The sequence below is a fragment of the Aythya fuligula genome, chromosome 10 (genome assembly GCF_009819795.1).
Source record: "Aythya fuligula isolate bAytFul2 chromosome 10, bAytFul2.pri, whole genome shotgun sequence".
In the NCBI taxonomy this organism is placed as follows: Eukaryota; Metazoa; Chordata; class Aves; order Anseriformes; family Anatidae; genus Aythya; species Aythya fuligula.
In genome coordinates this window covers 4292262-4361994 of record NC_045568.1, presented here as the reverse complement: position 1 = coordinate 4361994, position 69733 = coordinate 4292262, and the positions used below count along the sequence as shown (strand labels likewise).

Here is a 69733-nt window from a genome sequence, read left to right as displayed (position 1 = left end):
ATCCAATCATTTAACAGTCACAATAGTGACTATATACAATAAAAGTGACAATAAAAACTTTACTTTTCAGAATCATCTGTTCTAACTACACAACCACAGACATACCCTTACCTTGCCCAACAAGACAAACAGGGCCACCACAGCACAGTGCTTCTTGCCCTGATTCATAGCCAGAGAATTTGATACAAAGCTACAGACCCTGTATTTTTTTAACATGCCCTTAATGAGGTTGTGGGAAGGGTAGGCTATACAGCCACCACAGGATTAATGTACAGACAAGAAAAGGAACATTTTGCAGCTCTTTCTTTCAGAGGAGCACCAGCCTGAACTTTTTTTCTGATCAGCCCTTGCTATTTACCATACAAAAAGTAGAAGATCCTAGACAATAACAGAAGAAATACTAAGCAGGGTGAGCTCTCTCTAAGCTCCAAGAGCAGAAAAACTCATGATTTTAAAAGTCTGTGATCATTTTAAATGTTTAGATTATTTCATGTTAGTGACAGCGTGACAATTCCAGTAGTGACAATAAGATGCTTTTTGGTCTAATTGTGACACTTTGAATCCCTGCATGGTTTCAGTTCAGTCACTTCAAACCATTCCTGAGCCAGCTCAGATAGCTGAGTTATACCTGGAGCACAGCTGCACGTGTGTTCAGCCATGCCGAGCGAACAGTTTGCAGCAAGGGTAGGGTTAAATGAGCTTCACTTACACATCTCCAGTTGCTGTCTATGAAGCATGAGTCAGGAGGAACCCCACTTGATTTTATGCTCCCTGGGGAACAGGCAGCCTTGGCAGTTCAAGGAAAAACTTGTTTATAAAATGAACAAAAGACAGACAGATTGGGACAGCCCTCCACAATGTCACTGTGAGTCCCTTTTAGGCTCAGAAACACACTTCAGCTGAGCCTGTCACCTGCTCTTGAGCCTGTTTACTGTACACATTGCTAAGTGCAGTTATTATTGCTTGCTCTCTTTCTCAGATCTGGGCGTACCTTGTCAAAAGACCTTATGGAAAATGCCTAATGTAAACCTAGCTTGCTCCTCTGGAAGTCTGTCAGCTCTCTATCTATTGTTCAGCAGAGCTTTGGTTATCTGACACTGCATACCAGGGAGGTTAAGTGAATGTCAGCTCCTTTAAAGGCACAGGTACCTGGAGCATTGAAGATTGCATCTGTCCTTCATATGTGGTTACGTGAGGTCTTTTTCAAAGTCATTATCTAGGTTTCATTATATTGCCTAAATGGTTTTGGCTATTTCAGGCTGGATCTGAATTCCAAATGACACCTACCCCTAAGGCTTTTTATATAAAGGTAACTGGGCTCTTGCATCTGCGGCAAAACATGCTGATCTGCTTTGCCTGCCCGTCTGCTCTCCAGCCAGTCTGGCTGACAAGGCCAAAGGCATGCTGCTGACTCAGGCACAGCATCCCTGACAATTCGTAGCACTCCTGTGTCGCCAGCCACGGATCCAGAAGAGACGTCGTAATTCAGTAGCGAAGGAAGCACTGCAAAGTGCTGAGAGGAACTACCGAACCAGAAGTGCAAATGTAACTCTTGTTCAGTATTAAATTGGAAAATGTAGTTTAGAAGTATTCCTGCATCTCGTCATCGTCCATGTTTCATATCCTGTATGCTTTATGTTATACGCAAAGAGCAAACAGCAGTACCGGCTGAGGTTTACCTCACAAAGGGAATTTGTAACCAGAGCCAAGGTAGTATGAGAACAGCGTGACCTTTAGAAATTCACCAACTTTTGCACGCTCAGGCGCTTTGTTTTAGGGGGCATTCACATTTCCCTTACATGTTCTTCACACAAATGTAGAGTTACTCGGATGGGAGAGCTTTTGCACCATCTTGAGGAAGGAGCACTGTGACTTCTGTATGCAGGTTCTCTTCTGTGCAGATAAGTTTAGTACAGGACTGCTGGCCGAGGGAAATCTGATGCCCAGCTCTTGCACCGACCCCAATAAAGCTATGAGAATCCCTGCAGAGAATGTCTCCCAGAGCAACTTAACCAGTCAGGCCGAACAGAGTCACTGGGAACTGATTCCCCGAGTCCCAGCAGATTAATGGCTAAAGCTGATTAGAAATTTTGAGTAACCAGAGGGCAATATTTTTTATCACAACATTAAAGTCTCTGTCCTTCCTACCCCATTTCTGGATAACTCACAGCTGAAAACTCATTTCACTCGGTCTTTCAAACATGAGAGTTGGCTTCTGGTCTGGAACCACGCATGGAGAGCTTTGACCCAAGAGGAATGTATTTATTAAAACTTGAAACCATAGAAGCAAGGGGCTGAAACTGACTACCAACTCTGCATTTTAGAGGCTACTTCATGAGTTTGCTAAGGTTGTTTACAAAGCTTCAACTTACAGATACAGTATAAAATATTATATTTATTGGAGCTAAATACTAAATACCATTCTGTACAGTCCTTCCTCAAAGCAAGAGTTAGGTATTCTAATCATTTTCATTTATTAGCTGCTTTTGAGCACTTTTGCTCCCCTTGTTAGCGGGGGTTCTGTATCTGGGTAAGAAGTGTCCCGGGATATAGGCAGTCAAGGTGTGTTAACTGCCTTTCAGCTCCTTCCCAGAAGACAGGGGATCCTAGATGGGGAGAGATGCTGAAAAGCTTCAAGGGAACAGTTGGAGATACACAGATAATCATCTCTACTTAATTAAACCTCATTAAACATAAACTCCACTGATGATTCAGTAATGTGAATGTATAAATTCAGTTTGGCTTAACCCCTGCTTCATCCTAGGACCCCAATCAAGTGAATTTACCTCTGGGTCCTGCATGCTGGCGAGCATGCAGAGCAGTGCAGCACTGTGTTCTGTACGTACAGCGGGAATGAAGCTCAGAAAGGTATTGTTTTGCTCAGCGTTGCATACCCATGTGAAAGCTGGTGTCCTCTTATTTGTCCATTTCTTACCATTTGTCAGGTCTAACAGAATTCATGTCCTCACCCACGTTGTCTGAATACACAGAGAGCCAGAAAAATCACTTACAGACTCCCTCACACAGCAGACTCCCTAGCAGAGTCTTTATTCTCCAGATAGAGTCTTCTGCCCCCTTTTTTCCTAAATGTTATGTAGAATGGCATAAGCAGTAACCAAGTGTAGGGCAGTGCTGCACAGAATAAAAGTTACTTGTAAAGCTGTGACAGTTTAGCCCTAGAATTTCAGCTGATTTATTTATTTATTTATTTATTTATTTATTGAGCTTTATATCTCATCTTGAAAGAGCTTCTACTTTTCTGAGTGTGAAGACTGACCTACGGCCAAACTCGGGGCACAAATATTCAGCTCCTGAAGTTTGGAGTCAAGGAGTCATTCCATGTGTGCATCACTGTGACAAGGCAATAAAATGGAAAACATTGAAAACAGTGTTTTTTCAAAGCTTTGTTAGAAATATTATGGAGGAGATTTCTTGTGGCAAGAGCAGAACACTGAAAAAACAAACTTGCTGAGGCTGTCGCACGGACCTACAGGTACCCCCTTGCAAAACTCCTGCTGCTGGGCAGTAGCAAGACGCAATCCAAACCATTTCCTAACCACCACCAAGTGACTCCGTGCCTATGACGGCAGCTCTGTTAAACATACTTTCCCTGATGAAACAGCCTGAGTGACAGGAGCCTGCAAATACAGCCTTTGGGGCACGAGAATAGTGCACAGCCATTTGTGACTAATGGGGTATCCCAAGGAAAGGGAAAGAGACTCACTAAGTAGGTTGCGGGGCATATGTTCATCAACAGTAAAACAGGTAGCCACCTGCACTCCCTTCACCTCTCTGTTTATTTTACCTGTTGACCATAGGAAAACAATCAAATGCCTTTAACACAAATTTTGCATTAGCGACATTGGCTTACCGGCATTTACCTAGAACTGGGGGTAACAGCTTTGTGTTGTTCTTTACTGTTTCATAGATGTTTGAAACCTACCTATGGTAAAATGCTTAGGGGTGAACGGGTGATTCTAATACCTGAATAATGTTAGAAATCACAAATAGTATCAGAAAAAGACCTTCCAATCACAAGGTTCCAATATGGATAAACTTGAGATTTTTTTAGAGTCATTGCTGACACAGAGAAACGTACATCTGTGTAAGCGCAGATGACTTCAGTGGGGTGGTAGAGCTAATAGCAGATTGCCTTCTACTAATTGTAAGTCTGGAATAGCAAAAGTGGTGGAATTGCAAAGCTGCTGGGATACGTGATGTGGGGCTCTGAGGAACAGAGAAAGGCCCCTGCATCTCAGGAAGATTATATATTTTTCTTCCTTGTCAATAGCACATAATCACAGACTCAGACTAATTTATTTTTATAATTTCAGGGAAAATAAATTGCCTGGTACATGGTGATCAATGACTGGGGGCCCTGCAATTTACAATGACCTAATGGGCAAGAAACTAAATAGATGCTAATTTGATATTTCAGTACTTTTAGACATTTAAAAGTATCTTCATGAAGAAATAAACTAGCTTCTTTCCATATGTGGATTCCTGCACTCCTTCTTGACAACACTGTAATAATCCTATCTGTTCTGAATGCCTGAAAAGGAAGGAGCTCACACCTTTCAATGATTTGGTATGTTTTAGACATCCTCATAGTCAGAATTCTTTGATTTGTTGAGCTTAAAAAGAATGTATTTTAAAAGAAGTATGATCATACTCAAAAGATGAAGTAGGAACCTGTAAAAATTCTTGCTCGGGACTAATTCTTTGATGAATCAGAAATGGTTTTGATTTCAATCATTTGTGTGTAACTGCAGCAGAGATCATGCTTTTCTAATCAAGATAACACATTTTGGAACTGGGAAGCATTTGGGAAAGAGAACTGGTAGGCTGTTGCACACTACCATAAATAATGAAGAACCATAACAACTATTTTATAGCAATCCAAAATAAGCTTAAAAAATACCAAAACTACAACCATTTTTTTTTTTCAGATTTCTATACAATTCAGATTTCTATACAATTTGTATTCTGCCTTTTAACAAAGTAGCTTGAAACTTATTTTATACAAATGTTCCTATTCTGTTGTCTAACAAAAGGTGTATGATGCTCAATTGATATGTTAGTACAACCCATTACAATCAAATCCCTTCTAAGATTAGTTTTATAAATGTCTCTGACTACCTGGTAAGCGGACTCCTAAAGTTCCCCTCCCTTGGAAAGTCTGGAAACAGCTTTGATTTCTGCTGAAGGATGAACAAGTCTGTGTAGGATCTTGCATCGTATTCTCATTGTTGTCATATTTCCTTTTGTATTTACATCAGTACCAAGCTGAAAATATTTGAAGTGTCCACAAGTTGTGTGGGGAAAATTGCATTGGACATCCAGACCCTGGAGGTTGACTGGACTTGATCCCTTAAAGCAGCCTGCTACAGTAACAGTGCGATCTGGTGAACCCAGCCTCCAGCAGGTATCAGATCTGGGATGCAGGAGAGGCTGATGATAAAACGAAAGGGGACTGCATGCTATACTGAGCACATGCTGTTTTGGAGATTGTATTCTTTGTCTGACTTAAAGTAGGTTTTCTGTGTGGACTTACATTTTTTTCCAATGGCAATTATTCAGACTTGAGCTCTGCAAGAGGACCAAATGAGGGTAAACCCTGTCTTCTCTCCCCGTGGCTCAAAGCAAGTGATACCCATGTACTCTTACATGGAAACTCAGAGTCCCAAGAGCTTTATTTGGTGCCATCAATGTGACTTTGGTTGTGAGGAGCCCCTAAATAAAACACCGCCATTCTTGTGTCAATCCATGATTTCTAGCTCACTTTCAGAGTACAGACTCACCTGGAAAGAGTTAAAAATAATTTTCCTGCTGTCCTGCAGCAAGGCTTTCCTCCAGCAAAATACCTGCAGGTAGCTAAAAACAAGTACTGCTGAGATATAGGAGCAGAGGGGATTCTGCAAACCTGTCGTTGTACGGCTAGCAGACAAGCAGTAACAAGTCTTTCTTCCCATGGTTGTGGCTGTGGCAGTGTTGGGTGGAGGAGATTGATTAAGGGGTTGAATATCTGAAACCCCTCTTTCAGGTGACTTTATTCAAGTCCTGTATCACAAAAGTTCAGTGATGCTTAGGCCGTTCTCAGAAAAATGTGGATCTTGTGCTTGCTGGTAGTATGGGAGCGCTGGAGCTGGCACGTTATGGCTGCAGACTAAAAAATTCCAACTACAAGGATATAAAGAACATGTGGAAGCTCCTGCAGCCAAGTGCTTGCAATCCATAAACCACAAACTGTGTCTGGGCTTTGCAGATGAGAGGCACTGTAATTCATTAGCGAGCACAGCTGCACATGTAGATAGAGGACTCTGTATTTTAAGATGTGTTTGGAGCCTGTATGACTGTAGCATGCATGAGCTGTTGCCATGGCACAAGGGCTGAGCTGTTTTGGAGGACATAGCTGCTATTCAAGGCATTGTCACGGTGGTGCTTATGGCGTCCACGACCCAAAGTACCAGTGTTTGTAAGGAGCTGTGAGACAGGACCTGGGAAACAAGCAAGAAGGTGTATACCTTTATACCTATACCTCAGCTGGTGTTGAAGAAGTTAGAAGAGCCACGATGAAAAACTGAGCTGCATTTCATGTTTTTGTTCTCAGCTGCAGGGAGTCGAGCCTGACAGGCCCCTCAGTGCAGCTGGCTGTCAAACAACTAGACAAAATAAAGACCTGCTCAAAACAAAAGTCCTAACAGTAAGCAGTAAATATCAGATCCTAAATTAGAGCTTCACTTCTCAGAAGTCATTTCTGAACTGTCCCCTCAACAGACAGTTACAACGTGCATGTGTCTGATGTAATGACTCTGGCACTAACAACCTGCTGTGAACTGACTCTGCTGGGATTATTTCATTCACAATGACCACGTTACTGAGTTAATCTATATTGCTGTCTAAATTAGGACATAAAACTAGGAAGAAATTCATTGAACCTCAGGTCTAGCTCTCCTATCACAGAAAAATTGCTCGTTATCTATCGAATGATGACCTGCCATCTCCCATTTGTTCCTATTTGAATCCTACCTGGCCCAGTGGGGAAGCCTGGAGGATACCCTAGGACTGCGAACAAGGCTATCACCATTTTCTTTGTGTCACCTGATAAAAGATTTGCTCGTGCATGAATTGAAATTGAAAATATAATAATTGACTTTTTTTTTTTTCTCTGTAGGCTGTCCTCTTCAGTATTCAGAAGGGAACACATTCTGGTGTTGTGATGTGTAGAAGAGAAGGCAGTGAACATGTGGAGTACAACCAAGTTGTAGTGACTTTGCTGTGAATTGCACAAGCAGTGGTGAGTAGTTGAAAAGTTTAATGTATTTTGTAACGGAAGCCTCCAAGAAGTATATGCTGAATGGAATAATTCTAATACCCGAATCTCTTAAGTTTTGTCAATTTACATTTTCTCTCACTTGGTGCGTTCCAGTGAGTCACAGCATGATCATATTTAGAATTGTAATAAATGCCAGCAATCATGAGCACTTGCTATTTATAGAATGGAGAAGTGAAAACTAGTACTTTCAATGTAACAATTTAAGCTTGCTGAAACTTTCCAGCCAGGACAGTTTTCCACCAGAAAATGTTGATTGAATGGAAACTTATTGGGCTATTTGTGGTCTATCCTTAATCTTAGCATCTCTCTTTATGCTGGCATTGAAATGTATCCTGTTTCGTTGATACTGTGAATGACTCCTTCTCATTTTCTCCTTCAGCTCACACCCAGTAAAACTGTAGGTCTGTCTTTAGCACTCCAATACTGGACTGATAAACATGTAGGTGCAACTGTTTTGTAACAGAAGTTTCAAATATTTGAAGTTTTTACTCAAAAGAAACGTACAGATATGAACATGTGGTTGTCACAGCTAGGTCAGTTTAGATTATTTTCCTCCATGTACTTTGAGCTGACTTGACCCACAGTGTGAAAATTGGGTATCAAAACGTGCATCACTGGAGTTTGCCAATGTCAAGCTATTCCTGTGCATTCTAGGAATACCATTACCCATTCTCTGGCTACTAGGGCAACCTCTCACTCTATTTGGTGTTGATCAGGGAAATTCCTAAATGTGACGACTACTGCTGCCTTGCTTCTTGTTAATCTGAGGAGGGTCAAGTCACTCTAGTCTTCAGAATTCACTAGCTTTTTTGTCTGTTTAATGTTGAAGTAAAAAAAAAAATACCCTCTTAGTTTTAAAACTGACCATATTTAGTCTTGCTTCAGACTGTCTCAGACTTTGCTCTGCTACTTACTTCTGCTGCAGTGCTAATTGCTTTTGTCTCTCTTTATAATCACATCGTATTGGATACAATAGCTGCCTCCTGTGCTGCTTTCCTGGGCCTCATTAACTCATGCTGAAGTTTCATATTTCAGATGCCAGTTTAAAGCTTTGGTCATAATCTTCAAAGTAGTTAATGGATCAAGCCTTAGCTACTTTAAAGGCTGAATTTTGATCTGTGAACCATCATGACAGCTGCACTTCCTCGGGGCAATGTAGATTACAAAGCCTAGAAGGAAGTGTATGAAAGGGAGGAACAAGGCAATCTTAACTGAGAGAAACAAAAAATATCTGGAAGTTATTCTACAGATCCAGACCTTTCAAAGCTGAACAAAATTTTTACCTTTGAGTCACTCAGAAAACTGATTTTCCCCCCTATCGTAGAAGAATCCTGTCAGACCGACCAGAAACACCTCAGCACCATAATTAAAACAATTTCTACTGTGAGGAAATTAAAGAGCTACCAAAGTCTACTACAAATTGTGCTTAAATGCAAAGTTCTCAAATATCCAAGTGCCATAACATCTTCTCTCTCATGTCTTCAGTTGCATCGTGGCCCCAATGTTATGAGATTTTATGATGCAGAATCAACAACAACAATTAATGAGAAATATTGAAATAGAAACAAGCAGATGCATGTGGGTATTTCTTCGAGTCTCTTCTTCAAGGGGGACTTTTTGTGAATTTGATTATGAATATAGTACACAGTTTACTTTTGATGTTAAACTAGACTTTTTCATTTCTTTTCTAAGCTAAATTAGTGTATTTCAGGCTTAATGTTTATGCAAACACTGAAGTCCCAATGGTTAATCTTCCATGGAGGTTTTAACCTATTCAGTTAAATTGGTATAAACACTTCTGTAAAGTCTCTTAGTTTAGTTTATGTCAACTTGGAATCTGTTTATGGCAACCCAAAATAAGCTATTCTTAAGCTTGACTACAAATGTCAGCCAACTTCTTGCACCGATTTTGACTAAACTGATTTAAAATAGAATCTTAACGTAAACCAGTGTAACTTTCCTGTAAACTGGAAACTTCTTTGGTAAACTAGAAACTTCAGTGTACTGCATGTCACGTCCTCCCTCTTGTGGCTGACAAGAAGATTCACACAGTTTTGGGGAATGTGCATTAAAGCCCTAAAATGGATCAGGCTGTCCTTAGCCACGACCTGGCAACACAGACGGTGGCCTGGCAGTTATTTTGGTGTTCAAAGATATATAAAAACAGCTTTATAAAAAGAGAATAACAAAATACTTGAATTTGTTAATTTGGAAAATAGAATTTATAATTATTCTGGAATAAAGTAACTACTAAATTAACAGTAAACAGTCCTGCTAAAATTACTGATACGAGAATAGCTTGTACTGAGAGAACACTAGTAAGGGAAAGTTGGCAAGGATGGGTAATTGGGAACTGGGGGTGGCTTGTCTGAGTTAGGAACAAAGGGAAAAGCTCCAGAGGACAGCCAAGAGAAATAAGGCTGGCAAATTTTAGAGACATTCTGGAAACGACATTTCCAAATTTTGTCCCACTTTGGATCCAGTGCTGGTAGAAAAGTGTCTGAAAAACTGGATGCAACGGAGATACCGAGCACTGCACCTTGACCTCTCTGCAGCAATGTGGCATTTGTTTGCCCTGTCTGGCCGTGCTGCCCTTCCCAGCCTGCTCTGCCCATCCAGACACTGAAGGTGGAAATACAAAGTGGTGTGACTGGTGGCTGGGGTAAGCTGTGCTTCTCCCAAATAAGAAATAGCTGCCCAAGGCTTCAAGAGAACTATAACTAAATTAGAGAAACTAGATCCCTTGCTTGATTGACTACCTAACATAACTGAGCAACTCAAAATGCCATGAGGATCTCAGTCCTGGACTTCCAGATTTATTTAATTGTTGTGTTTACTTTGCTAACACCATTATATTTTTTTAATTTTTATTTTTTTATTTGGAATTTGTCTTAAAAACACTTGGTGCCAGATGAATCCTCTATTCTCTTTCTCCACCCTGCCAAGGCAAAGCTGTCTTACATTCCAGCCCAACATAAGCTGAAAGCTGGCAGTAGTTTCAGATCTGCAGAATCCTTTAGTCCTGTCCATACTGTGATTGATCTGTATGCTGGCCAGACCACAGTTTCTAGAGGCCCTTCTTGCCCTTTCACTGACCTGTTTGGGACTGGCTTTAAGTCGTCTCACTACCTCACTACATAAATCACGGAGAACGGATGGGTTGAAAGAAGGAAGACACACATGTTCTGCTTCCGTTCTGTGAGCAAAACTTCTGAAGGAAAAGATGAGCCTGCAAAGACAATAAAACACATCATCTGTAAAATCTAAAATGGATTGAGAAGTCTTTCCTTGCTGAAGGCATAACTTTCAAATGTCTTTGGGAAGCTGCATGTTAACACATAAATTATCCGTACCTCCCTGTCACCTTACACTGTGTTTTTCCACATCCATGCTCCCCACTGTGTGCATAGCAGGTTCCCCTGCCCAGCTCTCTCATCCTGTGCTGTGCTCTCCCAGATGCCTACCACATTTCAGTTGCCAGATGCAAAGCACATAGCTGCTCCACCTCCAGACTCAGGCCTATTATAGCAGGTGTTATTGCACATAGTTTTTCACACTGAGCCTCTACTTCCTTTCATGAGGGATGCAACAATAGTGCTTTGCTAGGGTCCACCTCTTCTATGAGAACACCAGGACTGAGGAATGTGAGAAGTTTGTCTTAGAGGCAAGGAGGTTCAGGACATAGGGAAAGAAGAAGAAAAGCATTGCATAATGCTTGTGCAGCTGGGACAAATTCCTCCTGTGCCCCTAACTTTGCATCCCAGGCCATCCACAAAAAGGTATTTAGGGAAAAGAAGAAGGTGGTAGCACAGGAAACATATCTCAAAGAGAGGATGAGATGAACCTAGGTCTTCTAATATTGAGGTTGGAACACCTTTCTTCGTGATGGTACAGCCAGAAGGCTACTGCCAATAGCCAAATGGGCTGAAAAGGCAGTGAAGTACTGCCATAATGTGTGAACGTCCCAAGGATATTTCAACACCAGTCCACAGAATTCACTGCACCGATCAAGCAGGACATCGCATGGGTTAATGCAAAATAATCAACACAGGATGAAGTGTTTCTGTTTTGAAGCAGGATTGGTGGGATAATCAGAGTTCTGAATTCATTTTTTTTGGTCAAGATTTCTTCCAAGTCTATTTTTGATTACATTGTCACCAAATTTCGGATTTTCTGAATTTTGGGGGAGCTGCAAATAGCCCCAGTCTAACAAGGCTGAAGGTGGGGGGTCAAGCTGCAGGTCAGGGTCAGTTGGTCCATGGGCAGGTACAGCTGTGGCTGAGCAATACTCCGCAGTACCCTGCGTGGGCCAGGACTGAAGGCCCAGGGCTGGAGGCCCCAGGCAAGGCTGGGCAAGGCCATTGCAGCCTATCAGCGTTCCTAGGACCCCAAGACCCAATGTGATGAGCAAAGGAGACTTCTGGCAAGGCCCTCAAAAAGCAGGGATAGAGAAGACAAAGGAATCCACCTGGAGAAGATAACAGGCTGGGACTCCAAGGAGTCTGGAAAGATAAAGTGTGTGTTGGCAAAACTTTCCATAGCAGATCTTGGAGAGGCATGGTCAGGAGACAGAAAGTATACGTTTGTTAAAAATGTAAACAGTCATTTTGCCAGCAGTCTGCTCTGGTTCCTGAAAACACTGGGCTGTCACCAGGCAGAACCAGTATTGGCCTGGTCACCCAGTGGTGACTCATTGTAGCATTCGGCCCTGAGAGGCGGGGAGGGACGCTGAGTTCAAAGTGATCGTGAGCTCCTTTTGTCACAGCTATTACCACTGAATGTTAAATAGAAATGTGGTGTACCAAAGGATTTCAAGAGAACAACTAGGCCAAGGATGAGCATCTCTTCCATACTGAAGGCCAAAAAAGTCTTGGATACCCCGTAGTAACAAACACTGTCATCCAGTAAAAAGATGGCAAAAAAAATCATACGGCTATTTAGCTTTGTGCTGGAGTTGTACATCTGGCCTCATAGTTTGGGCTCCCTCTCTGTGATCTTGGCTACTCCTCTGTGTTCACGCACAATGAAGTAACATCCAGCAGGCAAGGGAAGGTAACAGTGCAGAAGGGACCTTTGCTGAACAGCAGTGCTATAGGGTATTCACTGACTGGACATAATGGAAACTGGACGAAACTGTTGAAAAGTTAGTCTTTTTTACATGTATTTATTCAACCTACTGGCACAGACATTTTGGACATCCTGCTCACATGTTTTGCATTAAAACATTATGAAATCCCAAATTCTGGTGCCAGATGGTTTTGGATTACTTTGCTTGTATGAAGGGTTTCATTTGGGTGCATGGAAAATGTAAAATATTCTGGTAATAGCTTTAGCAGGATATGCTGCATTTGTGTTATTCTTTAACTATGCTATATGCCTTCTATACATTATATTCCGAGTCATGAGAAAACTTTAAAATGTGAATTGAAATGTTCTGACTTCCCAGAACAGACTAAGCTCTGTAGAATGCTTAAAGGGATTGACGTGAAAGGAAATATTCCTAAAGACCTGCTATGCTGAGAAACCACACAGTGAATTAAAATAGCCCTCTCCTTACAAATACATGCCTCCTAAGAATGCATTGAGCTGGTCCTGAATGTGAAGCTAGAAAAGAAAGAATGGGTAAAGGTCAAGCACACATCTGTTGTTTCTGCCAGTGATCGTTTTGCTTGCTTTTCTCGGTGAGCTGAATGAGTTTTCTAACAGGGATCTGTTAACTGTTAACAGGGATCACATTTTTCTGATGATCTTTTCTTGGTGCAACAGATGAGCACAAGAAATATAAATATGGAGTTAACTTGAAATTAGATCTGTTGGAATTCACACATCCTATTCTACACAGTATGAATAGGGTGACATGTTCCTTGCAGTTTCTGAATTTCATCCTGCATGGACCACGGTCACGTCACGTCCCGTAATGTGTGGCTCCTGCCTTGTCATTATTCAGGTATAGAATTACTTCGCAGATCCAGTCACGCTTCTAAGTGCAAGAGCAAAATGTTGACCTGGTTAAACCAGTGGCTTTCTAGGATACAGTAATAAAAGTAAGCTGGGTTGTATATTAGAATATTTTAAAGTGACTTCTTTAACTGGGTGTGGTTTTAGCTGGTTTGTTTAAACTCAGTCTAGATGGGGAAGCTAGTGACTAGCTGGAGATAGCCTTTTTCTCAGTATCTTCTTTTCCGGTTTTCCAGAATTAAATTGCTTATTTTCAGACACAGCACAAGAGTAAGGGTATGACATGAACAATGATTTTATTCTCAGTCATAACGTAGGCTGGGCTGTACAGAGGGATTCCCCTGGCTCTGCTCAACTTTTCCTAGCAGACTTCACTTTCCTGTTTTCCACAAGTACCGAACTCCTGAATTTCAGCTTAAAGCACACAAAGAGAGGCATCAAAAATAATAAAATAAAATAAAATAAAATAAAATAAAATAAAATAAAATAAAATAAAATAAAATAAATAAAAATAACACACAGATGAACAAGAGTTTCAGATTATATTTTGACAATTTATGTAAGAGTCTATGTTTCCAGTTGTCCTGTGTTAAAGAGACTGAAAGTCATTGACTTACATTGCATTTGATCAGTCTCCAAGTACTCCAGAGTAATTTACTTGGGAAACATATTTCTATCCAGTTATTCTCTAAAAAAAAAGTGAAACAATGCAAAGTCTTGCAAGCTGTCATCAAAACCTGTGAGTTCCAAATGAGACCTGCGCAGCACAGTGGGAAATTACGAAGTTATACAGGACTCTTATACAGGACACCGATCTCCGCCTCAGCTGAGGTTCCTCATCTGCATCGCCTTACCAATGCGACTGAAAGTAGCAGCTGATGCCAGCTCAGACTGCACTAAGATCAAGAATATTTTTGGCGAGGTGGAGGGGTGGAGGAGTAAGAATAATGTCAACTAGTATGTCTGGCATTAACAAAGCACCATGATCTTGCTGAGGTCAGCATCACACCCAAGACTCAGAAAGGCTGACTGCAATGGTTTAATAACCGTAGAGCTGGATACGTGCTGATTGGTTTGCTCAACCCCTCTAAGTCACTGGGTGGGGTATGCTTCAGAGAGGAGACTTCAGAATTTCAGAGTCAGGAGACTTGGATATAATGGTAGTATGAGGAAGCACGTGAAGCAGGTACAAAGCTTAACATTGCATTTAGATGCAGGAGCTTTGGTTTTTAGTATCTTTATTAGTAGAAAGTGTACTTGAGCAACCTCAGTTTTAAAGGAATGACCAGTGTGAAGGAACTTGCACGAGCAGTTTGTTATGCTTTTAAAAATCATGTTTTTCAGGCTGTTCTGTAACAATGACACTTTTTAAAACTGGAAAGGCAGAAAATTCTGTGTCTTCCTCACTTGGTCATCTCTCCCACTGGCTCCCCCACTTATCTGGAGGTAGTTCAGAGAAGGCTAGAGCATCACGTGTTTTATTTCCCAGGGTTTACCTTTGGAAGACTCTGATGGATTGCTCATGACTGTAACAAATTCTAATAATTTTCCTGCATTTTTTTTTTTTTTTTTTACTGGGACCTCTTCTGAGTAACTCAGGCGTCCCCATGCTTCAAGGTATGAATTTGCCTACAGCTGTGGTCATACCTCCCTTCCAAAAGTGTCTCAAATACAGAACCTTTGAAAATGAAGCATATAGACTTAGACACCACCTGTGAAAATTTTTGTTTTTGTGACCTGTCTGTTATCACACATATTTAGGTGACACAAACATGGACAGAATTCAGTTAAAGGGGACAACGATCAGTGCTCTGAGCGATCACGTTGTCCTTTCCCTTTCCTGCAGTCTCCTGTCCCATTGTGCATCTCCCAGCTTTTGCAACACGGTACACATGCCATTAGCATGCCGCCCTGATTCACTTCCAAGGAGGCTAGGGAAAAAATGGCATTGAATTATTTCTTTAAAGGCTATTGCACTTCTGTCCACAAGGTTCCTAAATTAAAAAATATAAGGGACCTTATCTCTAGTATGCCGCAATCTCTGAGTGCTTGGTCTGCAACCTTTTGTATGTCTTCTAATAACTGGCATGGTTTTCTGGATTAATTTTGTCTAGAAATTCATAGGCATCATCAACATGCTGCAGTTACTGTTCTGCAGTAAATGGACTTGCCAAAAGGCACTTCCCATGTTAGCAGAGGGAGGTTTCCTCTCATCAAATGAAAATTTAACCGGAGAGCGCCATCAGGCCTTCCCTTGATGCACGCACAAGGGGAAGCGACTCCTGTGTCCACCAGAGGAGGACAGTGGCACAGTTTGGTTAACATGCCTCCCTCTTCTTCATTCAGACTGGAAACTTGTCCAGGCTTGCTGCAATCAGCACCTTTAGGGGAGGAAGAGTCTCAGCTCCATGCAGAAAGAGTTTGGCTATTGATCATGGTATTGCTAGGTGGATTTTAGTCATCAGGACCATTTACAACACAACTTGCAGTTGTACAAAGAGTAAGTGACAGGCAGCAATAGAACGGAGGCCAAGGACTTCAGGCCTCTATTTCACATCAAGAGCACGGAGCTTTTAATTACTCATCTAGGCTGGCAGGAGTGCCATGCCCATGAACCTGTTTATCAAGTTGACTAATTAATGTATTTGTTTCTGAGTGTTCCAGTGTCAACGTTAGTCACCCTATGAGCATTTGTAACAATAGTGGGACCAGGCAACACCCAAGGTCACTCCAAACTTAACAGATGAAAATACATTCTTAGTGTGCTTTCCACTTGCTGTCACTTTTCTCACTCTTCCCAATTTGAAGCTGAGTGAGAGCTGCTTCCAGGAAAATAATCAGGATCCTCGCAGATGATGTGTTTTATCCTGGTATACACCAAAGACAAAGACACATGCTAATTTTTGAAAATTAAATGCAGAAAACAATTCTACTTATTTTTCAGTTTTCAGGGGTATCCCATTTCTCTCTCTCTCTCTCTCTTTTTTTTTTTTTTTTTTTGTAATTTTACATACAACCTCATTTTTCTTATCCTTCCCTATAAATCAGTATTTTATCATTTTCAAACTCATATGGATAAAACATCATTCTGGATGACTTATTTTATTAGTACGACCAACCCTAGAGATGGTTGTTTATGATACAGTTATGCCTAGGCTTTCAGTTGCCTGAATCTTAAAGGAATAATTTTTAAAGACCTTAATATGAAGTGTTCCTATTAAAGCTGGTGATAATACAAATAATGTGAGGCTAAGATGAGTTCTCACATATTTAATTACTATAATATGAAGTAGGAAGTCAGTGACAAAAAAACAATCCTTACCTTTGAGTAAAGAGAGGCTTTATCTCCATTTTATTTGAGTAATGAATGCTGTAAAGAAATACCATTTCTGCATCATCCATTTAGGTGACTCTTCTCTATCTGCTTTTATAGAGTTTATATAAGAAACGGTTTTCATATATTATATATTGTACTGCCAACCTGGGAGTAGAGATGCCTTGAAAACCAAGTATCTGCAGTTCTGAAATCCATGTGCACCATTTGATATAATTTGCCAAATAGACCAGGACAATTAAATCACTCAAGTAGTTCATTTGGAATCCCCTTCTGGAGTATAAATAAACACTTTATTCTGCCCATCTGTATCTTACATTGACAAAGAAATTTTGCTGACAGCTCTTTTAAAAAATACTTTATAATTGTTGTACTCCTGCTTTTTGCTATTCTTGTAAACACTTCCTGAAAGAGCTATAATCTAAAACGCTGGCCAAATTGAATCAACGGCGCTTTTAAGCAGATCCTGTTTTCTACCCAAGAGACCGTATTTCAGCAACGATCCTGTTTCTCTTCTTCCATTCCCAAGGTGTTGTAAAGTTTGCCTAATAGTCGTGAACCATTGGGGAAAAAAATGCCTTAGAACTGTGAGGTCTCATTGTTCATGTCATGGCTAAGAAATTCAAGCAGCATTTCCAAGCATTCAGAAAGACTTGGGTTTATTCTGATGCATCCTTCATTCTTAAGACTAAAACTTCAAAAAAAATCACTTATTATTTTGCCTTAAGAAGTCAGCAAGTATTTAATGCATACTTTAGGCAGACCTCTTCCAAATGGGTGTCCCTTTTTATCTGGGCACTGTTTTCTTTCCCTCATTACGAGTGAGCAGTAAACAGCAGAGCAGAGAGTCTCTTCACTTTATTCCTTTCCACGCAGCTTAGTCAAGCTACAGAAGATGGAAGAATGAACATCTTTCTCTTTAATGTTTTATAATTGTGCTGTTTTTGATATAGCAGTTCTTAATCCTATCATTTTCATAATAGTATCTGGTGGTGGTGGGGTTGGTGGTGTTTGTTTATTTGTTTGTTTGTTTGTTTTTCTGTTATGAGCCATGTAAGCCACTTTTTTTTAGTAAAGGACGAATGATATATTGTCCTGTTGTGGCATTGACAAAAGTGAGCTGGGAATTTAGTTACATAGCACACCACCTGTGTGCACTACGTGTGCAGTACGTGCAATGCCAAAGTCACGCAGAATGTGTATGCGGATTTTCCTGCCACTGCAGAGAAACCACAAGGGAAGAAAAAACGCAAGGGAAACAAAATGTCACCCCATATAAAATTACAAAATAGAAATAACCAGAAATAATCAGCTTCTCTATGGGTCAGATGTTGGAAACACCGTTTCCAGTGAATGCACATTTAAGGAATACCAGCATTAGGTGTGCATATAACGGAGGTTGATGAGATTAACCTAACCTAAGAAAATCCAGCACTGTCCTTCTCAAAAGAACATGTGCAGTTACTGTCTAGAAAATGGCATGCTAACAACACTGAGCTGTGTTGATTCTCCTACCTATTCACACATGCAGATACACGTTTAAGAGATGTCAAAACACCCCAAGATTAGGCAAGGTCCAGATGATGGCAATGTGTGTTCTTAACTCACTTTCAACCTGTGTGTATCACAGGACTGGAACTGAAGTTGTTAACTGAAGCATCATCTTTCATTTTATCCCACAGGACCCCTGCTTCTTCCAAAGCAATATAAAAAAAAAAAAAAAAAATGTTTATTGTGCAATATATGACTCTTTCCAAGGCTTTATTTACTATACACCAGTACATCCACACCTAGTGTGAATTATGAACTATGAATTTACAGCACAGACCATACACACTCACAAGTGAATCCTCTTCCTGAAACCCAAGACTTAGACAGCTACCCACCAAGTTAAATTTTACATGTTAATCAGAAGAAGCCTAGGAAATCAAGGTATTTCCTTCCTGAGTAGAAGTCTTGCTTAAAACAGTGAAATAACCTCAGAAGAAGTGAAAACAGCACTGAGCACTGTTCCGAAATGCAAAGCATGTCCTAAGCCTTTACAAGTGGCTTCCAAGGGCCTGGTTTGTGAAGGTGGCTTTAAGTTACCCTTAACACATGGAGTCTAGGGATTCGGGCTGTTTGTGCTCTAACAGCCAGCCAAACCCAGAACCTCTGAATATTTCACAATGTCCTTTTGCATTTCCAGGGCCATTTATTCTAGGAAGAAATAGGCCTCTGAAGCCACTAAAACAATTTGAGAATATCCCAGTAGAAGAATAGCTTGTATTGAAGCCGAAGTTTTTCTTTTTGGTTGAAGCAGACAATTAGATCAGTAAATTTAGTGTTGTTGTTACCAAAAAAGGAAGATTAAATTGTATTACTATACAGTCACAAGAAGAATATTGTTTAATTTCTATCTAATTCATATGGAATTGCCATGAAAAGAGTGGAAGTCAGGACTAATTATAGGCATTTTTACATGGAAGTCTTCACTTTTAACAATTCCAAACGCAATACACTTGCACTGCTGGGGAACCCCACCCTATCTGGGCTCTTGTAACACTGCTCTGACTTCTCATGACACAATTAAAGCAGCTCTTAATTCAGGTCTGCAGAATATTTAACATATACATCCTAATCATAACTTTTCATACTGCTCTGATGCTTTTTTTCACCTTCATGCCATGCACCTTTTTATGACCTTTTACTCATCCTCAGCTTGTAGTTTCTCATGCAATTGAAGTGAGACATGCCTATTTTTAGCACTTAAAAATATTCTAGGAACTACAAAACTGTTTGTCATCTCTATTGGTAGAGCCTGATAGTTTTCATTTGTTAGTTAGTTGAAAATAACATGGAATTCAGTTATCTTTTTGTTGTTGATAAGGTTTACATTTTTTAGATAATTTCTGCCTTGACTTCACGCTGCTGCTTCCCAACAGGCATACCCCCTGACCTTGCTTTGCACAGCAATAAGTGGACATCTTTTTTAATTACCTTTTGGTTACAAAAGAGTAGTTGTAATCATTATGATTGTACTTCTACTTAATGTGTAATAAAGCTGAAAGGATGCTGTCATTTTTATATCCACACTTCAGTAAGAGGCGGATAACTTCACTTAGCTCTCTCTCACGTGTGCTCAGCACTACTTCAGGTAAAACGGCACATTGGAAAAACAGCACAATAAAGCTGATAAATCTCTGTAATATGAACAAAAACTTTTTTTCCCATTAGATGTCTATCTTTCTACACGGAATTTATGTCTGAAAGGAATGCAGCTATAATATTTTCCATTAACCTATCCTGCTGCTAAACCTTTCTTGGCAAAGATTATGATACGGTAAAGCAACTCAATTGCTTTCTTGACAGATTGTTCCAATAATAATGTAGAGGGGAAAAAAGAAAAAAGAAAAAAAAAAAAAAGGAAAAAAAAAAAACTCTTTATTTCAGTAATGAGATCTAGGGGGAAAAGAAGTTTTAATCCTTTTTTGCTTTGACAAGCTGCAAACAGAACACCAAATGGGATGTATTTAATAAATAAACACTGCAAAGTCTCTGATCCACCTACAGCCAAGTCCTTACTCAGCCTTCTCTTACTGAAGTCATTTGGAATCCAGTCAAGTGCAGATAAAGAGCTCATTTCATTTTTGGATCCAAGCTGAGTATTAGTACATCCAAACTAAGTTAGGAACCTGGCAGTGTGGAGAGGTGGGAGTGTGAAAGGACAGAGAAGCTTTGCTTTTGTACTTTTCTAGGCTCTCTCCTCTTGTAATCAAGTCAAGTTAGAACAGTCTGTATTTACCTACAGTTGCCTCTTGGTAACTTAGAGAGGCTGCTCTAGAATCTGGGTGTATCTGGGCTGCAGCTGCACTCTTGACACAAGATTCCTAAGATTCCTAAGTGTCACAGGATTCCCAACAATCTTCTTCCACAGAGTTAACTGGAATAGCTACGTGAGGATGCCCTATAAACAAGGTAGAGTCCCTGGTGTACATGCAATTGCTTGCCTGAAAACATACAATAATACAGCACGGGTTGATTATGAATCCCAAACTTAGGCTTTAAAATCCATTCTGCACAGTTCAGTATGATTGTGCAGCAAAGCAAAAGTTTTAGCTGCTGGATCTGATACTCTTCTGGAGTCACGGATCAGGAATTACAGCATAAATGGAATTGCATAAGCATTCAACTGATATCTAAGTCATGGAAGGCTTGGGCTCATATAGTCCAAACACATTACATTAATAATTAATATTTTTAATTGTATTTTGAATAAAACACTGTCTACAGATCTTCTGTCACTGGTTCCTAATCAGCAAACCTAAAGTTTTGGAATCGCTTGCATTAATGACTGAGCGAAGCGAGAGAAGCATTTGAAAGCAAGCAAGTATCCAGGGCTACAGATTGACTGCAGCAGATGCCTGAGGATCGGACAGCTGATAATATACTTTACTGTGCTTCAGTGCATTCACTGGTACAATCAAGGGTACCTCTTGACCTTGATTTTACAATGTAATGTTTTAACCTTAGAGCACTGCACAAAAATAGAAGCAGCAGCACTACAAATCCTGACCTTTTAGTTGAATATCCTGTTTTAGAGGGATACCAGAACTCAATCAAAACTGCATACATGTAAATGCCTGCTATTATTATCACTGTATAGTGCCTAAGCTACTTTACATTCCAGGTTATATAGGTTATTCTTCTACTTTTTTTACATGTGTGGTCTCACAGACGTATTTCAGTGAGGATTGCTCCATCATGCACTAAATAGTTCTTTTAAGTGTTGTACAGACCACCAAATATTAGTGCATTTCAACACCTTTCACACCAGTCAACAGATGTAACAATTGTCTCAGTGGTACAATTGCCTTGGTGATAAAAGGAAATAGCACTAGACATTAAAATATTCAGAGCAGTTTGGAGCCAATAGTTTATTCTATAGACTGATTTAAAAATAAAAGAACAGAAAAAAAAAAAAAAAAAAAGTGGGATTTTTGGTTTGGTTTGGTTTGGGTATGTTTGTTTTCTCATGTCAAAGAGCACACGTCAGAGAATACTCTGAGGCATCTTCCCACTGTATCTCAGACTGCCACCCTGGCTGTTTGGTGTGTGGGACACAACCTCATGGTGTCTTTATATGTAGGTTTTATCTTCCTGTTCTCATATGACATTGATCTTCTGCTTCAGGCATTTGCCTTAATTGAGTCCTCAAGACTTCTGACCTCCTTCATACCTCGTAAACGCTAACTTTTTTATTCCACAGATCATTCTGAATAACCAATTTAATGTAATTTAAAAAAATTGTTGCACGCTTAAATTACCTGTCTGGATAATGAAGCCATCTGCATCACCAGTGAAAAATCAATTTAGTCACTCACTTGAAGTATTTTAAACTCTAAAGATGCAACGGAATCATTGAGTACATGTAATAATGTCAGGGCCATGAGTGTACTAATAGAGTTTAATTGCTTTGACCAGCTTTTCGTGATGCCTCCACCCCCACCTCTGCTGATGGGCCCTGGTGCCCCACTTAAGCTCAGCCCTGGGCCTTCAACCCCTGCCTGAGCTGTGCGGTGGGCACGCTGGTTCAGCCCCACGTTCAGCCGTGGTGCAGCTGTACCCATGCCTGGCCACTGATGGACCTCCTTGACCCGAGCCCTGACTATCTTCTTGGCTTGATCCCAGCCCTGCCTTTGCCAGGGGCAATCACCAGCCTGCATCTCACTCTGCTGCCACTGACCCTGATCTGCAAATTGATTTCCTGGCATCATCTCAGACCTGCCTGCTCGTTATGAGCGTGTCCCTCATGTGGACTCCTGGCTGACCCCAGCTGCCATCCCTGGCCTCCCCTGTTTGTGTGCTGTGGGGCTGGGCCCTGCCTCACCACCTGGTAATCACGCTTGGCTCCTGGCTCCCCACACCACAAGCTGTCCCCCCCGGGTCCCTGACAAATAATACATGCATTGCTGCACTTATGTTTATACATCTCTAAAAATATTTACAGAGTGTTTTTCAGTAGTTTTCCAGACATATTTAAGGGTTTTATTTTCTTCGGAGAAATAGGAAGATGATTGTGTAGCTGGACTCCATAGTTTACAAAGGAAGTTCTTTCTGCCTGACTCTAAATGGGGATATCTGTGCAATAGTCATGAGCTAACTACTCATTCTTATATTATTACATACGTTAAATAAGTATTTCTTTGAAATCTCATCAGCTAACTATAATAAATCAAAGTAAGCCTCAGGAATCACTCAGTAGGATTACTTCTCTTCAACTAGAATAATTTTACCCTAGAAGACTGCATATAGCTAATTTAGAACAGACACACTGTTCAAGAAAATGGATATATGAGCCTAGGAAATAATTTGGCCATGTAGCCTGAATACAAATATGAATATTTTATAAAAGAAGCAAGTAGATCTTTGCTTTTATCTGTTGCATCGCCCAGGAGATGATGTGTTCTAGATTTCAGAAGGCTCATAAGATGACCACTGATTCTTACTGAACTGTCATTTACATGGGTAAGTATTAACCAGAATCAAGCCTTCCTTTTCCCTATGCAACAACTGATTTCACTGGGTGTTTTATCAAACCCCTTTCAAAGACCAATTAACTGTGTGTTAGGTTTTGTTTGTTTGTTTGTTTTAAAGAAATAAATATATATATATAGCTGAACTAGACTTTTTTTTTTTTTTTTTTTCCAGTAACAGATGATTATCTTTTTACAGAAGTATTTTGTGGATGTTGCTGACCCACTGGGCTTATACGACATAAAATATGCTTCTCTTATGTGACACTGTAGTACAGAACATTATAAAGAATCTATTGATCTTAGCAAGATAATGTTGCTTGCCAATCTTTAAAAACAAGTATTTTCTGCCTTTGTTTTTCTTTTACCGTTGGAACCATCAGAATTAAATTTACTGCAGAGGCTAGGACAAAAAAAAAGTATAATATCCAAAGGTAGAACTGTGTGTGTAAAGATAGCTGTTTATTCCTGCTCTGCTATATTATCCTCCAGTCAGGCAAAATGGTTGGGATGGGGGGAAAGAAACAGGCAGCAGCTACCACTTGTTCTGAATCTGTTGAGGTCAAGTTGTTTTCAGCTAAGCTGTACTCCAGGAGCTGTTTCTCTTTTGAATACTTATAATCCAGTGATTATTTTGGGTATCTTTGGTTTTGAAAAATTCCTCATGCAAAAGGAAACAAGATTTCCTTTAAAAATAAAAATACATGGTTGAGAAGCAATGGCAGTTGCTTGGCAATGAAAACAGTTTTCTGCCAACATACCCAACTATTTGGAAGAAAACAATGCACGAACATCGCTTGCAAGGTGTGATTTGTTGTTTTATTTGGTCTTAAAATGATTGGTTTCTGCATCCAACACTTCTAAGAACTGCCCGCATTAGGTCGGTTTATTCATTGCTGAAACGGTGGATTTACCTTCAACAATTACTGTACTTGAGCTCCTTTTAATATTGTTACTCAGAAGTTGTTGTTGAGGATTGGAATTTTTGGACAGAACTAATACAGTGGAGAAGTCTGGAACTTAGATAAACTTTTCTTGCACATAAGAAAAGTAAAGACTTTGTACTTCTACCTTGCTTTATGAATACCTTGTTTTCTAGAGGAAATACTGCCTGAGCCAGAAACAGCTGTCAAGCCTCTCACTTTTGTTCTTTAACTGCAAGACTATCCTTTGCCCAAATATCAGAGAAACCTGCAAAACAAGAATTGCAAGCTTCATTAAGATATAATGAGCCAAATTAATTCTTGAGGTAAGTACAAAAAACAAATGCTGTTAAAAGAGACTTATCTGCTGGGGGAAGATTTCATCCACTATAACAAAAAATAGCTTAAAATATCCTTTATCATAAGAAAATTGGAACTGTATTTGAGGCAGTAGACTTACAGACGATGATCAAGTGATTTGTCACCAGCAATAACTCTTTGTGAGTAATGCATTTTCACTCATAGTTGCACCCTATTCCCATTTCAGCTTAGGGAGAGTCCATTATACGATTTGAAATAAATAAAACAGTTTTGATTTCTTCAGGGGAATTTACTTACTGTATCAGTCACAAAACTTCGTATGGCAGTAAGCCTATGGATTACTGCTAAGATTAAGTTTGGGATTTCCTAGCCTCATGGACAGCACCAGAAGTAAAACCAGCAAAACACAGGAAAAAGTTAGCAAAGTTACTACAATTGTTTTGTCAGTCTAAAATTCCTGAGTCATAAAGACTCATACAGAAGCCAGGTTCTAAGAAAAAAAAAAAAAAAAAAAGTCAATAAAGATTTGAGGATGTATGATTTTCCTTCTTTATTTCTTCTCTTTGTGCAATGTATTTTTTTTAATGCGGTGTAGGCACACCCTTGTTTCAGAAACTGTAAGCACTTCTTTAATAACAAACATATTTTTTCTTCCATTTATCACCTGTAGGAATTAAAATTAAAAGTAACATCTATTTGTGAGGAAACCAAAGGCCATGAAAATTAAACTTAAATATGATGGTAAAGATTTTCAAAACTCTTTAGTGGAAAGAAACATTATTGTGATTTCAAAGCTTGCTGATAGTGCAGAAGTTTTTACAGTGTTGTAAAACAAATGCCACAATGAGAGTTGGCAAAAGTTACAGTAAAACAGTAGTGTAATGTACAGGAATTCTGAAACAGAAGTAGGCCTGAAAGGCTCACCCCCTTATCAGACCAGAATGCTGATGCTGTGATGTAAAAATACAGCACAGGAAACACAAATACAACCTAGTCATGTAAAAGCCCATCTGAAGTGAACCACACGTAACTGCATGGAAGGGAACACATACATCGCTACTCATATTCTAATAAAACAATCCTAACCACGGTGATACAAAGATAGGCAGCTTGAGGAAAGGTCAGTCCAAAGTTTTGTTGCCACGTTCAGCCCCACACCCACACTTTAAGCTCTAACGCGTGGTGGGAGATCCTGCAGCGGACCCGTAGGTGGGGAGGACATTTCAGAAGCTTACAGTTGGGGAATTTTCAACGAATTTATGATGAACAAATAGATGGCTTGATTATGATACTGCCCGAGTTACACTCCCCAGAACGTTCACAAGTGGTACTGGTATATTTGGTTCCTAGTTCGTAGGGCAAAGGGAGAGCATTTGTGGAAAAAGAATCTTAGGTGAATACTGAATAGTAGTATCACTTATGAGATTTTTGTGAGAGATTTTATATCGTTTATTGATTCGATGATTCATCCAAAACAAAACAAAAACTTTTGTTGTTGTTGTAATGCGTTAGAAAACAACAGCGGCTGTTAACTGACGGGGCTGGAGGCTCCCCGTCCAGGCCGCCCCCCCCCGAGCCCGCCGTGTCCGGGCGCCGCGTCCTCCATTTCCTCGCGCTGCCGCCAGCCCCGCAGCCTCGCCAAGATGGCCGCCTCTGCCGGGCGGCGCCTCCCGCCTCGCGCCCGGCGCTCGGGGCTGCCCGGGCAGGGACGGAAACCGTGCGGGGAGCGGCGGGGAGGCCGCCGGGGGGCGCGGGGAAGCTCCAAAGGGGCCGGGAAGAGCGGGGCTGAGGAGGAGGCGGCGGGGACGGTCAGCTCCGCGGCCGCGGGGCGCTGAGGGGCGCGGGGCCGCGGGCTGCGAGGCGGGGCGGGCCCCGCTGTGCCGCAGCGCCCCGCCAGGGGCCGCCTGCCCCCCTCCCCCCCACACGGAGCGCGTCACGGGAGGCGGGCCCCTCCCCCCTTCCGCCCGCGCCGATTGGGCGCCCGCGCTCGCGACGCCGATTGGCCGCTGGGGGGGGAAGCGGGCCGCGCCCATTGGCGGAGAGGGGGGCTCCGCCGGGCCGTGCGCAGAGTAGTAGGGAGGGGCGGGGGGAGCGCGCGGGGCCGTGTGCAAGCCGCGTGTGGCGCAGCCAGAAGGGAGCGGAGCGGGCGGGCAGAGCAGCGCGGCCTCTCCTCGGCGCCTTCCCTCGGCGCCCTCCGTCCGCCGCCAGCCGCCGCCGCAGCGCGCCCGGCAGCCCGCGGGTAACGGCCGGGCCGGGGGGGGAGGCCCCGGGAGCGGGGGATGGCGGCGGAGGGCGAGGGGATGGCGGCGCTGGCGCACTCGGGCCTAGCGCGGGAAAGCGGGGCCGGGCCGGGCCTGGGCGGCGGGGCGGGGGGGGAAGGGAAGGGGGTAAAGGGGGGGGGTCTGTGGGGGCTGGTGCGGGTCGGGGCCGCTCGGGGAGCGGGGCCGGGCCAAGGGCTGGGCGCGGGGCGGCCTGGGCCGCACCTCTGGGCCGAGGTCCTACGGCAGCCGTGTGCCCCGGCCGGGCCGCAGGGAGAACGGGGGCCGGGGGGGCGCTGGGAGGGCCGGGGGAGGAAAGGAGGAGAGCGGAGGGGAGGGGGGGGACGGGAGGGAAGGGAGCGGGAGCGGGGGGAACGGGCCGCGGGGAGACCTCACCCCGGGGGGGGAGGGGAGGGGGGAGAGGAACGGTGCGGGGGGAGTTGGGGGGGGGGGGGGGTGCTGGGAAGCGGCTGCACTCAAAGCTCTCTCTCTCTCTCTCTCTTTTCTCAACTTTTCTCCTTATTTTTTTCTCGCCCTCCCGAGCTGAGCCCGGCCGGGGCAGCGGGCCCCCGGCGGCGCGGTGTCGGCGGGGCCTGGGCCCGGGCGCACCACGTGGCCGCCCACGTGCTGGGCCCCGGCGGCGGCTCGGGGCGAGGAGCCGCGGCGGCTGCTGGCCTCCCCCCGGCACGGCCCCGAGCCCGAGCGGGGCCTATAAATGGATAGGAAAAAGAGCCCGCGGCAGCTCCGCGGCGCGGAGTAGTGGAGCTGCGTTCGATTTGAGTGCTCGTCAGGCGTAGTTCTCGAGTAACCGCTGTTACTCATTCAGCATGCAGAGTCGTCACGAGGAATTATTAACTTTAAGAGCGCGTTTTATTTCTGTTGCAGCGCTTAATTAGAGCCCGTGGCTGAAGCCTTAGGGTTGCCTGCTCCGTGTTTTCTTCCTCAGCGCAGACTGGCCTAGAGAAGCAATCCTGTGCCCATCCGAAGTGGAAAGAGTTAAACGAGTTCTCTAGAGTTGGAGGAGAACCTTGCCAGTTACGGGGCTGATCTACCTTTTCTTTTTCCTTAAATGACTTAGTTAACGTCTGGACTAGCTTTTACATGAAGTTTGCACGTTGCTGATACTGCATTCTGAAGTTCAAAACTTTAAAACAGCCCAGATAGCAGTAAGAATGTAAAGGGGAAGAATGGAATGTGCCGATTTGGTAAATAGCCTGTAGATTGTCACAGCCTGTGTGCTAGCGAGTATGGGTAGGCAGAAAGAACAAAAGTTAATCAAAAGAAGTGTTTTGTAGCTCTGTTGTCAATCTGTAGTCAACAAAGCTATCCAAGAACTACAAGTTGATTCAGATACCTCAATCTTAATGTCTTTCTGACCTGGCTTCTGACCTCACAATAGGGGTCCAAGTTCTTGAATTTTAGTTAATATCCAGAATTCTCAAATCAGGCAGTCAAGTTTGCCTGTGGAATGTAGTGAGGAGATCTGGATTTGATGGCTCAGCTCTCAATTGCTGGAGGTTTTCTTTCTCAAACTGCTTTCTTCTGGAATTGAAGTATTTTTACCTGGTGGTCAAAATACTTAATTATGTATGTTTTCCTTGTGAGAAGAAAAGCTGGAGGCTGAAGCATCACTAATTCTGTGTACGCTACGCAGTCACGGTCATGTGTCTTGAGTTCTGGACTTCCCAAACATTCTTGTTGGGAAATAAACTTCTTTATGGGTAGCATTTATTTTTAAATGAGTAATATTTTGATTGCTCCTTTGAAACAAAATGCTGACGCTTCTGACAGTACTCCTTTCTGTTTCTTAATCTCTTGGAAAAGCAGAGCTCTGCCTGCTCTTGCGTGTGTTTTTTGCTGTCTTCAGCCTGGCTGTGGGCTGACTTGTCGCATTCAGGCTTGGTATTGTTTGTTGGTCACCAACAGCCTGGATAGAAATGGCTGACTTCTCAGTCTTTGCCTCCTTGATGCAGCTGATTTGCCAAAGAGCTCTTAAATAAGCATGCTGGTTTTAGCAGTGGGTTCTCTTTAGTCCCTCCTTTGAAGGAGTGAAGTTCTATTAATACCAACTGGATGTGATACTTGTAGATCAAAGGAAGCGTTTGGTAAGTATAATAAATATAATTGCCACTGTTCCATTGGACTTGAACTATTAGCAAGCTGTCAAATTCTAGAGAACTGCTTGTATCTAGAGGTGTCTGAGTTATGTCCTCGCAACTATTTTCTGTTGCTCCCAAAGTTGTCCTCTTCTCTCTGGTTTAGTCTGTCCCCTACATAATCCACTGCTTGTACTGACAGGACCACTCATTCACTTGTCTCCAGGAGACAGTAACTCCTGCTCAGTATTGTGATCTTGGGTGTCCATGACTTCCTGGTTGTAAAATGTGACCGTAAGTGCATGTAAAGATGACAGTTTTTTTTAGTAAATGTATCTAAAATAAAATTAGTGATGGTTCCCTAAATAAGACAAAAGAGAACGTGTTTAGAGTGGGAGACATCAGTTTTATGGTTCTGATCCTTTCTACCTAGCAGTTTCCCATATATGAGAACTCCATTGACATAGCAGGGAGCAGCACAGGTTCTGGCAAAAACACTTAACTGCTGCCTGTGATGAAACTTCTGCTACCTGTTGCATTGATCAGGGTTGCTCAGTAAATTCTAGCTTCGACACGTTACCTGCTTCTGTAGGTTGCAGTCAGATTTCTTTCAGATAGCTGGAGTGAGTGTTGTGCGCTGGTGAATTGCCAAGAACTCATTTGTCCTCTCTTTAAAACTCTGGAGGATAGCTTAGGTTCCTCCTGTGAGGAGCCCAAGTTAGTTCTGCTTTTGTCTGTTAGAGCAGGCTTCTTTTTTTAGATGGCACCTAAAGCAAAAGCAATAAAACAGCATTGCAGTGGAGATTAGTGGTAGTTCTTTCCGTCGTCTGGTCTGGATCGGCTACTAAAACAGACTGGGGTATTTCTGAATGTGTGTGAAGACATGATTTAGTAAATAGTTGTAAAGTGATTTATTTCGGCTTCAAAGTCCGGTTAAGGAGGCCTGTACAAGGAGTTCTGGTGAATGTCTGCCTTCGCTCCTTCACAGAAAGGTGTGATTTGAGGCAGCTAGATTTGTGTTTCTCTCAGAGTTTTGGAATCTTATGCTGAGCCACGGCCTCATCTGGTCTGTCTTGCAGAATAATTCTGGAATGTCAGCAGGGGAGGAGTTAGTTTGTGTAATGCATTTGAGCTATGGAAATCATTGATAGATGTGACTGAGAGAAAACAACCTCAACAAGCAGCCTTATCGTAGAAGGCCTATTTAAGGTGGCCTTGATAGATAAAAGGGACTGTTGAGAACTTGTCTGTAATGCCAGTGTGAAGAAGTAGTGACTAACTTGAACTTCAGTGGATTTAAAACTAGTCTTTTTTTTTAAGTAACTGAAAAGTGGTGTCCAAACTGCTTGGAAGGTGTCCATTTAAGGACTCGCTGTATGGAACCAACCTCTTCTGGATACTGTTCATTAAAAGTGTTGGCTTAATCTGAAAACTAAACTTACTTTTTTTTTTTTTTAAACAGTTTACATTGTTGAGGAACTTTGTCCTGTATAAGGCTTCTTAGAGTGGGAGGGTAAATAAAACTAGTGTCAGCTGACTGCACCTCCAGCTGGTGAACTTGTGTTCAGTTTCAGATCTTCTACACAAAGAACGCAGATACTAGATGTAAAAATACTGGTGAATAGAAGTCCAGACAAACGGTTTTGTACTTTTGTATGCCTAAAATACCTGGAGATGGAGTGCTGTGCTTTGTGATCCTATGCTAATGACAGCTGTAGCCTTCAAAGGTCTGTGTGCAGGGAAAAAGTGGGCCTCTGAAGATAAAGGTTGCAAAATGAATCTTCTGTTCAAGTTGTGCAGAAACTGTTGCTCATTGTCCTCTGGATTTCTTACTCAGTTTGCATAATCCTACTTGGCCAATTTGAGAAATACTAGGGGAAGAGAAACTTGAGTTTTTTTGTTTCTTGAAGGAGTGGCTTTAAATAGGAGACAGTTTTGGATCAGATGTAAAACTTGTTTTCAAATTCCTCTGGGGCAGTGAGTGTTGTGCTCTTTGTCCCTTGTGCAGGTAGTGACTGGCAGACAGATGTAGCTGGCTGGTACATCTAGGCATAAAAGCTTCTCCAGTGCATATCTAAAGGAGGTTTAGTTCACCAATAAACCATTTGTCTTTTACCATAGGTTAACCTGGGTGGTTATGTTAGGCACACAGGTAACTGCTGGTGATACTTACTACAGCATGATGTGACAGGATTACCTAGTGCGTGGTTCCAGTGATGCTGGAGTTGTTACTTACATCTGTAGAGACGTATTCAGCGCAGCTGAAACTGGTGCTGTACTGTTCCACTCTTGGGACAGCAGTGCAAGGCCTCTTCAATAACACCTTAATGTGCTGACCTGTAAGAGTTGCAGGTTGAGTGGGGACTATGTCCCAATGCATAAACCGGAGACCCCATCTTGTCTCATGGAAACTTAAAGCAGCATCAACTATTGTGTCAAGACCAGCTCCTGCAGTCAGCTTTGCCAGTGTTTTTCTTCTGCTGTGTCAACATGGTTGCTATGAAAACAGGCCGAAACAAGAGCACACGGATACCAGCTGCTGCTACCATAGTAGGCAGCTCTTCACCCTTGGGTGTCCTAATAAGTTAGAGACTTTGAGCACAGATGAAGTAGTAAATACCTGCTAGCATGTGAAAAGGCTGAGTTATGTATAAAATCAAGAGCTCATAGAAAGTTGTTTTGTTCTTGATGTCTGTTGAAGATCTGCTCGCATCCTTCCATTGCAGAATTTCATTTTAAGAGCAAATATTATCTGATCCAGTTGGAATGTAGATGTGGGATTACAGAAGTAGCCTATTAAGCTTCACGTCTCATGTACTTTAAACTTTCCTGCTTTTATTGTGGTGGGGAGGATGGATGGTCTCTGCAGAAGGCAGCTGGAGAGAAAGGAACTCTTCTGAGGGAAAAGTGACAAAGCTTTTTTAAAGCTTATACTATATCCATTTAAGTTCTTAATGTCAGGATGCTAACTCTGGTTCTTCTTGAGGTTGTGGTGTTATTACTGCTTCTTTTGTGACTCCCTTCAAGATGCTACTCATCCATATTCTTGGTAATTTGAGATGTTTGACAGATGTTCTGTTTGAATAGGCTAGCAGTTCTGGTTGTTACCATTGTTTCATATTTTTATTTGAAGGTGTCCCTATGGGAACATACAAAATAGTCTTTACTATTTTGGTATGCAACTTTTAAAAGTTGTGTGTTTTTTTGTTTTTGCTTTTTTTTAAGCATTCTATACCATGATGTTGTAGGGTTATAGGAAGAACAGCCTGGGGATCAGGTACACTAACAAAACATAGGGCTAATGATTCTGCTTCCGTTGAGTTAAGTGTAATGAATTGGGAGAGAGCATATGAAGTATTCAGCTTAATATGTGTATTTATAAACGAGGGCATTTTAAACTTGTCTTCAGGCAGACTTTAAACAATATCCAATTTAAATATTTAACTTGCTCTGCTGTTTATAGTTCCAGAAGCCATGCCTAATTGCTTTATACCTTAGGCAAGCTAAGGTACTGTGTCTGCAGTCTCTTTAACCTATCCCATCCTTGCCACTGCTTCAGTGGTCTGTGGCAGACCGGCTTCCCCGATCAATGAGACGCCTTCCTCCATTCCCCAATATGGGCAAAAGTGGTTTGTACTGTCATGGACAGGCATGCCTATCCGATGTTTCCCTAGCATTCTAAGAATGTTTTCCAAGTTAGCCTTCTAGATATCTGGCAAGTCTCTGATGTCTTTTAGGGAAGCCAAATGTCTTGAGCATTTTCTTCCATGTAAACTGAGGAGTGAAATATGTATCCTGAAATGTAAGTTAATATATTGAAGTGAACTCTGAGAAATGACTATTCTTTAGGTCAGATAACTGCTCTTTATATCATAAAAGAACTAACAGATACTAAGCTAACTCACTCTTCAGGGCTTTAGCTGTAGTATTGCCTACTCTTTAGCTTTTAAAAGGAGCTTTTAGAATGTAGTTTGGTTAGTGAAGAAAAGTAGATGCCAGGTACTCCAACAGAAAGAAATGACTAGAAAGAAACGGAGATAAGTAGCTGGCTTTTGAGTTTAACTGAGTGATGAGAAGAAGGTATTACTGGAGGAGAGCGTGACAGTAAGGCTGTTACAATCATGGGTATGTCTCTTACCTGAGCCTGGGGAGGGAAAGTTCTAAAAATGTATTTTATTTTTTTCGCCCTCAGGCAGGTGATCTGCAGCCATGAGCAGCAACGAGTGCTTCAAGTGTGGGCGTACTGGCCACTGGGCTCGGGAGTGCCCAACTGGGATTGGCCGTGGCCGTGGGATGAGAAGCCGTGGCAGAGGTAAGTGATTGCCATGGTTTTCTGCTTAAATATACAGTAAGATGTCTCCAGCTGTCTGTTGTCAGTGCTATGTCAAACTGACTTCAGGTGAGCAAAAGCTGAGACGTAAATTGGTGATAAACTTCCCTGGTTCTTAAGTCTGCATAAGAATTATGCAAGGGCTCCTGAGACTAAACTGGATGTGTCAGTTCAGCTGCCAGTGTCCTTGATTAACTCTTAGGGATTAAGTTAAGAATATTCTTAAGCCTTTTTTTCTCCTGTTACCCATTTCAAGCAGGCTTCCAGTTCATGTCTTCATCTCTGCCGGACATCTGTTACCGCTGTGGTGAGTCTGGCCATCTTGCCAAGGACTGTGATCTTCAGGAGGATGGTAAGTATCACTAAATATTCTATCTCTTCAGTTACATGGACAGAGGTCTGTGGTTGAAGAGAAGGCTATTGTTCACTGCTTGCATAATTCGCTGGAAGCAGAGTAAATGTCCTTCATTAGAAGCATGCTACACCTCAGTCTACCAAGGTTTTATAGTCTTGTTTGGTATGTTTTTCTTATTGTGGAAGCCTGCTATAACTGCGGTAGAGGTGGCCACATTGCGAAGGACTGCAAGGAGCCGAAGAGGGAGAGAGAGCAGTGCTGCTACAACTGTGGCAAACCTGGCCATCTCGCTCGCGACTGTGACCATGCAGATGAGCAGAAGTGCTATTCTTGCGGAGAGTTTGGACACATTCAAAAAGACTGCACCAAAGTGAAATGCTATAGGTAAGAGCATCTACTAATACTCAGAAGTTGAGAAGCAGCTGTTAAATCTGTCTGAAAAGCTGGCTTCAAACTGTTGCTTGTGCCTGTACCTGCTACAGTGTGCTCATGAGTGCAGTATTTTTCACCCCCTCCAAGATTCCCTTCTGTGGAGGAAGGGAAAACACGTTGTATCTGAGTTAAAGCCAGTTAGCTTCATACAAGGCTAAACAGGAGAATCATTAGAATGAGGAAAGTCTGGCAATTAAAAATAAGTAAAATCTGTGTTTGCACTGTGGTTTTGGCGTACACAGTGATCAGTGTAAGTTGATCAGTTCCTGGTTCATACCTCGTGGAAGAACATGAGAACGCTGAAGCAGAAGAATTGAGTACAGAACAGGTCTTGCATGAAATCAAAGTAGCCAGCACAGTTGGCAGAACAGTAACTTCTCTGGGTGGTTTGGAATCAAATCTTCATCTTTTGATTCTTTTTGTTTGTCTGCAGGTGTGGTGAAACTGGCCATGTAGCCATCAACTGCAGCAAGACCAGTGAAGTCAACTGCTATCGCTGCGGCGAGTCAGGGCACCTTGCACGGGAATGCACAATTGAAGCTACAGCCTAATTATTTTCCTTTGTCGCCCCTCCTTTTTCTGATTGATGGTTGTATTATTTTTCTCTGAATCCTCTTCACTGGCCAAAGGTTGGCAGATAGAGGCTACTCCCAGGCCAGTGAGCTTTACTTGCCGTGTAAAAGGAGGAAAGGGGTGGAAAAATCAACTTTCTGCATTTAACTACAAAAATGTTTATGTTTAGTTTGGTAGAGGTGTTATGTATAATGCTTTGTTAAAGAACCCCCTTTCCGTGCCACTGGTGAATAGGGATTGATGAGTGGGAAGAGTTGAGTCAGACCAGCAAACCCTCTCTGGGTTACATGGAAGCGATTCTATGCAGGAAGAAAGAAATTCTGGAAGTGTCTTAAACTTCCTCATAACTTTAATTTTATTACAATGGCCTTGGATTGTCTGACCTCAGTAGCTGTTAACACCAAGTAATATCTGTATCAGGCCCTACCTAGAGCATATAGCTGAGTGGGAGTAAATAAACAAGATGCACATGCCTGTTAATGGCCATGAGAGAGAGAGAGAAATCAGGAATAAACTTAAAATAACAGTAATTCAGTCAATGAATGTTCATGTTGGAGATACAGAACGTAATGGGAAGCTTTTGAATAAATACTTCAAAGTAAATCTGAAACCCAGACATCAGTGCTCATAGCATATACAATTTGGAGCTATTCAGGAGTTGCAAATAAATGCATTTTCACAGAAATCAAGATGTTATTTTTGTATACTATATCACTTAGACAACTGAGTTTCATTTGCTTGTAATCAGTTTTTAAAGTAAGATGGTAAAAGCAATTGAAGTCCTAGAACATAGAAAATGTAATTTTAAACTATCAATAAAGCTGGAGGAGGAAGGGGAGTTTGGCTAAAGTTCCTTTTGTTTATTTTTGGTTTTCATGTACACAGTGCAAAATAACATATTAAAAAGGGGTATGTGGAGGTGTAAAAAGTTCAGTTTGGACTTCTCTTTTGTTCTATCTTATGTTAAGTTTCCATCCTGTAGCATCAAACTGTCCATACACTGAGTATGTAGGCCTTCCAGACTATTGCTGATCTGCCTCTGGTGTATGTGAATGGTTTGTTCTCATGGGGGGCTTGCTACATATCTTAGCTGATGCTGATAAAGCACTTCTTCCACTTTGAAGTTGTCAAAGGCACATCACTTGTTGGATGTACAGCACATTTCAAATACAACCTGGAGTAGTTTATTAATGTGCTAGCAGTATTTCAGCCTTCACCACTGTGGGCCTTGATGCCCTTCTTGTAGTGAGGGGCCCAAAACTGAAAACAATGCTCCACCTATGAGCAGGCCTCACCAGGGCAGAGCATGGGGGGGCAATCACCTCCCTGTTCCTGCTGGCTGCACTACTCCTGACACAAGCCAGGATGCCGTTGGCCTTGGCCACCTGGGCATACTGCTGGCTCATGTTCAGGCGAGCATCAATCAGCAACCCCAGGTCCTTTTCCTCTGTGCAGATTTCAAACCACTGCCCTGAGCCTGTAGTGCTGCATGGGGTTGTTGTGGCGAAAGTGCAGGACCTGGCACCTGAGTAGCAAACTCAGGCTGAAAATTTGAAAGCCTGTAGAAGTCTGAGCTGCGTTTCGGGGAGAAAGGGAGAGCAGGGAAAAAACATTTTTAATAAAAGTACTAAGCACTATGTAAACAGCCCGGATCACTTGACTGACATCCTGAGTGGGATTTTAGAAAGGCTGCGCTGATAATACTGCTGAGAGGGATGGAAGGAAGCTGGTGAAAGCTACTTGGAAGCATGTAAAATGAATCCTCTTGCTACTTGGAGCAGTACAAAATCCAAGTACTTGCTTCTGTCTGACAAATGCAGAGGGCATTTCTGGAGAGTGCAAAGCCCAAATGATGTGGTGAGAGCTGCTGCAGGCTGCTCATGCCTTGGCGGGCTGCCCTCAGCCATGCTGTGTGCTGAGCAAAGCCTGTCCTCTTGTGAAACTGAGGCGTGGGGAAGGTGTTCTGGCCTGACTGTTTTCATTTTACTTCTAATTGCTGCTATAAAGAACACGAGTGCACTTTGAGCCTCAGCCTGTCCAAACCCTTATAAATTCCGTGGTTGGAGCAGGCAGGCTGCCTTGGGGTCGCCTGAGCTGCGCACAGTGCTTGTCCTGTGACAGCATCACACACCTACAGCCACAGAGCTTTGGGGTTTTATTATTACAAAGGCCTGAAAGCCTCTGGGACTTAGCCTGTAGCTTTGTATATGTATGTACATAAACACAGGCGTGTCTGTGTGTGTGTGAGGGCTGCCAGTGCTTCCTGTGCAATTCAGTGACTTGTGCTTGTGAAGGTCTTGCAGTTACGGCTTCTTTAGCACTCAGCTGCTTAAATCTCGGTTTAACTAAGCCTTAACGTGGTCCCAGTTTTCAGGGGGAGCAAAGCAGTACGGCAATCGCGCTGTTTTTAAACGCGCAATGTGGCGCCGGGAGGCTCGGGGCCTGCAGCGCCGCGCTCCCTCAGCGCCTCACACTGGGTTGGGCGGGGAGGGGGGGCGCAACCCGTAGCGCGCAGGCGCAGCGCGGCAGAGCCCGGGGCCGCGTGGCCCCGCCCGGCCCGCTGAGGCGCGATTCCGCTTCCGGGCGGGCAGCGGCTGCTTCCGGAGCGGAGCGGAGCGGAGCGGGCGGCGGGAGAGCAGCGGCGGCGCCATGGTGAGCGTGGGGCCCCGGCCCCTTCCCCTCCCCGCTCCCCGGGGCGCCGCCGCCGCCTCTCACTCGCCTCTTTTCTCTTTTTTTTCTCTCTTTCAGGCTCGCAACGCGGAGAAGGCCATGTGAGTGCAGCGCGCCGCTCCGAAGCCCCCGCCCTGCGCAGGGCCGGGCCGCTCGCTGAGGGGACGGCCTGAAGGGGGCTGCGGGGCTGGGGAGGGGCTGCGTGCCGGGGGGTGCAGTGACAGGACGAAGGGAGACGCTCTGAAACCCAAAGAGGGTCCAGTGCAGAAGCTGCAGCAGGGGCTGGATAATGAACGTGGAGTTTGTTCTGACAGTTCACTGGTTTGGGGCAGTTTCCATTCTTGGGACAGAGGTGACAGGCCAGACAGGCGTCTGGCAGCGTGGGGTTTGGTATAACTTTTGCCTGGGAGGGCCTTGAGCAAAATCAGTCTTTAAATCTTAATTCTCCTATTGTCTTTCCAAAGTACCTTTTCAAGAAAGTTTTCAGACTGCATTTAAAACTACCGAATTAGAAGCTCATTAATGTATTTGCATTCGTTTTACTAAAATATTTGTTGAGTTTGTAATACCAATTCAAAGAGAGAGTGAAGGGACTACAGCTGCATAGTACCTGCTGAGGTGCTCTCGTACAGTGATACAACCCAGTGCCTGCTGAATTGGACGGTGCAGCATTTCGTTCTGGAAATGCCTCTCTGCTCCTTAACAGCAGATGGAGCCCTCGATAATTGTCTTACATGCAGAGCACAGATATGTAGCTAAGGAGAAGGTGTTAAGTGCTCTCTCAGTTGTTTTGTGCTTTTTAACGTAACTATTGAATGTCTTGTAAATAAATAAAACCATGCATGAAAAAAATGGGGTCTGTATAGTCTCAGCTTAGTTGTAAGAGACTTATTTTAGGCATTTTAATAAGCTTGATTGCAAACTGCTGCCCTCAATTTTTTTTTTCTTTTTTCTTTTTGATGCTAAGATAAGTACATCTTATGCTTGTGTTTGTAACTAGTCCTTTTGCTGTTAATATCTAACACATTGGAATATGTTAAATAGAAAAATTAATTAGCTGCTTGCCAGGGTTTGTCTAAGAAATTAACCGCTGAGGAGTTGGTAGAAGAGCTGGTCAATGAATGTGTTTCGTTTTCTACAGAATGGAGAAAACATTAACTTTTCTTAACATTCATTAGGTCTATAATATTAAAACAAACAAACAAACAAACAAAACAAAACAAAAACACCACCACACTTACGGCTGTTGAGGTGTGGATACATAGAAGTAAATTTGCTTCCTTCCTTTTTTTTTTTTTTTTTTTTTTAGGACGGCCTTGGCAAGATTTCGTCAAGCTCAGCTTGAGGAAGGAAAAGTTAAGGTATGATGTAAAAAACTAAAGCTTTGTTAGCTCTGATGAAGGGTGGAGTGCAAGCCATGTACGGACCCGTGTAACGGTTTCCAGAAAGACCATGCACTGCATTCAGGAATCGTATGGGAGCTTGGCATTAGTCATCTGGAAAGCAGTTAAAGTAGGGACTGCATTTCACAATGACACAAAAGAGAAATCATAAACAGAATTTTCTTAAATAACTGCTTAAAATACTGGTAAATAATAATTGCTTATGGTAGTGTTCTAACAAAGTAATAACCGTGGAACAGAGGGTCTTCAGGATCCTTCTGAACTCAAGGCTTGCACATAACTGCAGTGGTGTGTTATTAAACCAACACATGATGTCTGCATCTGATCGTAGTTCTCTTGGCTGTTACAGGGCCTTTGGGGGGAGGGAGGGCTGGGGGCTGGAAATGGCATCAGATTTACAAAGTTGGTAAGCCCATTTTAGACATTAAAAAATATAAGCATATTGTATTGCAAGAAGTAGCAGCCCTAAACCCACATAGAACCTTAGTGAATGATTTTCAACTCTCTGGATGTTTCTGTATGTTTTTCACTGAATCAACTCAAATTGCAAGAATATTTATGTAGGGATGAGAGTGTTCTCAATTTTCTTTTAGACAGGCTTATAATTTTTAACTTTGGTAACTGGCAAAGAAATTCTGGAAGTTCAAGTGTCTGGTGTTCGCACTGTAGGGAGTCATGTTTTACGCATAAGATGGGACAGTTTCTGGTATGCTCTGTGAAGGAAGACTTTTATATATGTATATATATTTATATATAAATATATATATTTATATATATATAAACAGAGATACATATCTGTATATATAAAAGGGTTGACCTGTGGAAGTGCTATAGGGAAAGGGGCAAAATAATTGCACGCGGTGCTAGAGGTAAGATGAAATTGTGAAGGTTGGGGAAAAAAGTGTTTTTAATTAAGAGTAGTTGGGAGAGTACAAAATAAAAACATCCTGAAGAAAAGTTATGGAGTTTAGGTAGTTGTAACAGAAAGAAAGGCCCGAGCTTAACAGCTGCTTGGAAAACAGTGGATTTTATTTAGATGCTAGTATATGGAAAATTGTATGAATGCAACTGTCCTAGATGAAACATTATTCATCTGTGTAGTGATATGAAGGATTAGGTGACAAGTTTTGTTTTGAATAAAGTGGGATTCTGTAGTTTTGAGTATTCTGTGGTAGTTTAATTTGGCAGGTCTGTAAGTAGTCATTTTTTATCCACTCATTAAAAATTGGTGGGAGCAGAAGGTATTGGAGAATGGTAGCGTAGTTTAGGATTAGTCAAGCAACAAAGTTTGCATGAAATGCTGTGACCATATTGATGCTAGATTGTGTGTTTTGTTTTTTTTTTGTCCAACAGGAGCGAAGACCTTTCCTTGCATCAGAGTGTAATGAATTGCCTAAAGCTGAGAAATGGAGGCGACAGGTAATGTGAATAGATCTTTATAACTCTGTAGCAGGTTGAACTTCTGTAAGCAGGCTGTCTAAAACAGGCACGCTAAATTTTTCAGACTTCAGTATACTGACAGTTGACTGCGGTTTAATTTAGACAGGAATATCATACAGTTCACCACACATGTTCAGTGAAGGTACAACCACGTTGCAATGCCCAGGGCTGTGTCCAGTTGGGTTTTGAATATCTCATGGGATTGGGATTCCATTTCTGTGGGCACCATAGGTACCATAGGTATGGGTACCAGTGTTTGACAGCCCTTTTAATGAACTTTTTTTTTTTTCTGTGGATGTACTCAGAATTTCCCTGGTCTGATTTGAATTTGTCACTGCTTGTCCTATGGTCACACACGTCTCCAACAGCCTGCCTTTGTTTTCCCTATACCCTCCAGAAGACAGCAGTAGGGTGTTCCCCCTTCTTCTTCTCTTTTTAGGGTTGACCAAACCCGTCTCTCTCTCAGCCTTTCCTTGCATGTCATGTGCTCCAGCCCTCACCGTGTGGATGTTGTGCTCCAGGTGTGATCTCACAAGTGGCAAATAGAGGGGAAGAATCACTTCACGTGCTGGCCACGTTCTTGCTAACCCAGTGCAGTGTGAGGTTAGCCTGTGCTGCAGTGTTGTACCATTGACTCCTGTTGAGCTTTTTGTTCAGCTTATTCTTCAGAAGCTGCTTTCAGGTCATTTGGCAGCTGGCCTGGACTGTTAAATGGGCTTATTCTCGCCCAGATGCAGGCTCGGCCTTTTTCTTTGAGGGACTTTGTGGAACTCTGTAGACCCATTCTCTAACCTATCCAAGTCCCTCAGCAGCCTTTGCTCCCTCCATCTGGTCTCATTGTGACCTTTCCAAGAGTGCATCCAGGCTGTTAGAAACTTTAAATGATGCTGACCCTGGAGGGGTGTCGCTAGTAGTTATCTGCTAGCTGAATTTCGTCCTGTGTGTCACAACCTTTTGACTCTGGCTTGTTCAGCCGGTGTTGGTATTGAAATGGCACTGAAAGGCTTGCTAAAGCAAAGGTAAACAGCGTTCACTGAGCCTGCCAGCTCATCATAGGGCTGGCCTGTCGGACGTTCCTCTCTTCCCTTCTTTGCCTGAAAAGTCAGAGGTGAAGCTATTGGATATACTTATTAGGAATTTGATTGTTTATGATAACTGATGTAAAATAATTGCATGTATTTTAAGCCTCCGAGGTATTATGTTAGTCCAAATAAAATCTATGTTGATACTTGAATTTGGTAGTCTCAGATCCACTTTCTGGATCAAAAAGACAACTTCAAGAAGGACCTTTCTGGGTTTTCTAGTTGGTTGTGGGTGCGTGGTGTTCTTTTTTTTTTTTTTTTTTTTTTTTATGGAGAAATTCACTTCTGTGTTCTTATTTAACTAGATCATTGGTGAAATTTCCAAGAAAGTGGCACAGATTCAAAACGGTAAGATTTTTCTAATTAAATTTTATCTGTTTGAATGTCTGGTCACAACCAGGAGCTGACAGTATTCCACGTGAGCAATACGCCTTTGTTAAGTTGCTTAATTTCTTGTTTCGTTTCCCTTTAACAGCTGGATTGGGTGAGTTCAGAATTCGGGACCTGAACGATGAAATAAACAAACTTCTGAGGGAAAAAGGACACTGGGAAGTCAGAATAAGGGAGCTAGGAGGTCCTGACTATGCTGTAAGTACAGATTGTTTTGTGCTACATGGTGGTTCTGCTCACAACTGGAGTGAATAATGAGAAAAATCCCTATTTAATTTATATTTATAATTGATTAATTAATTTAATTTAATCCCTAAATATTTCTTCCATTGTGATCTAACATTTGTTTCCATGATGAGCAAATTTGACTTTTCATTTGGAGTGCTGGCTTGAGGGGTCTTACCTTCCTGTTAAAAGTGTACATTAGTGTTCTGGTTTTATCCACTGGTAAGCTTTTATTTGATTCCATACCGTATCAGCCTGTAGAAAAGTTTCTACATGGGTCACCTAGTTACTGCTGAAAATGAAAGGAGACTAGTTCTCGTTTGCCAAAATATCAGAAGTGTGTTTATTGTCAGATGTAGTAGTGCTTATTTACAGGATACCTGAACATGATAGTACAGACAATAAGAAGGCTTTAAATATTCTGTCAAAGTGAATCAGGTGTGGGTACTTTATTGTTTTCATTGTTGTTTTAACTGTGATTTCTAGTAAAGTAGAGACTGTATAAAGATGAGCTATGAGGGCATTTTATTTGTACGGTTGTTTGAACTGGTACAGCTTATCTCCTTTCTCAATCTTTTAACCTATTAAGATGCCTCTTTTTATTAAGGAATAAAACATAAAGCAACTGTCTGTTTATTTTTCAGAGGATTGGACCAAAAATGTTAGATCATGAAGGGAAAGAAGTTCCAGGAAACAGAGGTTACAAATACTTTGGAGCTGCAAAGGATTTACCAGGAGTTAGAGAGCTTTTTGAAAAGGAGCGTAAGTAAATAACTCTTCCTAGATACAAATCTGCGTAGTAGTATTGAGATACCACTCAGATTAGACAGTAAATTTTACTAGACTCTTTACTATAGTACGTAGGGAATCCTAGTAACTACATATCCTGGCCTGTGTCTTAGATCAGCTACATGAAGCACTGAACTCAAGAAATTAATTAAATGCTGTTTCTTTGGACAAAGAGCAGCTTTGACTCTTTACAGCTTAATAAAAGAGGTGTAGAAAAGAATGAACTGTTTTCTACTGTGAGTTCAAAATAGTAAGTATTAATAATCTGTAGAAACCTTCCAGCATAGCAGGTTGATTTTAATGGTAAACTATAGGAATTAATACTCTGAGTTCAGAATTTAAAAAATAAATAAATAAAAAATTGAACATAATTTTAGATGCAGGAATCAGCTGTCATAATAGGAAAATCTAGCTGTAAGTAGATAAAACTGTGTATTGACTTCTCATAGAATGAGAATTACTTGAACTTGAAAATGAGGCAAGCCTGCTGAATCAGCTCTGTCTTGTTTGCTGTCTCAGGAATTATGGGAGGTACTACCTGATCTGCAGGAGCTTGGGCCAGTTCTCTAGTTTCTTTCATATAGTCTTGCTCAATACTGGGACCCCAGTACAGAGAAAAATGCATGACAGAACGTAGAGTTGCTAGATGGTGGCAGCTACGTGACAGGAAGCATCAGGATTGTGCAGGCCAGAGTAAAATACCAGTACTGATACTGCCAACAGTTCAGATCATCCAGTGATAATTAGATTATTGTGGTAGTTATAGTTGCTGCAAAGTTGGTGGGGGTCAGGAATACACTGCAAGCTATCAAGGTTGACTTTTTGAATGACAGACATGTATTTTTCAAGCCCTTCCGCCACCCCGAAAAACTCGAGCTGAGCTTATGAAATCCATTGATGCTGAATACTATGGCTACAGAGATGAAGATGACGGTATTCTGGAGCCACTGGAACAAGAACACGAAAAGAAAGGTATGCAAGATTCAAAAACCTCTGTGAGTAGTTATCTAGTTTTTCTTAGATATGTAGACATCATAATGTTCTGGTAACCTTTAATGTAGAGAGAAGCCACTCTACCTCTTTTTGAAGCAATAACAAAAATGTTTGCTTTTATGTGTGTACTACTTCATGGCTGTGTTTTCTAGAAAATCTCATTCTGTATCTAGCACCCTCTTTCTTGGAGAGACTTAATTCAAGTGGAGACCCACAGTTCCAGAATAGGCAGTAAAAAAAAAAAAAAGTTCAGAGATCTTACTTTTTATTTAAAAAAAAAAAAAAAAAAGACACTTCTCATGTCCCATACTGTCAGTCAAGACCCAACCACCTTTTGAATAACATGCACTTTTTTCCCCACTATAGTGTTCTGTAACAAAGCAACAGTCTTGCCTGGTCTTACTGGGGAAGACAGAAGGACCAAGGAAGTCATTTCTCCAACTTCCAGCTTGCACACATTCCTGTCTTTTCTTTGAAATACTTCACTTTTGCCCAGACCCAGCACATATGATAGCATCTGGAAATATTAGTGGATGAGCTTCTCTGCCTTGAGAGAGAAGAGAGTAGTTATTACCAGAGTAGTTATTTTGTATTTAATTGCAGGTGTGTTTTTTTTCCCCGGTGGCATTTGTCTGTAATCCTTTCCCCTAGATACAATGGCTGCTAGGAGCTTGTCAGATGAATGGCCTTCTGAAGCGTAGCTGCCTTTGATTTGGTTTAAATCTCAAGTTAAGGTGAACTGATGCTCCCTTGATACTCTGAAGAGAAAACAGAGTTCCTCTTCAGGCTACTAAAATTAATTTTAATATCTCATACCCCAGTTTCTTGTGCAGGCATGAAAAGTTCTACTCCAAAGTACACATCCTTTTCTCTGTATGGAAATGGTTTCATATTTTTGATCATCCTTGTCACTCTTCTCATAAACCTTTTCCAATTATGCTGTTCCTTGAAACATGGAGTGGAGGTGACCAGAGCTACACATAGCATTTAAGATTCAAGTCCACCACGAATTCTTTCTTTATGGTGACAATTACATTTTATCACTGATTGTCACTGTCCACTCTAAGTAGTTCCTAACAGTCTGTCTGGATTTGGCTGCATGTTGAATTAGGTTTTGTAGGTGATTCAGTGTCTTTCTGAACATTAAATTAGATCAAGCAGGAGAGATAATGAACTCTGAAATTATTATTTTTTCCCCTGGATAACTTGTGCATAGCTGGCACATAGGTACTTAAATCACATTTGTGTAAAGCATTTCTGGAGGGTGGAGTGAGAGGCACTTCAGAGTTGTCTTTCATCTTTATAACTGTTAGTGGTTTCATATTGTTGATAAGTAAAATTCCCCTTTGAAACGAACACTTTCGCAGTAGGTGATACTTATTTATATCTGTCACCTTATTCTCCAGCTTTGTTCCTACTGACTTGCCCAGAGAAGACATCAGAATTATGAGTTGAGTTCTTTGAACCCTCTTCAAAATCCAGCACTGTTTCTGCCATCTGGTATTTGTGTAGTTTTAAGCAAGAAACCATACACCTTCGAGAGCTTAGCTGTTCTGTAAATAGTTGTTTTAGCATTTCTGGTGAACACTCATTGATCCTGGGAATTCGTTACTATTTGCTTTGTATGTTTGTTTTATAATACCTTCTATTGATGCTTCAGCTGGAGGCAGATCCTCATTGCTCCATACAAAACAGTCCTGGCAGGTTCCTCCACAAAACACAGCAGATGAGATCTTTTTTTTTTTTTTCTTGAATAGTTTTGCCATTTCCTAGTGCTCCTTTTAGTATATGACTATCTCTTCAGAATTAGGAAAAAAAGTTTAAATAAGACTGGAGTTAAGTAGGTTGAGCTTGTAACTGTTTTTAATACCTAGTGGCTCTTGATAATGGTCATCTGCTTGTTACATTTACCCCTCCTCAATGATGAGATCTTCACACTATTGTGGCGTCTTAGAGCCTCGTGACTTACTGGCTAGGTTACAGGACAGGGAGGAAGGAGGAAAAAAAGGACATACTGCACTTACCTGTGTCCTGCAGTGTGGCTTGGAGCTTTAACCCAGGTGAGCAGTAGCTGGCGGACAGACAGTCGCTACCATAGGAAGGGAAGTTGTGTGCATTGCCAGAAAGGTGTCTCACGCAGTGTTTGTCTCACACATCCTGCTAACTGCAGGCAGGAGAGGTAGCCTGTTTGCACTCATCTGGTTGCTGAAGGAGATTACCATCTTTGGTGATTGTGCTACTTGAAATAATAAGGGTAGAGGTAGAGATGCTAGCAGAACCAATACGTGGAAATGAAGCAAATGGGTCAGGGGGAAATGCATAAAAGAGCTTTGGTTCGAGTTAATGTGGCCAGCGTAACCCTGAATTTGTCTTTCAGTGTGCATTGCAAGGAGTGTCTTTTTTTTTTTTTCCCCCAGTATCGTTAGTACAAGATATCTAGGGTTCCCTTTGGGTCACTTGTTATCTAGGTTCTTGTGACTTTCACCATGTGATCAGAAGAGTTAAATTGTTGTAAAATGAAGTATTGAAAAAAAACGTAATTTGTGTAGCTTTTACGTTAAGAAACCACACAAAACACAGTCATGTGCCGCTGGTTAGATCTTGCTTTCTTAGGGAGACCATTTTAATGTTCACTTTGGGAGCCAAGGGGAATGACTGTTGAATTGTATAGTTGTAGGCATTTCTACTGCTTAGTTGCATTAGTTTTGCACTTTGCTGCAATTTTTAGGCACTTAAGTTGTCACTGATGAAGCTTCTTAAAACTTGTGTCAGAGCTCGTAGTTGCTCTCAGTTGCATAATGAAGATAGGACAGCCTAAACAGTCCTAGCTAGCAGGCAGTTACAGAATTGGGAGCATGCTACAAAATAAGCAAGAAATGCACCCTGAGATGAAAAGTACTTGTGTGGGTGGTCATTCCGTGGAGTGTAGTCATATTTAACGAACTACATGTACATGGCGACCAGGATTCCTGTAGCTGCCGACATGCTAGAAAGCTGAAGTCACCTATCCTGGTCATGTGGCTCCCTGTTTCTGCGTTAACAGGGTCACTTGGTGTTTATTCATGACACTCAGAATCTAAAATGTACCCCAGTGAGTACAGTGACTGTGTGCTACTTACTAACATGGGATTTTGCACAGACAGCATTGACATCAAAGTTCTACAGTAAGTGCGTATTACAGATGTAGAGGATTTAACTGAGAAGTTTAAGTCTTTGAAAAAAAAGCTTTGGAAATTGGAGACAAATTGAAGGAACTCTAGCTTCCATTGTTGCAGGACTGCTGTTGAGGAAATTGGGGCTACTGCTGGACCGTGCTGCTTTAAATGCTCTCACATACACTTGCTCTTTTCCTTTGCTGAACAGTTATAGCAGAAGCAGTGGAAAAATGGAAAATGGAGAGAGAGGCACGACTTGCAAGAGGTGATGAGGAGGAGGAGGAGGAAGAAAATATCTATGCTGTTAATGAAGATGAGGTATGTGATGGTTAAGGTGATGTTACATTTCATGTGTCTTCTGTGCTGCCTTATGGAAGAAGAGAGATTTTGCTGAGAACCTCTCTGCTGCTGAGTTCTGCCCTTCTTTCTGCCTAAATTCCTATTCAGTTGTCCCTGGTTTAGTTTTTTTTTTTTTTTTAAATAAATTAGTAGATAAGTATGTTTGGTCTGAGTTTACAAAATGATGAAAGCTGGCAGATAGGAAAGGCGTTTTGCTAGAGAGAAACAACTAACGGTTGGCTGAGACCTTGTGATTAACTGTCATTGCCTGGACTGCTGGGACTGTACAGTTGTGTGTTACCAGCACTGCTGAGTCACACTTCTAAGTATGACCTTACTTCAGTAATAGAATCGTAGAATCATTTAGGTTGGAAAAGACCTCTGAGATAAGGCCAGCCCTTAACCTAGCACTGCCAAGGCTACCACAAAACCATGTCTCTGAGCACCACATCTACACATCTTTCAAATACCTCCAGGGCTGGTGACTCAGCCACTTCCCTGGGCAGCCTGTTCCAGTGCCTCGGCTCTGTCAGTGAAGCAAGTTTTCCTAATATCCACCCTGAACCTCCCCTGGCACAATTTGTAATAATACAAATATGTTTTTTTTTTGTATAGTAAATTTCAGGCCATCAATTTGCAGCAAAGCCATTTAATGTTCAGGGGTTTGTTCACAAGTGAATTTTGATACAAGGTTTTGCTGATGCTGCAGTCATCGCTGTTACTTTCTGCTTTCTTCTTCCTGCACCCAGAGGCAGTAAGGGAAATGAAGGATATTCCCAGTGTGCTCTGAGATCTGTAAAAGGGATACTGAAAGCCACTTCTTATTTCTCAGTCCATACCTAAGAGGGTTTATTACTAGAATGAAAAGGAGGTAGTCCGTAAGTTAAAACTGGTTATTGCTTCTGTATCTTTGTGTTATTTTGTGATTCATAAGCCCATTTCTTAGGCATGAGAAAGAGGCAGCATAGAGCTATACAGGGAAATGGTGCATATATTTTATATTTTTTAAGGCACTTGCTTTCTTTTTGATTGGCTAGCTCCTCTTTTGTTTATAGCTTTGCTATTGCAGCCAGAGTTCCATAGGAAAGTAGAGGTTGCGGCCTTATGTTCATATTATTTCCACAACAGAGGAAAAGCCATGTGAAGAAGAAAAGCAACAATTCTGAAAATGTCAAAGACCGTAGGATCTGAATGTAATGCTTGTCATATTCTGTTGTTGTTTGGTCCTTTTCACCTACTTCCTGCATTTTTGTATCCTCATTTATTTTCTCACTGGTTCCTTCTGGCAGATTTGTGTTTGACTCCTTCAGAAAGTAAACTTGATGTCATTTTATTTTTGTTTGTTTTTTTTAGTCTGATGAGGAAGGTGGCAAGGAAAAAGATGGTGAAGAAGGCCAACAGAAATTTATTGCACATGTCCCAGTGCCAACTCAGCAGGAGGTAAGACATCAGGAAACTGAATTGCAGACACGTGCTCTTGCTATTGCAAGATATATAATTTGTTCCTTCAGTGATTTTACCCTGTGACTGTTTAATCCTCTTGCAAATGCTGTGGAACTGCCCACAACTATTGTGCCATTGCTATACTCCTCTTCATCTGAGAATTTCCTAAACCTTGATAAGTATTGCATAACTTGGAATATGTTGTGGTGTTACCACAGAATCACAGAATTCTGGGGGCCCCAGATCTGGATGCAGTGCTCCAGGTGGGTCTCATGAGAGCTGAAGAGGGGGGAGAATCACCTCCCTTGACCTGCCAGCTACCTTTCTTCTGATGCAGGCCAGGATATGTCTGGCTTTCTGGGTTACAAGCACAATTTTCTCGATTATGTTCATTTTTTTTTTGTCCACCAGTACCCCCAAGTCCTTCCCCACAGGGCTGCTCAATCCATTCTCCGCCCAGTCCATATTTGTGCTTAGGATTGCCCCGACCCAGATGCAGGACCTCGTGCTTGGCCTTGTTGAATTTCATGATGTTTGTATGGGCCCACCTCTCAAGCCTGTCAAGGGCCCTTGATGGTATCCCTTCCCTCTATTCCACTCATTTCATACCAGTATAAAGCCTCTTAACTTTCACTGTTCATTTCTTCCTCCTGTTTTGCTAGCTGGCTATTCTGAGTTTCAGCATCTCAACTAAGCTGAATGTCTTACTTTTATACTTTCAGATTGAGGAAGCTCTTGTACGGCGAAAGAAGATGGAGCTTCTTCAGAAGTATGCTAGTGAAACTCTCATGGCACAGAGTGAAGAAGCAAAAAGACTTTTAGGATTATAATGCTGCATGAGTACGTCCTGGTTTTATATAATCCATCCTAAAGCACCAGTTGGATGTATTCTGACAGCAGTCACTTTTAGCTCTAAAAGTCCCTGTGAATGTTAAGAGTAAGTTGTGATCACGTTAGTGTGCTCTACAAAAGGAAAAACACTCTTTTGGTCAATCTGCTAAGATGACTTGCACTTCGGTGCTGTGAAAGATCAAGCCTAGATTAGCATGGTTTCTACATCTCCAGTAACAGTCTTCAGTCATTTCACTTTGTGAAACACTGTGCAGCAGCACATCTTACAGGTAAACCAGCAAACCAGGTGACACCTTACATTGCTAGAGAAATCTAACTGATGTTACTGCCGGTCTGTCTCCTGTATCCATACTGTATGTGAACATATTTCTCATGTTAAGTTTATCTGACCTGAGTCCAGAAGTAACTTATTCTGTTGTGCCTGGTTAGTTTACGAGAATAGCTCAGAACCTGCTCAGAGAGAGCTTGATGGCAGATCCTGAATGATATTGAAGTTGATTTACTTCTTTATATAACACATGCAGTATTGTCCAAAAGCTGTTACTGTTTTTATGGTTTGGAGCTGTGTGTATGAACTGCTCAAATGCTGGATATTCTAGCAGCTATTGTAAATACTTTCATTTTTGCAATACCTTGTTCAAATATTTTTATTAAATTTTATACACACTAATGTCTTGTTTCATTCTAGTTCAAAGGATTGTGCTCTTTACCCTAATCCAAGTCAAAGAATAGGGTCATAAACAATCATCCACACAAGGATTTGAACTTGGGCATTCCCTCCTGCTCACGGCTTATGTGAAAAGAGGCAGATCACAGCAGAGGGCTTGTTTAGGGTCTGAGTGAGTAACGCTGTTACACAAGTCTGAGTGAAACTTTAAATTGGACTTCTGTAGCCATGGGGTAGAAGTGCTATCTAAGGAATACACTATAAACAACTAACCACATCAGAGACTACAGAGTTTCTAGATGCTTTTAATATTCAGCTCTATATTGTAATGTAACAGCATACTAGTCTGTTTCTGACTCAATTTTGTGTTCTCTGAGTTGCAAGCATCTTTCTGAAGCTGTTTTGACTTTTTGCTGCTGCCTCATAAGTGTTTTCTAGTCTTGCTTTTAGAAAAGCTAATGTACTTTATCCACAGGTTATTTGTATTGCTGTAAAAGATAACACTTTCCTGGAGTTCCTTCCCTGAAATGCCTGACCACCAAGAATGGAAGAACAGGCTTCTTTCATGTTGGAGGTTTATGGACAGGCAGGACTGGATCAGAGTAGTGTACTTCACCTACGGAAGAGATTGGTATGGGAAAGCTAAGGGCTTTGTTGCCTGGCACTCAGCCACGGAGTTCCTGGAGCTTAATAAATTGGTAGTCTGGCTGTTAAGTCCTTATCAAGCTTCAGGAGTGTTAGTCACCAAACCATAGTATGACGAAAAGGCAAACAAAAATAAATGAACTAGAGCTGCCAAATGGCCTTGCCAAAAAGGCATTTAAAGTTTAGTTGTAAACAGCCCCATGCCAACCATGCTTCTATTAGACTGTCCTTTTTTATTTTATTTAGTGTTTTTGTTCTAGTGGAAGAGTACTTGTAAGAAAAATGCATGTCTTGCTGCTGATTTGCTAAGCTATACACTGCAGATAACTGAACTAGATTTAGAGGAGAAAAAAAAAAACAAACTAATTATTATGGCCTGATTCAGTTTGGGAGATTGGTAGTAGCTATGGTTGGTCCTTTCTGTCACTATATACATCGATAGCATGAAAAACAAAAATGGACAGATCAGGGCAATGTGATGATGAGAAAAGGCATAAAAATGAGTAAACAGGAAGAATGATGAAAAAATCAGGACAAGATAGTAATTGCATTCGTGTTCAAGAGAGTTTGTAACAGTCCTGAGTAAGACCAATATAATAAATAGAGAAGTCTTGAAGGCAAATGCTGATCTCCACTGACCAAGACAAAGTGAATATACGTATAAAAATGCAGCCTGGAACTGTGCAATGCACAATGGCAGCTGGTTGAACCCTCTGTGCAGAGCATGGTGCAGCTCTGAATGCCAAGTGTTTTTAAGTGGAATGTTCTCTTCAGCCATGTCTGAGCCAATAAATTGCAGAATAATTGTTTCTTGGCAGTGACCTACAGCAAAATACCTGTATTTTGTTTGCTTTACAGGCTGTTACAGGGCTGGTGAAGTTAGGGCTGGGACACTTCTGTAGCCAAAGCCATGAAACTGAACTTGTATTTGTCCTAGAGAATGCAACAGTGTCATATGCCTGCATTAACTCTTAGTTTGGGTGTGCAGCTGTAGAGATGTGGATTTTATCAGGCCTGTAACTCCACCATTGGTATAATACCTCAGTGTTGAACGTGTCCAGGTGACGATAATCATTTTACAATGCTTCTGTTCTTTTCCGCTTCAGAGTTCTGTGCTCTGCATGGTCTTGGCTTGGGATTTGAGGGAATAACTTCCTCAACGTTTTAACAGTTCTGTTCTCTGCATCATTTTCTGTGTGCTTTTCTGATCTGGAAACGCACGCAGCTTTGTTTCATTTAATGCCAACCCTGTGAGTAGTGCAGACAGAAGACACCGTCCCTACTCTGTCGTGGTAAGTGCAGCGCAGTCACTGGAGGATCGGGATCTCCCTGGGGTGCTGGGGGGGGAATGAGGAAATCAGTGGATTTACTTAATCCGTATTAGCAGATGAGGAAGATAAGGAGAGCTTTGTGGGGTGCCCGTTAACTGATGGTATGTTGCGTTTGGTTCCTCGCCTCACGAGGTGGGGAGTGCTGCTGCGATGCCGCTCCAGCTCCCGACGGGGAGCTGTGCACCTCGCACGGGCCGGGGATCGCCGGGCTCCGCTCCTTCGCCTCCCGCCGGCTGATCCCGGGCCCTTTACCGGGGCGGGGCTCCCCGGGTCTCGGCACCGCCCGCCCGGGGCGGAGAAGCCGGCGTGGGGCGGGGATCGGGGGCCGGCGGCTCGGGGCCGTGCCCGGGGGCTGCCGCCATGCGCCGGGGGCTGCCCGCGCTCCGCGGCCTCCTCGGGGGCGGCTCCGCGGGGCGGCCGCTCCGGCTCCCGGCGCCCAGCGGGCCCCAGCCGCCGGCTGAGGGCAGCGGGGGCGGCCAGGTGAGAGGGGCCGGGGCCGGGTGGGACCGGGAAGCGGCCGCAGCCGGGCCCGGGGGGGTCCCGCGGGGCTGGGCCTGAGGGAGGCGGCGCCCGCCCGGTCGGAGCGGGGCGTGAGGCGCGCGGGTGCCGCTGCTGCCTGCAGGGAACCCGCAGGGAACCCGCTGCTCGGCTCCTCTCCCTCGGTGTTCGGAGAGAGAAACTTGACACTGCCATGCCTTTAAAATATTGAGCTTATTAAACTGGGCTTTGCACTGGAATATACTCTCACTCACGGGTTTTGAAAATGCAGTTTGTGGCATCTAGAGGAGACAGCAGCGAGATCTTGTCAAGGAGAGTGTAGCTGCCTCTCCTGTCTCTCACGGTGACGGCAGTGTCCGTTTCTGCTGTACCCAGCTGCTGGAAAGATGTACCCAGTGAATAATTGATGAGGGACAAAGTGCTGCTTTGATGGGCAAAATGCCCTTCTCAGTGCACAGAGGGCTGGATTTCTGTCAGTACGTCCCTTCCAATAGTATCGTATCACATAAGTGTGCCTATAGGGCGTATTAGAAAGGGCAAAATGTAAGATCCTTTCCTCCCCTGTGCAAGTGTGTCTGTTAACTGCAGTGTAGATATCACATATTTTATCAAATGCGTATACATGTGGACATAACTAATCCACTCTTTCTTTTAAATTTCTTCTTGCAGCTCAACGTTCTGCCGTCCTTTGGGTTTCTTTTTGACATTGATGGTGTACTGGTACGAGGAAAGACTCCAATACCTGCTGCAAAAACGGCCTTTCAAAAGCTAGTTAATTCTCAGGGACAGTTCTTGGTGCCTGTGGTATTTGTCACCAATGCAGGGAATTGCCTTCGCCAGAAAAAAGCTGATCAATTGTCTCATATACTGGGAGTTCCTGTGAGTAGCTTAAATCCTGTTTCTTTAGTTATTTACTTTCAGTGATTGTCAAATGTATTATATTCCATTAAATGCTGCTCAGTGAATTTTGCTTTTCCCTTAAGCCCTCTGAAATGCTTTGCTGGAAGTATTATAAAAGTAAAAAATACTCTATGAAGCTAATGGCAATGGTATTTCCGTTGGTAAAAGTAGTGATATTTCAAATAGCAATGGAATTTCTTTGCAAAATTATTACTGTGGGAATAAACTTGCCTTCTCTTTCTGAATAAAAATAAATGTGTGCCAGTAACATGAAATGCTGCTCTAGCAAGCTGAATGTCTTCAGTGATAATGTGAAGACTGGAGCCTTCTATCTGTCTTCTATCTTCTAGGATAATCATTTTACTGTTTTCATAGCTATTAAAGGAATGGGATATGTAAACTAGGAGAAGAAGGTCTTCTAATACAACAAAATCAATGCTGCAGTCTAGCAAATCTACCGCAATTAGAACTAGAGCAGTGCTGGTTCATCTTCCTTGTTTGTTTTCTAAATTAATTTGATAACTCTGTAAAACTAGGAGAGAAAAACTTGTGTTGATGTGGAATAGAAGAATTATGGAAGCAGAAAGGAATGTGTATATCAATTAGCAATGCATGTTTGTTTTTTTTTGACAGGGAGATGTTATCAATATTTCAACTGTGAAATTTAGTAAAAAATGATATGGTAGGGTTTTATACAAATATGTATGATTGTTTTGTAATTCATAGAATTTGTCACACCTGTTAATTAAATCTACATATAGATCACTTACCTGAAAGCCAATAAACTCCTTTTGTTCTTAAATTTCAAACAGATTTCCCAAGACCAAGTGATGATGTCACACAGTCCTCTGCGGATGTTCAAACGTTATCATGAAAAATGTGTCCTTGTATCTGGACAAGGACCGCTTCTGGATATTGCTCAAGAGTATCTTTAAAAAAAAAAAAACACATATGACAATTTTCTGCTTAAGTATTTTCCTTAATCGAGTTCAGAAGACCAAATAATTAAACACTACAAATTCAGTATTAAGAATTCATTGTTAAGCTATGGTAGTTCCTACTCTAACGTCAAATGTATGTTTTGAAAACGGTTGCTTTGTTGATTGTTGCTTTCCTTTATTCTGCACTTTTCACTGTATTGTTACATGCCTTTTTACTGTGAAAGGAAGAAAGAATTATTTCTTTGGCATATATTTGTAAATGATCCTTTGGCGCAAAGGGTTTGTACCCTCTTAGAATCATTCTTCCTTCTAATCTTGTATTTTGAGCAAGCTCTCTACATAATTTCTGTCTTAAGATTTCAGGCATACAGATCTTCTGTATATAAAGAATGGGATGATCGTCTTTTTATCTCATGCAAGAAAAGTCTTTAATATGTTGCTTTTATTCCTAAATAATTTGCTTTACTAGATGATAAACTGCTTATGTTAAAATTGAATTTGAGATTTTAAAAAGTCTTTGAACGCAAACAATTCTGTATCCTTAACTGGTGTTTTCCCAGCCTTGGTTTCAGTCAACCCATCACCATTGAAACATTGCGGGAGAAATACCCTTTGCTGGATGTAGTTGACCATGACAGAACACCTGATGTTTCGGTGAGTCTGTGTTTTGTTTTAAATTCTTTTTGTTTGATCATTACATGACATCCTACAGTAGAAGTCCATATTTAAACTACAGAGCTAATGCTGTTGTTTTATGCTGCATTTTGACTTAGCTTTTTTTTTTTTTCTGTTTCCCTTTTTGTTTTATTGCAACATTTTTAACAACTGTAGACTTCTTTTCTGTTCATGTTAACTTTATAACAAATCTTTACATTTTGTAACTTACGGCTGTGAGACAACTTATACCTTGTTACAGATACCTAATTAAAAATCTGTTTTGGAAAGCTTACTGGTTTCTGTGAATGTATGGAAGATGAAATTAGCTTTTTCTTCCAGTATGGGATGGTCTTTGCTGTTTTAGGCTCTGAGGTTGATCTGATTGTAAAGAATGATTTGCAGATAACTAACTTTTCTCCAAAGGACTGCTTGTCTTGTTTATACCATTATGTTAGTATAGTTAAGTATTAACAGTACATACTGTTAGTTTACATAAGCAGCATGGTTTCAACTGAATTTTGCAGAATTTCAATAAGAAGTGAATGTATGCATACACATCAAATGCATGCATATATTAAATATATGCAGGGTCAGTAAATGAAGATTTTTTTCAATGGATAGTCAAGAAATTCTTTGTGGGTCATACAATTCTTAATTATATCAGTGTTTGTCTTGCTTCTCAACCATGCACATTTTAGAGTTCAAGAAAATGTTCATGTGTTTGTCACTATGACAAGTAAATCATGAAACTACTGTTTGGCAAATAAATGTTGTATGATGTTTTATGATATTTTCTCTTAGCAGTGTTAAAGAAATATGTTTCAAATGTGGTGTTAATGACAGAGGCCTGTGTTACTCCTGCAGAAAAATAAACATCCATACTTTACTTAACACACAGAAGTGAAATAAGCAGCTGAAGCTTTGTATGTTCCCAGAGGTGGTTGAATAGATTGTAGAAGGCTTCCATACGTAGAATACAATAACTTGTCTGCTGTCCATTTACCACGAGATTTCAGTTAGAACTTGAAATGCAAATTTGTAAGTAAACTGACATCAGGTACTGGAGCAGTAGCTGCACCAAAATAGAGTGTGTGTTTCCTGTCAGTGTTGTGGAAGGCAAGTGTGGGAGCTATACTTGAATTTATTCTGTTAAAAATAGTAGTAGCTGTTTAATCTTGTAGAAAACTTTTATTTTTTTCTTATTTCAGTACCCCTCTGCTGTGGAGCTTCCCAAGATTGAGGGTCAGTTATCTTTACTTAACTTGCAACTGTCCATTAATAGATGAAATACCTTTATTGTACTTTTCAGTATAATTAGAATTGCTGGCCTCATTAGAAAGTTGGTTGAGACAATTCCAAAATTTCCTCATTAGTGACACTGGCCATTAATATGGAATGTATAAAGCATGAGAAAACTGTTTTATATGTGTAATTTTCAACCATGTATTTTTAAAGCTTCAGAAGGAAGGTGAGGTCTGCTTTCCTTTTCTGTCTTCCTTTACCAGGCTATTGTTGCTTTCCTTTTAAATATTAAGAATGAATTGAAGAGTTCAGAAATAACAGGTCTTGGTCTTGCAGTTGTCAGGAGGGTTACTGCAGAGTTGTAGTATGAGAAGCATCCTGTTTCAGTAGGCCATATTCACATCCCCATTTTGTCTGCAAAACAGGAAGGTAAGGTAAAAACTGGACTTCAGGATTAAAAAAAAAAATCCAGGTCATGATTGCTGGAGATCTGAAAGTTGTCTAGAAACACTATTGCAGTTTTGTTTTTAAGATGAACAAAATAACATTACTGATGGATTATTTTAATACTGTATATAAACATACAGAATTCACAAAGGTACATAAGACTTAGTGCTGTGGAGCAACTTAGCCAATACAAAAAAAAAATCAAACAGTTTCTTAAACATGTTGATTTTGCACTGGGGTCTTGTTACTTCCAAAATTTGTCTCTGAACGAATGGTTATGTAATGTTAAAACATAAAGCTAATGCGACTATTTCATCAGTCCATGGTTAAATCAAATTAATTGCTCAGTCTCTTTAGACCAAGTTGTGTCAGAGTTTGGTGCCCTGTTAACTCTGTTTTGTAATTCTTGTTCTTACAGCTGTTGTCTTGTTTGGGGAGCCAGTCAGGTGGGAAACCAACCTTCAGTTGATCATAGATGTTTTGCTGACAAGTGGCTATCCTGGAAATCCGTATCACCATGAAAATTACCCTCATATACCTGTACTGGCTTGTAATATGGATCTGATGTGGGTAGCTGAAGCACAGTCTCCAAGGTAAGTGCAATTACAATGTGTGTATGCCATGTTGTATCTTATTTTTTTCCTCACTTTTTCAATAGAATCCATGATCGATGTTTTCATACAAATGTTTGATGTAGCTTCACAGTAGGTCTCAGCTTTGAATACAACATTTCAAAAGTAGTGTACTTTCAGCAAGTGCTGCCTTATTACTGCTTACAGTATTGCATCCAGGAAATACGTTACCTGAGATAAAGTGCTTCTAAGACCCTTTTTTGTTTCCCCACTTGCAAAATAGAGAAATTTTTGCTTGAGAGCCTTAGAGTTTGTCCAAAGGAAAAAAAAATGGAAACAATACCTTTTTTTTTTTTTTTCTTTTCATTTTGATTAGGTCCTTTTTTGGTATTCCTGTTTTCTACCCTGCAGTTTCTGGTAGAGTGAAGAAATTGCCCTGCTAGTTGAAAGCAGTGGTTTTGAGCTGAAGACAACGTAGTGAACTGTTTAGGGAACATAAGAAAAAAGAAATAGTAAAAACTGAACATACACCAAAACAGATATTGTTGTTATTGTGACTTGATAAGGGGCTTGGTCTTGGGTAGAAGATCTTGTCAGGTATTCTTACTTGGTTGCAAAGACCATCTCTAATTAGCACATTAGCAGACCATGTGTATGTAATAGTTTCAACTAGAGTAAGGTAATGAGTATATCTACAGAAAATAAGACACATAGTTTCAGTTGTGTTCTTTGGGAAAGATCCAGTGTTAAAACTGAAATCTTCTTTTTTCATTTGAGCTTGACAGTATGACAGATTTGTATGTCAGTGCTGTTACCTTCCCTACTGAAAAATGTGGTTTTAAGCTGTTGCTAATAAATACTGGAAATAATTGCATCCTGATTTATTCATGTTTCTTAACAAACAGGGTAGAGAAAGGAAATGAACAGTTAATTTGGCAAAACTAATTCTTTACCATACTTAAGTGCTATAGCTGTTTCTAACTTTTTAGCTTTTTTCTTAAAGATTATTTTAATTTCTAGGCCACTAGAGACTGAATTTATTAGCACAATGTCTCAGATGACTTCTGGTGCTCATTAAATCAGTGTTACACGTTTTTTTTAGGCTGTAGATACTTGGTTTGAACAGCTATACTCAGCTATGTGCCTAACATAGATGAGTACCTAACAGTTCTTCTAAAGTACTCTGTATACTCCAGAAAATAGGATTGCTGTATAGCAACTTTTTATTCTTAGTGTTTTTGATGCTTCCTTGTTTCTCGAGTGATACGTATTAATCCATCCCTAATCCCATATCCTGATTTCAGTAATGAAGTAAAACTGCTTTTTTAAAGCACGAAATTACATCTTTTAAATTAATTGGCTTGGCTTGGTTTGGCTTGATTGATGAGCCATTGCCACTGTTACCAGCTTGCTTGAGTAAAATAATTGAGTTTTCAAAAGCTTGTTGTGAAATTATAGTTTGTTCCATGATTCTTCGTTGCTTCTATTCTTGAGAGAAACCCATGAAGTTTTTAGATTGTAATCTCTCTCTGTAGAGTGGATTTTGGTATACTCCTGTGGTTAAAGAGGTTAATTTTCCTTCTGTTCATTTCCAACTTTCCTTTTCATCTCCCCTTTAGTAATTCAGCTGATTCTGTTTGGTCACTGCAAAGAGCAGATCACAGGCGAGGTGTTATTTCAAAAATTCCCTTTTGTAACTGAAGCACCTGCTTAAATACAAACAACAGTATTGCAAATCATTGCTGCATTTTTAAAACTGATAAGTCTGTGCTGTCCCAATTACTTTTTTTATTAAGGTCTTCATTGTTCAGCTAATCAGCACCTAGTTATTACTGAAACAGCTGTGGAAATGTTGCGTGCAAATTGAGGGAAAATTCATGGTAACAGGATATGATTTATTCCTTAAAAAAAGAATCTAATTTTTTGCTGTATACTTTATAAAATTTGATTTGTCACAAGGCCTTTTTATCTTTTTAGGTTTGGGCATGGAACATTCATGGTTTGTTTGGAAAACATTTACAAGAAGATCACTGGCAAAGATCTGAAATATGAGGCCTTAATGGGCAAGCCTAGTGAACTGACCTATCAGTATGCAGAATACCTTATCAGGACTCAAGCAGCAGAAAGACAATGGAAGCAACCTATTCAAACTCTCTATGCTGTTGGGTAAGATGTTATAAGTCTAGTGAGGTAATTACTTGTGAGATAATACCAGCAAACTAAAATACCCAGCTCTTACTTGGTTAGTTGGGATCATTATGCCACCATTGGGACTTCCTAACATTCTTGGCACCATGTTGTACTTTTTTATGATTTCAAACCTCATTGTTTCTAATCTTGAAACTTAACACTTAGCTCTTTCTATGTGTAATTTCTGTAGAAGTGCAAAAATTGGTTTATATGTCCATTTCTTAAAATTTCTCTTATATACTCTGTAAGCCTTTAACGAAAAGGCAGTGGGAGGACTGTTTTGTTAGTTACTGGTATAACCCTAACAAGCTTTGAGTAGAAAATAGAATTTTAAGGAATGTAGAGCTAGAATTGATTTGTGGTGTCATTAAGCTTGGTCATGCACTACTGTGCATGTAGTGGCATCATAGAATCCTTTCCATAGACTGAGATAAAGCTCTGTTATATTAGGGACTGTTCCAGAATCTTCAAGATGTTTGGAAATAAAGTAAGTTCATTCATGGACTGGTGAAATTTATTCTTGATTTCCTTTCCTGCTTACCCACGTCTGCAATTTTCAGTATGGAGAATTACTCCTGTTAAATGTCATAGTTGATACAATGGCATAATAAAATAGCTATATATTTGGATTTCTTCCTGTCTACATCCACATGAAGTTACGTAAAGCGCAAATTAAACTGTTAAATCAAACCCTTAAAAATGTCTTCTCTTATGAATTGAAATCAGAGAACTAAAATTGTGTTGCTGACTAAACTTCTTACATTTCCAGAGATAATCTCATGACTGATGTCTATGGTGCTAACCTTTACAATCGCTATCTTGAAGAGAAGAACTCCAGAAAAGGTTCAAAAACACAGATTCAGGCAAAAGTTGCTGGAGGCAGAGGGTCTGCTGCTCTCTCTCAGGATGATGAAATAGACAACAGTTGGGAGAATGAATTAGCATCTGCTGCTGCTACCCACTGTAGGTCTGTTCTCGTTTGTACTGGGGTTTATAATCCTCACACAGAGGCACCCTTGGATACCAAGGAGAGCATAACTGAAACAGTGTTCCATGGCCACAGAGATTTTAGCTTTGATCCCGGTTTAGTAGAACCAGATCATATTGTACCAGATGTTGATGCTGCTGTAGACCTGATCTTCCATCTGGAGAACTTTGCTCCTAATTGATACGACAAGATTTCTTAAGGTCTACTCAGTGCTATGCTCCTTCCCACCTCCCAAATCCAACAGCGTGCTTTAAAATCATGCCACAAACTTTCTAAATTTTTTTTTTTTTTACTTTTTCATTTATATAAACTTCTATAAATTTATATACATATAAGTATATATGAGCACAGGTTAATGTGCTAAATGTACCTAATATAAAATTATATACATTAAAAATCTGTGCTTAATATACTTAATATAAAATTACTTAAGTATAAATCATACTTTTTAAGTATTGAAAATATGTAATTTCTTGCTTTGGTTGCCCTTTATTTTCATCCTATTTGTGTTTTTTTTTTTTTTTTTTTAAGCTATTTTATCGTAATAGCTTGTGTGTGTTACTGGTACTTAAATTGCCACGTGACAGTTCATTTTTTTGTTTGCTGAAAGATTTAGCTTCTAACTTTTGGGGGTCTTTGTGATGCTGGGGTTGTTCACACGATTAGAAATTGGTTGGTAATGAGCACAGTAATGCAGACTTCTCAGTATTCTGCAAGTACTGTGCACTTTTTCAAATATGTTGCTTCAAATAAATGCTAAATTCAAGTATGTTCTGCTTCTTTGTACTCACATGTAACCCCACAGCCTTTCTTCTTATCTGTTTTTGCAGTATGTCTGTGGCTGCATTGCCTCTCTACTTTGACATGTAAATCTGTAAAAGAAATGCTCATATCAGCTGATGAAGGCTGAGTTGTTAAACACCATTTTTAGAACTCCTGCAAAGCTGAACAGAAGAAAGGCAGCTAACCATGGCTGTTCTGCATGGCGTAATAGCTGGCCTTTTTGTTGTTACCTTTTTATTTGCACTTCTATGGGGAATTTAGAATTTTAGAAAGTTTTAGAAATTTTCAGGCATTTCTCTCAGCTGGACTTCTCCACTGAATGTGTGACTGTTATTTGGGCAAAAAGTGCCTAGTAATATACTTGAAGCTTCATACCACTGTGGTAGTTAACTGGCCTTTAGATTAATATATTTTCTTTGTGTCAATGTCATGTGTTTGGTTCACGGATTTTATATCTGTTCATTAAAAAAAAGTAATTTATTTTACCTTATTTTTGTAAAATACTTTTAAACATTTTAATCCAAAAGATATCTTTGAAAATAGTTCTATTGGTTGTAACAGTGTATTTGTGAGACGAGTTATGTGTGTCCTTTATTGATTGGCAAACATAAATCAATTAAGTGTATTTAAAAACAAAGTCAACTTACACAGAAATCTGTGAAATCTGTGGGTCTTCCATTTTAGACAGGTGGTGGCATGAAGAGAAATGACTTCCTGGCCAACTTCTTCACTGTTTATTATCGTGAATTCAAAATCTGAAAACTCTTCATGTCATGAAGAGATCAAAATTGTTACAATGCAGTCAGGTTTATCTTGTGTTTTTTCCATGTGCAAATCACTCTAGTCCCTCTCTCAACAATCAAGATTGTTGATTCATGTACTGGTAATATTTCATAAGTAACTTTCAACATACCTTGCATGATCCAGGCTTCTAAGTTTAAGGAAAGTGTTCCAAACTGTATCTCCTTTTTCTTCACTGGGGAAATATTATAGCTGCATATTCTTGCCTTTCTTATTGTTACAGCAAGTGAATATTTATCTACTTCTTAAAGCACATTTCTGTAATATGTCAACTATTTGCAAAGTATGCCAAATCCTTCTAAGTACAGAGTGTAGTTATGGTTTTGTAAGATGACAAGATAACTGAAGATGTGTTGTTTCAATACTGAAGCATGTTGCAGAGCTCTTTATTATTGGAAACAGTTTTAGACCATCAGTAAAGCAAGAAATAAAAATGTGGAAGTTGATGAAGAACATGTTGTTCCATTTTATTCTTTTTCCCCCAAAATACGCATGAACATTTCAAAAGGTTCATGAAAGAACTGTGTATATACTTTTAAACTTCATTCCTCATGAAAACAGTAACTTAAAATGCTTATGTTTGGCTACTAATCAGGCTACTGTTTTTTCACTACACTAAAAGGAGGATGGTTTTCAGTCTGTAGTCCTCTTAGATCATTTGCAATGATAAGTCTGCTTGAGTTATCTTTAATGTGATTCTTCAGATGAATGTATGACTGAGTCCCAGTAGTGTTCTAGGGTGCTACTAGATTTGGAGCTGTACCAGCGCAAAACAAAAAAAAAACAGGTAGTTGTTACCATGCATGGTCACATATATATTGGAACTACTACAAAACTTGAGAGAAATGTTAGCATAGTAGGCACAGGTCATGGTATACTAGTGAGTTGGGCAGATGTCTTGGTGAAATATGAAAAACAAATTTTAAAGATTTGAAGGGATATAGTGAGTTACCTTTGAGAATGTTTATCTGGAGCTCTTGCTGAATGTGGAAGACCTCACAGCACCCACTTGCTAGATGCTCCTACAACTTCATTATGGTGTTGCTGAACTAAGTGCGCTGGAATTAAATTGTATTCTCTAATTATTACAGCAACCACAACTGACATAGAGCTAGCAATGGAGCCTGACAGCAAACTCTTTCCTCATTGCCATGTTCCAGTGTTAATGCATACTGAACACTTTCACTGCAGAATTCGAAATACTACTGATGTTAGTGGTATAGCATCTCTTTGCCAGAGGTTCTCACACTTTGCAAGGTGAGTAGAAGAGCATGTGTTCCTCCCTCAATGACTCCCAGTCTAGTTTGCACTTTAATTTAAAATTCTAGAGAAAATGTTTGTGCCAAAATGCTTCCATACCAGTCTACTTTACTGAATTCCAGCAAAAGACTTGTCATCTTTACCTTTTTATTAATATGACTGCTGAAAAAGCAGGCATTATTGTTCATTATACTGTTTGATGTCTTACAAACGAAAATACTACACTGACACTTCTTATTTGAATTTTGCCTCCTGTTCGCTCAGGAAGTGATACAGATGAGAACTGCAAAAAAGAAGTGTCAAAACATTGCAGTAGAGTTACTATCACAATAGCTAACATTGCCTTGATGTGGATGAGGTGGTCACAAAGCAGTTTACTGTACTAATGGAGGAGTCCTGGGCAGGCACAGAAACAGGACTTTCAGGGAAAAAAAAAAAATGGTATGAATTTGGGATGCTTCTGTGGACTAAATACCTGTGAGCTGCAGAAGTGGATGAGGTGCTTTCCTGGAATACTTCTGCCTTGGTCCTGTGAGAGGATGCATGTGGCATGCTTTCTAAAAGCTAAAAAAAATGCAACGGACCAGACTTATCTGCCATAAATATGAACAGATATTAATTGGTAATTAATATCTTTGTTTTTCACATAAACAAAGTGGTGCGTGCTCCTCAACATTCCAGGTTGGATATCAGGAAAAAGTTCTTCACTGAGAGGGTGGTTGCTCACTGGAACGGGCTCCCCAGGGATGTAGTTACAGCACCAAGCCTTTCAGTGTTTCACAAGTGTTTGTACTATGTTCATTAGTAATATGGTCTTAATTTTGGGGTAGTCCTGCGTGGAGTCAGGTGCTGGGACTTTGTGGGTCCCTTCCAACTTGGGATATTCTCTGATTCTATGAAAAGCTGCGTGAATACAGCTCACAAGTATTTCTCAAAGGAATTTTTTTCTCAAATGGACCCAGTGCAGCCCATACCTAGCTGCAAGCAGCTCCTGCTGAGGGACTTGTTTTGCCCTTGGAAAAATCCCTGCCCCTTGCAGACACAACTGCCTTTGTAACTGTAGTCGGGTTTTTGTTTTTCACCAAAACTGAAGAATATTGAACCCAAAAGTATGGGGCAGTTCATTAAGAAGTGAATTTATTTGTGAAACGAGGGGATACCTCCTGAGAAGCAGAATCTGCGCCAGTTTTTGTACCACATTCTCCAGGGGTACGAAACCCCGGTCAGGTTTGCTCTGAGGGCGGCCGGCGGGAGGCGCTGTCCGCCATCTTGGCTTTACCTCAGCCCAGGCACCGCGCCGGGCAGGCAAAGCAGGGCAAGTCAGAGCACTGCAAACCTCTTCCGTCTCTGTGGATTATTTATTTATTTATTTATGAATATATGCTTTATAAGTAGTAAAATGAGAAACCATTGCCCCCACACAGTTCCCCAAGGCCTGCTATACTTCAGTTCTCCATCCTCGTGGACAGAACTCCAGCTCGGTAAGGGTTAATATAAGCTGGGCAGACCTTGAAAAAGACAAAATGCTTAAAAATAGTAAGAGACAGTGTTCACTTAAAATTCTAGCATCTTCTAAGTCCCTTCCTCTTTTGATTCCAAACAAGTACTAAGCATTTGATCCCTCCTTAGTAAGTTTTTCCTGTCAGGAACCGAGAGATGCTCTGAGCTCATTTGAGAGATGAGCTCAGAGTTTGGTGCTCTTAAAACCTCTCCCAGCTGCTGAGAAAGACACATCTTGCTATAGATAATTTCAAATGAATCAGAAGTGTTCAGTTTTGGCATGAGCTATGCTTTTAGCTATGTTTAGGGTTTGTGTGTTTTTCAAAATTGTTTGGACTTTGTTCAACAAGAAAATAAGCAGCTGGGGCATGGAAGTGACAGTGCTGTCTTTTCATGTAAAATGTGGGAAGGTCATGCAGTTGAAAGGCTCTGGAACATTTGTTTTTTGTTTCATCAGCGGATGGACTTGCAGAGGCTGGTATCATACCACAGTCCTGTTTTCTTTGCACTGTATTTTCAGAATTTCAATTTGTTGTCTCTTGGCTCAAAAAATATTTTGAAGTGATGCATAGAAAACTAGCAGAATGATTCACAGAAACATGTTGCTAAACTTGGATTTTGCCAATGTAAGTAAATTTGTTCCCTACAGCTACAACTGAATCTCAACTGGGTAAATTAATTGTTAGAAGCAATTATTTTCAGAGTGTAGTTTATCAAGCTCCAAGCACAGTATCAGCACGTAGTGATATGGAGACAACACAGTGCAGCTTCATACTATCTGAATAGGGTTTTGTACCCTGATGTGCAAATACATTTGAAATTGATGCACATAAATATTGGTTTAAATTATCCTAATTGCACAGACAGCTGAAGGTATGTGAACTTGCCCAGACCTTTGGTTCTGATAGTTGACTGAGTCTGTGTTCAGATCTTTTGTATACACAAGGTTGGATTTTTGGGTGATATCCTGTGTTCAACATTGAAATAGCCTGCATGTTGAAAGTTTCAAAAGAGTATTTCTGTGGTCGATTTTGTGAATAAAACAGATCAGTAGGTATTCCAAATGTCTCAGGTGGTACACACACAGTAAACCCAAAAATCTGAAAATCAGCTGAGCCAGAATCTTTTACTGATCTTAATTAAAAGTTATCCCTTCTCTTTGATCTTGAATGTCAGGCTCTGAATCCTTGATTGTGCTAACCATGTAGAGTTAAGTACCCACATGGGTTTACTAGAGATTAACCTCTTGTAGCAGAAGCAGTACCTGTTGAATAGGTAAGAATATTTCTCAGGGTAAGAAATGGATTTTCAACAGGACTTGAGTCTCATCGCTTTTTTATGGTAATATATCTATGGATGTGTTTTTGCTAGTTTAACAGCTGAGATCCTGACCGTAGATGGGGGGGGGGGGGGGGGGAATACTTAGTGAATTTACACTCTAAAAACTCTATTTTTTTGCAGATTAAAGCTACATAATAAAATCCAGCTTGCCTTACTAACAATAAAAAAAATGGTTGTGCTATAAATATCCTCCTATATCCAAACTATTCCACAGTCCTAGATAATTCAAGGAAAGGTTTCTAGAAATGTAGGAAGTGCCTTTGAAATGTTTGTTATATGCATCTGTAATAAACCATCTAAGCAATTGTCCTGGATTTTTTCCACAAGAAACGGAAGGAGACCTGCTAATGCTTTTAATTTGTAAGTTGCATGCACTTACTGAATTTGTAAGGGCCGCACAGATCAGAGCAGGGGGTTGTTTTTTCTTGTTGTGTTTGTTTGTTTCTCAGCATAACATTTTCTGACTAGGTTTGCCTGTTCTCAGTTTTAAGGGTGCGCAAGGGGAGATTTTGGCTGGTGTTAACAGACTGTTTAGTTCATCTTCTGATGCTAGAATTAAAGGGACATGTCAAAAGAAATGGGTGTTGTTTTGTTTAATTTACAGCAATCAAATAAAATCCAGGATCTAAATGTCCCCTAGGGAAGGCAGTTTTAATCACATTGTTTATACTTGACTGTAAACACTGAAAAAAGTTATTTGCACCCCTAGTTACACCTCTGGTCTTGAATTTGCACATGGAAGACTTTGAATCAATTCTATGTGCATTCATTTCTGTAAGGGATGAGCAGTTGTAGGTATTAGAGGAAGAATTAAGTACTGCTTGTTTAATGGAGTACGTTGAACTACCTTGTGTTAAATTAGAAGAACATCACAGCACTATAGAATAGGATAGAGAATTTCTTAAAATCTTGATTTTTGTCTCTGATAAACTAAAGCAAGGTACATGTATAAAATAACAAAAGATACTAATTGCCAGATGTTTACTTTAATTAAACCTTTTTAATGATACACAGTACAATGTATCCACTACACTACAATTCACAACAAAAAGCAGGTTTCATATCTGTTTAAAAATATTTTTCATAACGAATTCATAAATAGATGAAAGTAAAGTATAAAAAAAAATACTGTAGTACGCAAGCTTGCTCCCTTGTCTCCTCATATTCCAAATGATCTAGTCAATATTGTGGTAAGCAAAGTAGTTACTGATGATTAGAAATGTATAGCCTGCATCTCTTGAAGAAACCTTGAAAAACAGCAACAAATTTGTCCTAGAAAATGCAGAATAATTGTAACACTGTTATCCTCTCAACCCCTCAAATCATTTTGGAATGCATTGAATGAATTCAATATGAATTAGAGATTTGTATTTTCTCCCCAACAGGTGTGTGAGCCAGACTCACTTGAATGCTATCTAGTCTCTAGGGTCGTGCATCCTCTGGAGACTGGGTTTTATATAAATTATCAGATACCAGTGAGTGAGGCACAAAAGAGGGAAAAGATTGTTGACAACACTGAGTGTATCAGACTATCAAAAATCTTAGCATTTCTCCACACAGACAAAATAAGACAAATCTTTAAACAGTTACAAATAAGTAAATTCACCTTCTGCTCAGGATATTATGCCTGGGAAGCGGAACGGTGTCTGATCTCATGCATTGGCTTCCCAGGTCCTGAAGCGGTAAGTTTATGTAGCACCATTCAAACACAACTCCACGTGGTGAGTACATTACACCACCAAGCTGTATTAGTAAATTTACTCTCCTCATCAATATGTCACTTCCTTAAGAAAACATACATAGCATTTTCTTTTGCCAAGTGTCAAACTACTTTTCATACCTAGAATGATCTATTTTAATACTGCTTGCAAAGGGAAAAATGTTTATCTATGCACAGCACGGAAATAGGGAATGAACATGACAATTACAGAATAATGAGGATGGCTCTGCCCTTTGCATGAAAGTGTTTTTTCTGATAGCCCCTTGATTTCCCCCTAATGCAAACCCAGTTCCACACAAGTTTTTTGTTTTTTTTTTTTTTTTTTTCCTTCTCCCAGTGGGAATTAGATACTTTTGAAGACATTGGTAGGCATCTGTCTGAAGCTTTAATCCCGTGGAAACTGCAGCTCTTAATTCACTCCTTAAAAGTAGCTTCAAGTAGTCAAGATAAGTTTGCATGCCATATTCAAAGGACAATCTTTCATACCCTTGTTTTCACATGCAATAGTTTTGATACCCAAAATCACCTCCTTACATCTGCACTGCTTACAGAACTTAGTGCAGAAGCAATGGGTGTTGTTCATCACCTGCTCTAGAGAACGCTGCAGGGTAACTGGCTGTTGGTGGTTACTGGAAAGAGACTGCCTTTTGGAAGTATACCGCTGGTGTTGGTCAGATGCTTTAAAAGACAATTTCTAAGGAAATCGTCTTCCATTTAATGTTTTCCCATGCTTTTGTCTGGAGAAGTGTCTTTTTTTTTTTTTTTAATTGATTGCTAGCTTGCCCCGATCCTGGTCATATGTCAGGTACTTTTTCTAAGCTAACATTTACAGAAACTTGGATCCTTTTAGCTAGCTATTACATTCACATAGGGTGTACTTTAAGATGTGTTAGTGAGTTTGTGGGGACTTAGGATTTAAACTCCTACAGTGTAGTCAGCTACATTGCATTTTAAGTATGCAAGCTTAAAATAGGGGACTGCTGTTTTTAGTATCTTCATCTAGACTTTACGATTTAAAAATATAAATGTAGGAAAATATTTTGTTATTTTTATGACTAAATTCAAAGAAAATAGTACATTTGTAGTAATTTAGCTGTAATATCAATTTCTGAATGGGTTAAGTGAGCTTTAGATAGAAGTGGCTTAGATAGAAGCAGCTTTGGGAAGCTGCTGTACCTACCTACTTGCACTACCTCATCAGGTGAATGATGGCAGAGCTAGACAATTGACGTTTTTGAGAGTACAGTATCAGATATACAAGTTAAAGATCTTAAGTCACTATCACAGGGCCAGGAGACTGGTAGTTACGTGTGTACAAAACCCTTGTTGGTTACAGTTTATCTGGTGGCCCTTTAGAGATTTGTGATAAGATCTGTTCCTCATTTTTCTGGTGAATTTGAGGCAGAAAGAAAGTAGAAATCAGTGTCAGCAGTTCAGTTCAATTCAATAATCAAACTGAAAGTAACTCAACCGAAGTCTAAAAATGTCTTGCAAAACAAACATGGAAAATGACCTTTTAAAGATAAAGAGCCTCAATAGTTTTGTTATCAGTTTGTGATCCCGGTGACATTGAATCTGATCTCCTAAAGATTCTCAGAGGATGTCCCTGGAGGACAGTGTCTGTTACCATATGCTTAGCTGGTTTATCAGTCCCCTCTTGTTCAGTATAGACAGCTGCCAAATTTATTTAAAAACAAAAGCAAAAGCAGAAAAAAATGTAGCTACTTGTATAGTTTATTTTACCTTTGGGAAGGAAATTAGTTCTCTGAACTGAGTAAACATTGACTAAAGCTATCAGATTTAACAAGACAAAACATAAAATCCTTTTTCACTAACTCAAGCCTTCACTTTTCTCATTCTTGTGAACTTACTCTGTTCGCTGGTTTTCTACTGGCTGTTGACTGTAGGCAGTTGTTGACAGTCTGCCTTCAGTCACACCTGAAGTTACAAATGTGACATGGGTAACTGCCTGTATCAGTGTTCATGGCGAAATCTTTGTTTAAAAGACACAGTTAAAAAAAAATCACAACCCTTTTTC

The 69733-nt window shown here is 40.8% G+C and overlaps 4 protein-coding genes across 7 annotated transcripts in view; 3 read left to right on the top strand and 1 right to left on the bottom strand.

Annotated features, from left to right (window-relative positions):
* Nucleotides 1-26496: 26496 nt before the first annotated feature.
* CNBP (CCHC-type zinc finger nucleic acid binding protein) lies at nt 26497-35364 on the top strand. Of its 4 annotated transcripts, XM_032193960.1 has the most exons (5): nt 26497-26626; nt 32934-33053; nt 33328-33423; nt 33609-33810; nt 34292-35364. In XM_032193960.1, the coding sequence occupies exons 2-5, from the start codon at nt 32951-32953 to the stop codon at nt 34407-34409; spliced, it is 519 nt and encodes a 172-aa protein (XP_032049851.1). In that variant the 5' UTR covers nt 26497-26626; nt 32934-32950; the 3' UTR covers nt 34410-35364. The 4 variants fall into 4 exon arrangements, with proteins under 4 accessions (XP_032049851.1, XP_032049853.1, XP_032049852.1 ...); XM_032193962.1 differs by lacking the exon at nt 26497-26626 and having other exon boundaries at nt 28518-33053; nt 33331-33423; XM_032193961.1 differs by lacking the exon at nt 26497-26626 and having other exon boundaries at nt 30162-33053; nt 33612-33810.
* A 1685-nt stretch (nt 35365-37049) lies between these two features.
* ISY1 (ISY1 splicing factor homolog) lies at nt 37050-49868 on the top strand. Its single transcript, XM_032194446.1, has 11 exons — nt 37050-37083; nt 37180-37202; nt 38411-38462; nt 39858-39923; nt 41332-41374; nt 41502-41614; nt 42286-42403; nt 43280-43402; nt 46787-46896; nt 48271-48357; nt 49083-49868. The coding sequence occupies exons 1-11, from the start codon at nt 37081-37083 to the stop codon at nt 49188-49190; spliced, it is 846 nt and encodes a 281-aa protein (XP_032050337.1). The 5' UTR covers nt 37050-37080; the 3' UTR covers nt 49191-49868.
* Nucleotides 49869-52206: 2338 nt separating this feature from the next.
* Nucleotides 52207-60784, top strand: LOC116492976 (haloacid dehalogenase-like hydrolase domain-containing 5). The gene is made up of 8 exons (XM_032194037.1): nt 52207-52335; nt 53023-53232; nt 54066-54178; nt 54755-54848; nt 56060-56093; nt 56959-57133; nt 59090-59278; nt 60072-60784. Exons 1-8 carry the CDS (start codon nt 52216-52218, stop codon nt 60469-60471), a joined length of 1335 nt encoding a protein of 444 aa, XP_032049928.1. The 5' UTR covers nt 52207-52215; the 3' UTR covers nt 60472-60784.
* Nucleotides 60785-68002: 7218 nt separating this feature from the next.
* Nucleotides 68003-69733, bottom strand: part of RAB43 (RAB43, member RAS oncogene family) — an 18848-nt gene continuing 17117 nt past the window's right edge. Inside the window, exon 3 of the mRNA XM_032193883.1 lies at nt 68003-69733. This exon is cut by the window's right edge and continues 5703 nt beyond it. The gene's annotated coding sequence lies outside the window, so the exon portion shown is untranslated.

What these genes read in the sequence shown, in the direction of transcription:
- CNBP (XM_032193960.1), top strand. Translation starts at nt 32,951, where the DNA reads ATGAGCAGCAACGAGTGCTTCAAGTGTGGGCGTACTGGCCACTGGGCT. An exon ending in GATGAGAAGCCGTGGCAGAG is followed by an intron (nt 33,054 to 33,327) that starts GTAAGTGATTGC and finishes ACCCATTTCAAG; the next exon opens with CAGGCTTCCAGTTCATGTCT. An exon ending in ACCAAAGTGAAATGCTATAG is followed by an intron (nt 33,811 to 34,291) that starts GTAAGAGCATCT and finishes GTTTGTCTGCAG; the next exon opens with GTGTGGTGAAACTGGCCATG.
- ISY1 (XM_032194446.1), top strand. An exon ending in TTGAGGAAGGAAAAGTTAAG is followed by an intron (nt 38,463 to 39,857) that starts GTATGATGTAAA and finishes TTTGTCCAACAG; the next exon opens with GAGCGAAGACCTTTCCTTGC. An exon ending in ACAAGAACACGAAAAGAAAG is followed by an intron (nt 43,403 to 46,786) that starts GTATGCAAGATT and finishes TTTGCTGAACAG; the next exon opens with TTATAGCAGAAGCAGTGGAA.
- LOC116492976 (XM_032194037.1), top strand. Translation starts at nt 52,216, where the DNA reads ATGCGCCGGGGGCTGCCCGCGCTCCGCGGCCTCCTCGGGGGCGGCTCC. An exon ending in CTCATATACTGGGAGTTCCT is followed by an intron (nt 53,233 to 54,065) that starts GTGAGTAGCTTA and finishes AATTTCAAACAG; the next exon opens with ATTTCCCAAGACCAAGTGAT. An exon ending in ACAGAACACCTGATGTTTCG is followed by an intron (nt 54,849 to 56,059) that starts GTGAGTCTGTGT and finishes TTCTTATTTCAG; the next exon opens with TACCCCTCTGCTGTGGAGCT.